Genomic DNA, 66933 nt, shown 5'->3' with positions numbered 1-66933 from the left:
ATAGAAATCGTACGTTTGTTTTTCCAGGAGAACACACCATTTGACACAAAATTTGCATGAAAGGGGTCGCCAGTAAGCACGTGGTCAAATCTGGCATAAGAAACAATATGAAATGTTGGGTAAAGCCAGTCCAAAATAAACTGATTTGAACTTTTGTGTTTTGTAATTTATACCACTGCAGTAACATTACCTTTTTTTGACAACATCACACAATGTAATACGTTTTGAAACTGAATACTCCGACGTATTCTGTGTCTCCTTTGCTAAAAAATACGGTATGCCGATTACCATGTAAGGAGATGATGACGTCAAGACAGATTTGTAGTGTGTTTGGTCCTGGATGGTGCACGAAGTTTTGTCAAGGTAGCTTGTGTATTTATTTCCTAAATGGGAGAGATTAGGGTCGATCTAAACGAAGGCCGAAGAATGTTATGATCCTCTAAGCGAGCTGAACTCTAACGCGAATGGTTGGATAATTTGGAGGATGTCTAGAATGATCTCGTCTCATTAAGATTATTTGGCGGTCAGTATTGAATTTCAACTGCGTCACAAGTTTGCGAAATGAGTATTCCGTCGAACGGTCAACGAACGATATTTTAGAAATCTGGAGACATGGCACATCGCATTTTTATTTTAATATTTTATATTTTACAAAAGATGTAAGAAGCAATGATTTTGTCGAAAATTCTGAAAAAAATATAGGAAGATTTGATCGCGAACACATTTTCACTTGGGGTCAACTAACTCTGCGTACGATGCTGTGTGTTCCGCTACAGCTAATCGCCCCGCTCACCACAGCCCTGCAAAGACCCGTACGCGTACGTAGGGTCGGTGACTTCAAATCCATTTTGGGACTTGACGTACAACGCCAAATTACTGCCGAAATTCAGCGTTCTTGGGCCCATGTCGTATCCCAGCCTACCTCAGCTACTCGATCGCTTCCAAAAATGACAGTCTTTTATTCACTTCTCGTAAATAACCGTCGATGTCGGCAACTCTCTCGCTAGCCCTGCGTACGATGCTGTGTGTTAGCTGTAGCACATAGCATCGTACGCAGGGCTAGGGGTCAACATGGGGTCGCAGCCATGTTGCCTCAAAACTTATTTCTGTCTGCACTCAAAACTCAAAAATGTCGGATATGAACCTGAAAAAGCGATGCAATTTTGTCAAACTTTGGCGAAATTTCAGCATATAGACAAAATTTCATCTAGGTAAGGTAAATTTACTGAAATTTGATCGACAAATAATCCTGAGCTTGAACGTGACAGCTCGCCTTCTCCGGTTAAGTCAAGCATCCAGCTACTCATACACAGTTGCCCATATGGCCAGGTTTACGAGATTGTTTTCAAGCGACGGCGGCAGACCGTACGGGGCTCTGGATATGAACCTACCGCCGGTGTAGCTGTAATAACTGTTGCGTTGTTTTTAGTGCCCACGGACGAAGTCCTGGGGGAGTTATAGGTTTGGTCATGTCAGTCCGTCCATTCGTCCGTTCACGCAGATATCTCAGACATACCCTGGTCAATTTCTTTCAAACTTTGCACAAGAATAGTACCCCACCCCATACAGATGCACGTCGATTTGTTTCACAATGCGATCGAATTTGGCCGTGTTAGAGGACTTTTTAGTTTACACCTCCATAGACTCCCATGTATAAGGCAGTTCTCCATAGACTTTTATGTATAAGGCCAAGAAAAATAAAAATTTAGTTTCTCATCGTATTCATATTGCCTAAAGGATGCAGTGACACAGTTTTTTGTCCCCACGGATAAAGTCCAGGGGGCTTATAGATTGGGTCATATCCGTCCGTGAGTCTATCAGTGAGTCCATCGGTTCACGCAGATATCTCAGACATTTTGACAAAATATCATGTGACCTTGGTGACCTTTGACCTCAAATATACATTATTGTCCATAACTCAGTAACCACAAGTGCTAAACCTTTCATATTTGGTATGATGGGACACCTTATGACGCCACATATTGTACCTCATTAATTATGCGCATATCTAATTTTGAGCGAGCCAATAGAGCTAGTGGTCTGATTTTTGGTATATAGGAATAACTTAGCAATACAATTATTATGACAAAATATGACGTGACCTCAATGACCTTTGACCTCAAATATATATATTTGTCCACAACTCAGTAACCACAAGTGCTACATCCTTCATATTTGGTATGATAAGACACCTAACGACACCACATATTGTACCTCATTAATTATGCGCATATCTAATTTTGAGCGAGCCAATAGAGCTAGAGGTCTGATTTTTGGTATATAGGAATAACTTAGCAATACAATTATTTTGACAAATGTCACGTGACCTCAATGACCTTTGACCTCAAATATATATATTTGTCCACAACTCAGTAACCACAAGTGCTACACCCTTCATATTTGGTATGATGGGACACCTTATGACACCACATATTGTACCTCATTAATTATTTGCATATCTAATTCTGAGCAAGCCAATAGAGCTGGATGTCCGATTTTTGGTATATAGGGATAACTATAGGGTAGAAATCTAAATATGCCCATCTAAATATTAGACATCTACCATCGAGAACAAAGGAAATTTGCTGTAATTTGAATATTTAAGGAGTTTAAGCAATTTCACTATAAATAAAGAACCCCTGCCTCAAACTCCACAAAAGTTGCTAGACATATTTTGCCGTTGTCATGCCATTGCTTCGTTTAATAACCAGTTAATCAAATGCCTAATTGACAGGAGGAAATTCAAGACCATATTTGAATAGTAGTATATATTGTCCTCAAAATTACTCTATCTCGGCCCAAGTACTCATTGCCTTCAGCAATACTGCCTTGTTATTATTATTATTATTATTATTATTACATACTCTATCGAACGCTTTTGTAGCATCTAGCAAGCACAAGAAAACTGGAATAATATGGCGTTTGTGAAAATCGATAGTTTCTTTGAAAAAAACAACATAAGTAGATTGATAGGTCTTAAAAACCTAATTAATGAACTTGTATAAAGATCTTTATCATGTCTGTGAAGCAACAAAATTCATAAAGGTTAGAAATGGCAGTAGCAATATAAACCGAGTGAGAATTACATCTGCAGTTCTATCGATAACTATTGAAATTAAGCTCCTGTATAATATGCGAGGTTGCAAATTATCATGAATATGAACACCTGTAAATTAAATTGACAACATCAAATGAAGGCCTCAATGAACAATCGTCGAATGCTGAAAAGGAATGCCATTAGGCCCTACTGCTTTTCCAATAACTAGACTACCAACACACATAACAATCTTGTTTGCTCGGACAATCATGTCACTTTTATTACTGTTAACTCTAGAAATGCCATCCATAATCTGCGATTTATCACTATCGTCAGTAACAGATGTGAGATTAGACCCGTAAAATTGCCACACCGCATTTAAGCGATATTTTGGTGGCTATTACATACATAACATTTGTCTTGAAAGCAAAAACGTCGTTAATGAAGTGACTCCAAACAGATAAAAGCTGTAATTTTTTTTATAGGAGAATTGCAATCTCGTATATCTCTATTTCTGGCCACGTAGAAATCGATTAGAACTACTCGCAATACTGGCGAATTAGATTTCACACAGCCTAGCCATGTTATTGAGGACAGACGAATTTTAATCGGGACTAGAAAGAAATCAGTCGTCACATTTGGCATTACACACTCAAGTTATAACTAACAAATGTAACGCCAGACATTCCGACATAATTTTGGCGCTAGTTTAATAAACCCTCTCTTTCAGACAGCATGAATAAAACCGAAATATAAACGAAAAAGAACAACAGTTGACCTATCATGATTATCTAAAAGTTGGATATTTGCGTATTTTGTTACCCACTGTATTTTATATGTTTAACAATGGCATTATTCGAAGTACATAATTCCTATTCCCACTTTTCGCCACAGAGAAACTGGCCTAGTTTAGATGATTATTTAGTTGGTGACCACTACCTATTTGACTTACAGATTGATATATGGCGGATGCCACATGTGGGGCAGGATGCAGTTACTGTTTTCGAAACACCTGACATTACTTCTTGGCCTTTTGGCCAGAGGGCCATATGGCACAAGCCCACTAATTCACTTCCGGGTTCGTTACCCATAGTTCGGAAGAAAAATAGTGCAGACCTTGAAGTTTTGATATCTGCATGGATGCTTGTTTAGTTTGAACTTTAACGTCAAGAATTTTTGTAAAGATATTTTTCTGCCTGAATCAAAATGCAGACTGTTGTGAATAATGGCTGAAGCATTCGGTGGTATAAATATGAGTAGTTCTAGGGCCAATAGAAATCATAACAATAAGCCTGAATTTTGTCAAAAACACCACTGAGGGCGCTATTTTCATCGCTATCTCAAAATTTCCGTGGACTTGCCCACACGAAAAATTAATCAGTAGTCAAGCTGACATTGACCTAACACCTGTTAAGAGGATTCGTGCCGCTGAATGTTTTAAAATAGGAAAATCGAGCTCAACGCTACTGTGGAGGGCTATGGAACTTAATTAGTGGTCTTGTGCCATATATCTTTCTTTCATGAATTTGACTTTGTTGTGTGTACCGGTGCTTTTACTGTCTGTTCTGTGCTGTTTTGTGTCTATGTTTATAACTAGTGTATTACGAATTTTGACCTAGTGTTATGGATTACGGATGGGTATGATTGCAATTATTTTACAAATCTACTAATTCTGCTGTTATGTTAGATCAGCCCAATGTTTTGACACCTTTCTCGAAACGTATACCTGGTTTGTCAAAGTGGCTGTTCTAACCATTTGACCTCTTGGCCTACATGTATGTTCTGGTCAGTTAAAATGATTTCAAGTTTGCTTATAAAATGTTGTCAGCTAAATAGTAGGGGGATTACAAATCGAACGCAAGAGCCAACCTTTGACTTTTCGAATGTCATGAGAGCGATTGTTTGACTGTAGATTTATTAGCATTGATTAGCATGGGGTCACTTGGTGGAGTAGCATCGTTATAACCTTTTACGTGAGAGGTCTTATATCATCGACAGCTTTTAATAGTGCCAATGTTCCTTTTTATAGACCATCGCTGCGATGTTGCGTTACTACACTATGTTGTTAGTTTCAGTCGTTTTCCGTAATGTTTCGATTCCGTCGCGTATGGTATATTTCTCACGATGCTACTCCACCAGTTCAAGAGACAATACCAAATTCAAGTACACTCCTCGGGTTGATATTCCACCCCAGACTAAAGCGCGGTTAGCGGGGCGGAGATGGCTACCGGGTGCTCTCCGACCTGGAAGCAAATTTCCGGATTACATAGCGAGTCCAAGAGACAACTTTCCAGCTTTGTACAGCGTGCAGCCTTCGCAAGAAGCTCAACATCGATCAGTGATTTTGCGAAGGGTGCGCGTGACATCATTGAACGCGAGTTGCACATTCATGGTGCTCTCCTCTTCCGAGGACTTCCCTTGCAAAGTGGTGATGACTTTTCGAAGTTCATGCAAGGAATGGAGTACAGATTGACAGGGTATGAAGGAGGATTTGCCCCTAGGCATAAAGTCTCTCAAGATGTACTGACTGCCAGTGATGACCCGCCTGAGTATAGCATCGAACCCCACAATGAAATGTCGTATTTGGAAAGTTACCCCTTAAAGGTAAGACTAGATGTAAAATTATTTCCATTCTCCTGCTAGTACTTATAGGAATGAAGAGTGTGATGATGTGCAGGAGTAATGAATACCTGGTGGTTGGTTTTATTTTTACTTTATAGTAGGGGAAGGGGCTGCATGGACTATTAAAAGAAGAATTCAATCCGTGACAAAACGCGGCCAATCTGTTTACCGGAACGAAATTTCAATAAAGGAATTCGAAAATAGATTTTTGTTGATTTTCATTCTAGGCTAAAATCTGTCGTATATTGAAACATACCCTATTTTCTTTTTTCTATTTTCAATATCAATTTATCATTTCGAAATAAGCATTATGGTGCTACTGCGTGGCAGAAAAATCCGTGGCACTTTGCGGCCACTCCATTTTCTAATTTAGGTATTCAATTAAAAATAGAATGAAGGGTAATTATCAAATTTCAAATATTTTAGGCGAGCAGATGAAGCGCATTTGGCCCTTTTCTAAATATATTAGATTTTGCCTAAAGTTAAAGTGTGAGAAATAAGTAAAAAGCCTTGTGAGGATGGTACATTGCGGCCAATCAGAATTTTGCTTGGAAAGCTTCATTCGATATTTGAAAATCCTACCTTTTTTCAAAATTCTGTTTAACTAATACCTATTTATTTCCCTTTTAACTTTCCGAAAGTCGTTTGTCAAATCGCATTTCACTTTATCAATGTCCGAATGGCCATATGCCATGTTGAAGAGCAAACTGCAAATTCGATCCAAAATCCTAATTTCTATTTGAGTTTAGGCGTGGTCTATTGAAATTCCCCCTGACGTTAATGATGGACATCTCGAAACAGCCAATCAGATTGAACCAAACAGTGACAAGGTGACGATTGACATATCACTTAAATATTTCAACAAAGTTATACTTTTCTTTGTCAATGTTTTTAAATTGAATTGAATTTTCGGTCGCTGCCAAATGTGCTTTCTCCCTCCAACCAAATAGCAGGTAGCAACATGATGAATGGTAATCAGGGGGTCATCAGCAGTGCAGCGAATTTCACGGCGTTTGTACGGAGGGATACCCAACAAATCACAAAAGTTTGTGACATACTCTGCGTGTTGAATGTTTTATTAAACCATGGAGCTAGTCCGTTTCTAGTTCCACGGTTAAACGTTTTGCTACTTTCCTTTCCTTGGCTAGACCTGTCCCACACCAAAATTACATACCTCAGTGGCTGTACGCGCCGCGAGCATTACAGGCGCTGACGTAGTTGAAAAGTGCTGTCAACCACGGCAGTGCCTGTGGCGAGCATGGTCAATAGTGAAAGTTTTAAGCGAATTAGCTCTGCATTGCAGGGCTGTGTGTTACCAGCGTTATACGGCCTCCCACTACAGGCCATATAACGCCGGGTAACACACAGCCCTGCCATGCAGAGCTATAAGCTAATCAGCCACAGGCTCTAATGCAGGCCAACCTCCAGCCGTCACCGATTCTATTGTATCAGTGACGGCTGGCGGTTCGCCTGCATTGAGTCAAGAGCCTGTGGAATCAACCACCCTGAGACACTGTACATATTATTGAAATTAAATTCCAATGCGACGTCTTCGTCGGAGAATTATATTTCATTTAACGAGGTAATTTAATGAGAATGCATGCATATCAGCAAGCGTTGAGTGTTTGGATCTGGTGGCCGTGTCATTGTTGACTCTAACTCTGACCTCGCACCAGACAATGTTCCAACTTCATGAACTTCGTAGAGTAAGTTAAGATTTTTGATGGTCGGCTGATGTTACCGCTCAGCAATTAGGAAAACTTCCTGTGGCTGAATACAATCTAATTTTGCCACCGGAGTAGTTGTATGGGGATGCCATGCTATAACGGTGGAGAAAATGAATAATTAAATCATGTCAATCCTTTCATTTCTGTCAGAAATACTTCCAAAAAACGTACAAGAACAGGCTGATTCGTAATTAGGCCGTGAACTGAATTATGATTAGCCTAATCATAATATTCACGGGAATGCTTAGACATGTATCTAGCTGTGGAAACACAGCTATCTCTTGGCGGGGTAGCGTGCATCGCTATGCGGGTCATAAAAAGGTCAACCCCGCCGTGGCGGGTATGACCCGCATAGTGACGCACGCTACCCTGCCAACAGATAGCTGCGTTTCCACAGCTAACATGTATCAATTTAGATGCCATGATAACTCATCTCATGCTCCGCCTCTCCTTAGCATAGACCACACCCAAACTCAAATAGGAAATCGGAAAATGGCAAATTGGAAATTAGGTTGCAGTCGCCAATTCCCACTTGCAGTTTTGAAAGGTGAACACCGCACTGCACAGAGTTACCTAACATAAATGAAAATAGGCACGTTTCTAAGATAACTAGCATTTACGATGACGTTTGTAAATGAAATACTGATTGGCCGCAAAGTACCATCCTCACAAGGGTTTTTACCAATTTCTCATAATTTCACCACCGTTGAAAACTTGTTCATTTCGAAAAGGACCAAAATGCGCTTCATCAACGTGAAGAAACGTTTAAAAATTGATTATTAGCCTAATTTCTATTTTCTAATGGAATACCTAAATTAGAAAATGGAGTGGCCGCAAAGTGCCACGGATTCAGAAAGTGGCCAATCGCCCTGTCCAGTTTATTATCAGGCTGGAGTAAATTGAAAATAGGAAATGCAGGCTATTTCCTATTTTCAATTTGGTGCAGACATGCGCAATGACATTTAGTGGCGCCAACCCAGACAGCAGAGGGAATCCGACGTAATTAAATAATGAGTACATTGTAACAAAAATGTATCCCGCGAACTGAACAGATTTTGACTTCAAGATACACTGACCCTTGTGGTATGTGATGGCGTAATTAGATCGAAACGAGAGAAGGCAGATCCCCTATTCTAACTTGAATGACCGTCTAGGCACGTGATCTTTTCCCCTCAATGGACCGCCAAACTAAATTTCGTACAGGCATTGCATGCACGAAAAGTAATAATTACGCTACACAATAATAAATGGATCCCAAAATCGGATATTCTTGAAACGAAACAACGTTAAGACTGAGGCCGTCGATAGTCGTTTGCGCCATTTCGTACCCCTTTTTTTCTCTATTTCACGCACAAGTGATTGGGAATAAAAAACAGTGACTCCCCTCCCCGTGATTTTAGACCATGCATGGATAAGCTTACCCATTTCCCCCGACAGTGACACCACCGGGTGCATTCCTGCCTCGCGCCTTCGGCGCTACGCTTGCGGCCCCAGTCCCGGGCCCCACCCAGACCCCGTATGTGCGAGAGACAACAATGATAGAAAAGGAAAGGCACAATGGGCTGTCGATAGTCTAAGTTTTGTTTGCCCCGTCCCAACCAGGCCCTGACAACAGGTGGGCGCTTTGACAAACTGTACCAAGAACCCGACCAAGAAGAAAACATTTGTTTGGTTTGAAAGATTTATTGACTCGTGCATAGCAGACCATTTTGGCATACGCGTTGGATGTCTTGGCGCTCACAGGAAAAGCTGGGTAGCTATGCTTCTTACGCAAAATTTCAAAACACTCCTTACTTGGATCTGGGGTTGTGAAGAAAAAAGACGCCCTTATAATAGTGCGAAATATAGGAGAATATGAACCAGAAAAAGTACCTCATTAATTAAGAGTCAGTGAAATAATTGCAGATACGGTTACAACCATGTCAATGACCAATAACATTGTCTTGACCACAGTCCCTCCACAAAATTTGTGGAGGGACTGTGTCTTGACACATCAGTGTAATCTTTGTTGTTGTCTGACAGCTGACCACCACTATTACAGTCTAGGGCAACAAGACACCTTACGGAAAAAAGTGTTCATGATGATGCCCTTATTAAAATAGTAACATTTTCACCTTAGGGCTGAAATGGTTGAACGTGTAAGAACATTCTAATTTGTTAACCAGATTTCAAAGTGTTATTCTAATCCTTTCATCGATAAACCTTTGCAAAAAGTACGTGTTTTCACGGGCCTAGATGATGAACAAAAAACTCCCGCTTTTCCACTGATGATTTTGAGAATACGCGTGGGTATCCAAATGTCCGCTAGTGAACCACAATCAGGTGAAGAGCAAATCTGGCACCAAACACGAATCCACTTCCGGGCTGATGATTCGATGAATGTAATTTACAGTCACAGTCCCTCCGAGGGGCTGTGTTACAGTGTAACAATTACCGTGCGACGCCGCACCGTCTCTGACGTCTGCGTGAGCGATGCAGCATGCCACTGCGCATGTCTGCACCAAATTGGAAATAGGAAATAGCCTGCATTTCCTATTTCAATTTACGTCAGGCTGGTGAGTGACAAGGCTTCGCATTGGCCGCAATCTGCTAGCTGGAATTACCATTATGCTTATTTTGAAATCATACGCTTGTAGTAGAAATAGGAAATAGAAATATGAGTATATTTCAATATTCAATAGATTTTAGCGTACAAGAAAAATCAACAAAAATCTATTTTCAAATTTCTTTATTAAAATTTCGTTGCGGTAAACAGATTGGCCGCGTTTGTCACGGATTGACTACCTGCTATGGCTCCGGTTGTTATGTGAAGTGGAGAACTTGAGGCCATTGTATACATTGTTAAGTCCATTGTATACATCTTTTAGTATAGCATAGTTTATTTTGCAAAGCAATGCTGGGCTTAGCGGATCGCACAAGGGGGTCTTTCACGCAACATAACAATATTTATTTTCACACACCCCTTGTTACATGTAAAATTTAAAATACTTGTCTTGCACTCGAAACCACAGACAACAAGTCCTAGTCTGTGTCTAAACGGCTTTTTTTGCTCTCCTCTACTCCGTTTAGGGGTCCACATCATAGTATGCCAAACCGTTTATCTAAATGTGAATAGGCGCAAGCAGGGACCATGACGGGATTGACACTGTTCAACGATCATTTCTTGACGGCAATGTGATGCGCAGTGTAGCATCTCGACGTCGCCTTTTGGCGGTCGGTATGGACAAAGGCCAAAGGATGATGTCGAGATGCTAGACGACCTGATGCTCTGCTTTGTTCATGTTTACGAACCGGATCAAGCCTGAATCAAGCGAATAAGTAATGTTAGGGGATCAGAGGGGTTTGGTTGACTTGAAAACATTTTGGGTATCAGCGGAGACACGTAAAAGATCATCAGTGGTCGCTAGCGTTTGCATCGGATAATATTAAATTGGTTATTTCACAAACGGACACGGCATATTTCCAGGTGCTTTATTTGGAGGTTGATCTTAAAGGCTCTAGCGTCTGTCCAAGAATCTGCCATGTATTTTTACTGAAGTTCAAGGCAAATGTAAAACAATGTCATAGTCGTAAGGGGCTTGAGAGACATTACAGGGGACGGTTGTTTACGGAAGGTAGTTGCCATTTTTCGAGGATACCGCGACATTGGCACTATAGGCATTATCGGATAATATTATCTAAGTTATCTAAGTTAGAGTCTAATATTGGACGAGTGGGGAAGAGGCAGATGCCCGACATGCTGTTTTATCGGATAATATCCGATAAAAATCGATAATATCGTCTAAAATCTAAGTTAGAGTCTAATATTAGACGAGTGGGGAAGACGCAGATGCCTGACATGCTCTTTTACTGGATAATATATTGGCCACTTCACTACTCGTCTAATATTAGACTTTAACTTAGATTTTAGACGATATTATCGATTTTATCCGATAAAATAGCATGTCGGACATCAACCATACCTCACTCGTCTAATATTAGACACTAACATCTAAGTTAGAGTCTAATATTAGACGAGACGGGAAGTGGCTGTTGCCCGACATGCTGTTTTATCGGACAATATCCGATAAAATCGATGATATCGTCTAAAATCTAAGTTAGAGTCTAATATTGGACGAGTGGGGAAGGGGCAGATGCCCGACATGCTGTTTCATCGGATAATATCCGATAAAATTGGATAATATCCGATAAAATCGATATTATCATCTAACTTCTAAGTTAGAGACTAATATTAGAAGCAGATGGGTGGAAAATTCTAAAAACGCTGTTTTATCGGATAAAATTGATAATATTATCCCTATTAGACCACTTTGGTCTCATAACTCTCTAACTTAGACATTTTAGACGATATTATCCGACAATAAAGAAAACGCCTATGTCGCGCCTTCATGCATTTTTCGCGCAATCATTTTTGAAGGGTCATGAAATTTCACGCATGCCTTTGAGGGAGGGTTACTATTTTTTGCTCCACAAGTCTACTATGGCAAGATGTGGCGAATAAGGTCCAAATGTCGGCTTTAGGGTCAAAAATGTAAAAACATTCCCACTGTAAATAAAAATATAGAGCTGGTAGCAACAGCGGGACCCCTATGAAGCTCAGACCAACGACTGCCAATCATGTAGTTGGTGTGCAGCGAATTATGTCAGATCAACAAATTAATTAACGGAAAATAGACCCAAGTTCGATTAGCCAGCAAAGTTCTTACATTTATCTTCCTCATTTTCAGCAAAATATTGTCGCATGGACCTTCGAGGTTCCAGGCAGGGTCCCTGTCATAATTTGGCGGTATGTTGTAGTTAATTGTAATGGTGACTGCCGTTTGACCAAACATGAAAACTGTACGCTAAGCAAAAGTGATAATGTGCACGATAACAGAATCTTTTTAACCGTTATTCAAAAATCTCGCTAAGGACAATGATTCAAATGTAACAGGGAAAATAGCATTATACTTACTGAAGTTGTAATATTCTTAGATAACTCTCGGTTGAAAAAGATCAATATCATGTGTAGTCTTTCTCTCTTCCAATGACAGATTTTCTTCTTTTGTGACGTACCTCCTCTCCCAGACCATGGAGGCGAGAGTGTCATCACAGACGGTAGAAAGATATTACCAAAACTGGATCCAGGGCTCGTGGACAAAGTGAGAAGAGTGGGGGTAAGGTACTGTAGACATCATCCCACAGCGAAGCCCGGTGCATATCTTCCCTGGCAACAGGTAAGTCCTATAATATTTTCAACCAACTTCGTAAGGCTAGATCAGATCCGTGAATTTCCTTACAACCACGTCGCTTCTACAATCTCAAATAGCATCTCGTTCCGGTATCATCGGTGCGGCGAAATTCTACCAAGTCTCTAGATTCTCCCAAGTTTCTAGACTGGCCCTTTGTCGCTTGGCTCTTTCTCGGCAGCAGTTACTTGCTAGCCAAATTGGCCAAGCTGTTCACCCAACGACGCAAGGCAACAGCCTACCACTTAGTGTCACAGTCTACTGAAGTTTTTTTCCTTCAATTTATTCTATTTTGATGTTTATATACCGACAAACTTGTAGCAAGTCTACCAAGTCTCGAACAGTGGAGAATAAACAAGCCGTAAAATAAGACCGACGTCACATTCGACCACTTTCGGATCCTCCCGGTTTTGGATTCGATAACTTTCGTACCCGTATCTAGTAACATTCAATATCGAATGTTTGACAATCTCGCCCTTTTAGTCCATATAACAACACGGCGAAGTTCTCCCACGATGCTAGCTAGTGAACATCAGCCGACAATGAGAACTCGATGATCAAATAAAATAATCACATCATACCCGTCCATAATCCAATAACACCGGGTCAAAATTCGTAATACACAGTCAATTGTTGTAAACATAGACACAAAACAGCACAGAACAGACAGCACGATGCCACGATGCTAGCTAGTGAACATCAGCCGACAATGAGAACTCGATGATCAAATAAAATAATCACATCATACCCGTCCATAATCCAATAACACCGGGTCAAAATTCGTAATACACAGTCAATTGTTGTAAACATAGACACAAAACAGCAAAGAACAGACAGCAAAGCGCCGGTACACATAACAAAAACAAAATCGTGAAAGACAGTTATATGGACCTCTTGCAAAAATCAAGAAGTGACGTCAGGTATTTCGAAAATAGTAAGCGCATCCTGCCCCACAGAGCGACCAAATTCATGATATGGCTGGTCGATATAAGCGGATTCATGACCACACGTGTACCTCCTTCACACTGCTGACCCACGGCTCAGGGTCTGGACAGTTAGAGGTCACCAAATGACTGGCTATTTCTATCAAACACCTAGGCTTTAATCGGTCTCTCTCCCTTGAAGGCGCCAACGTGCTCTGCTCATTCGACAATATTATTGAAGGAGAGGAGAGGTGAACAACACCAAACCCTGTTCCTCTAAATTTAAACAATATGACATAGCCGATTACGATGCGTAAGCTATTGTGTACAGTCATTGTAAATGGAAGAAAGAGGGTCCTTTATTACATTAGCAATTACATTAGCAATTAAAATAATTGAAAAATCTAATTCATTATTTAATAACTGGGGGCATAGACATTATAGATCGACTGTTTGTGCTTGAAGAAAGTATTTGTCAGCTTGCTGAACCCAGCAATTTTGTGCAAGTGTAAACGTGGATCTTACAGGCGGTATATATATATATATATATATATATATATATATATAATATATATATATATATATATATATATATATTATATATATATATATATATATATATGGATGCAGACTATTACAGGGTCTAAAATTGTTTCCTTGGACACTGGTACATACCAATACACACATACCAATACATGTATCACAAAAATGACACAACCTTCTAAAAATATTTACCCATGACATCTTGCGAAATTACAGCCACTGTGCCTGTCCATAGACCAGTGTTTCAGACGAGCGTTCAAAGCATTAATTGTAAACGGACAGCAATCCATCCACAGTACACACATCCCTGTACTATGGCCCCTGTTTCTAGCTTGGTAGATATCTCTTAATTCTGACTTTTAACACTGCATCCGGCATTGTTTCCCAGGCCCTGCTGAACAGGTGATGTACTTTTTTACTCCCTGTAACAGGCGTAGCCATGAATTGTTTCTCGAGCAGTGTGACATGTTCAAATCCAAATTCATGTTTTAACTGTAACGTCGTACTTCTCAACAAGAACACGACAGCTCGAACACATTATTAAGAATGTTTAGGGACAGCCAATTAAGATGTTCGTGTAAAAACGTGCGAATGGTTTTGTGGTGGGATAGCATTTCTTTTATTCTCAAAGTGGTGAGGAAGAAGGCAGTCGGTGTGGTAACGTTTTGTGCTAAAATTCTTTTAGTGGGGAGAGTGGTGCAAGGATTTTGATTATGGGGAGGGAGAAACCTTGGAAATTGGAGGGAACACTGCTTTTAAATGCGTCTCTAAAAAGCATTTCAAACACTTTATTCACAATTAAAAATATGTATGGACGGGAGTAAATAAGTACATTACCTGTTCAGCAGGGCCTGGGAAACAATGCCGGATGCAGTGTTAAAAGTCAGAATTAAGAGATATCTGATAGAACAGGGCCCATAGTACAGGGATGTGTGTACTGTGGATGGATTGCTGTCCGTTGTATGCGGACGATACACAGATTTATGTTGTGTGTAGCAGACCTGATGAAGTTCGAGTTTCTGTCGAGGTATGCGCCAACGAAATCCGCTGCTGGATGAAATCCAATATGCTTATACTTAATGATGAGAAGACAGAGGTTGTTCAGTTTTCGTCTCGTCTCAGATCCGATGCAGTGAAACTCTCAAGTCTAAGGATTGGGGAGTCAGATATTGCCCCTTCTGCTACAGTTCGCAATCTCGGTGTGAAACTTACCCATGACGGCTCGATGTCAGACCATATCAGCCACATCTGTAAGAATGGATTTTATGCATTGCGTAGAATTGGAAAGATCCGTCAATTCTTGGACAGACCCACCAAAGAAAAGATGGTCCATGCATTTGTCACTTCTCAGCTGGATTACTGCAACAGTCTTTTGTATGGTGTTGGGAAATTTCAGCTCGGACGCCTTCAATCACTTCAGAATGCTGCAGCTCGCCTTGTCTCGCGTACTTGTAAATTTGATAATATCACACCTGTTTTCATTGATCTACACTGGCTGCCCGTAGAAGCTAGAATTAAATTCAAAATCTTGTTGACGACCTTTAAAATAGTTCATCATGTTGCTCCACTTTATCTCATGGATCTGATCGAGATATACACCCTGCCAGAGATCTCAGATCGAGTGATTCGTTACGCGTAGTGCCACCGCGTGGAACGTTCAACAAGGCATATGGGCAGAGAGCTTTCTCTGTCTGCGCACCTTCTCTATGGAACTCATTGCCTCCTGAAATTCGTAATGCCAGCTCCGTTGACTGTTTTAAGCGCGTTTTAAAGACTCACCTTTTTGTAAAGCACTATACTAATGTTTTGGAAGGGTCACCATTTTACCGCAACCGCTGATGCTTGATTTATTTTAACGTTTTCTGCTGATTACTCTGTAGAATTTTAATAATGTTTTTTGTATTTCGACTGTTTTTACTCTGCAGAAATTTTCACCATTTTTAACCATGTACGTTTTTAGCCTAATTTGATTGTTTTTACATTTTAGTTTGTCATGCTTTGCTGGTATTTTATCAATTTTAAATGTGTAAAGCGCACTGAGACGTATGTGTAGTGCGCTTTAAATAAATAAATATTATTATTATTAAAAATACTGAAATCTCCTTGGATTAAGATTTCTCGAAATAGGTTGGTTAGCTGCTCATGAATGTTGGAAGCTTTAATGTAAAAACCTGCCAGAACGGGCCCAAAGAGAAATCATCGAACTTATTACGATAGAATTGCTTTCCCGCACCCACCCCTTGTTTTGAGTAATCATGCCTCGAAGAACCATATCGCGCCATGTGATAGTATCATTGCCTGATCTTGTGTCTCATCCAGGTATTTTTTACTGAAGACAAGGCAGATGTTGACAAGTACATGAACGAGCATGGAAGGGCTTATCGTTGGGAGCCAGATGGCGCCCTCACCTACTGGTACAATCTTCCAGCTTTTATTACTCATCCGAAAACAGGTAACATGAAGTTATTCTAATACCAGCCAAGAGACTCAGACAATACTTTTTATTATGAAAACCTCTGAAATGGCTGCTATCCAGTCGTTTTATTGACTTTTTGATCATGGTTGTCAAATTTGACAGAAATGTGCCCCACTGTTATAATGTACTCCACAGCTTGTTCCAGTTGGCCACGGGAAGACGTGTCTCATCAGAGAGGTGTTTTGTATTGGAAAGACAATTTCTAATTTTTACACAGATAGCCAACATCGGAAGACATGTCGAAAAAATCACACACCTAAATTTGGGACTACATCGCATTTATTATGATCACGTCGTTTTCTCGAAGGGAGAATATGCTGTTTTGGAACGACTCTGGCAGGTTCCATTAATGTGTACACACAAATTCTCTACAATGATCTGTATCACAGTCACACCTTGATATACGCACATATCATGAACTTTCCTAAGACTTTCGTGTTTTCAAAGACGTCGATTGAATCTTCTCTTGCTGTCCGAAATTTACTCGTTTTTTTTTTAACATCATTATTTATTGCAGGGCAAGAGGTGTGGTTTAATCATCTGAATGGTCATCATGCGAGTTATTTCAAGGATCATCCGCTTTGGGTTGATGTGAACATACCTGACGAAAAGTATCCTATCCATGTGTATTATGGCGATGGAAGTGACGTCGAGGAAGAGGTGGTGCAGCACGTACGCGAAGTATTGTGGGAAGTGTCGGTGGGGTTTCAGATGCAAAGGGGCGACGTCATAGCACTTGATAACGTACTTGCACTTCATGCGCGGTTGGGATTTAAAGGAAATAGAAGGTTATTGGTCAGCCTTTCCCTGGACTAGAAAGTAGACAAATTTATAAAAGTTGTAAAGTGAAAGCAATTGCCAGTTCTGATTTTCTCAGACAATGCTGTAATATCAAATTTGAAAAACCTTTCTTAGGAAGGGAAATAGCTACACCTTTGGGGTGCATCAATGAAAACGGAAAGATTTTGTAATTTTGTAAAATATGGCATTTTATCAATGTATTGTATACAGTGCAATATTAGTGCTTGATTTCTCACAGAGAAAACAGTAAACGACCAGGCCTTTGTTATGCCCTGTATGAGTTTTTATAATTGTGATTATGCGTTGCAAAACAAACGTCCAATTTGCAAACATCCAGATGTCTCAGACATGCACCTCTGATATACTAAGTAATGTCCCTGAATTGCGCAACCAAAACAGCGACTGGATGTTGACCTAATTATGACCCCATGATTTATTTCAAAAACACAATGACCACCCCCACCTCTACTGAGCATTTCAAAAGCATGTTGACACCATGTATGCACCATGCCACGGATCCACCCGGCTGAAGAAACTAGCCAGTCCCTGAGATTGAATGATGCATGCCAAGAAAAAACATGTAGTGCGCAGTTCTGCACTCCTGCGTTCGATTCTACCTTTTCCGATGCGCGTACATTCTTTAGTGTTTATAGTTTAATTGTTAGTTACCATAATTGTAATTTATTCTTTATTTCGGGAAAAGGCTGATAAATCAAAGAACACAAAAGAGACACAAAACAAACTCAATAAACCCACCAGAAACTTGAATACTTTACATACAGAGCAGAAATAAGAAAATAGGTCTTAAAAAGTCTTGCGCCAAAATGTTGCTGTGTTGAATTACATTACAGGATGAAGCTGCTTCAAACAGGTTATTTTTACTTCCCATCGAATGAACGTAACAATTAGAACGGGCCATCTGTTGTTTACTTTGAAATGATATGATGCAATGGTCGATAAAGGTTTCCAATGTATTCAATTGATGCCTCATGCCTTACAATATTTAAAAGCGTAAGAGTGTGAAACACGTCATTAATACATTTCTCAGTATATGTACAAGATGAGAACAATACTAGATATATTTTAACTGAACGATAAGGTAAGACTTACAAAAGTTACGAATCATAGAGGGAGCACTTGAATGACAACTTCTCATTTGTCGCTTCATATTGACGTCGTTTCTAAAATAATTTTATATAACTCCAAGACACGAGTGTTTCTTTAGAAATGTAAGTGTAGGGCCATTTGAATACACATGAGCTATGCGAGTGACTGCACATTGTGTTGGCAAAAATTGAATTCTGGCAAAAAAAAAATACCCTTTGACTTCGATCCTTGCATGAAAGGGAATATCATTAGATGATGCATAATTACTACAAGTTCTTAAAAGTCTATCAAACCTTTAACATAAGGGTAAATAAAGACTATATCATTTGCATACATCAAATGTTTGGACAATTTCCCGCAATGTGAAACCTATTTTTGTCGTCGAGAGACTTATGAAACAGAGTTGTATGATGTAATCTGCCGAATGCTTTTATAGCATCTAAGAAACAAGAAAACTGGACTATTATGGTGTTTGTAAAAATCGATAGTTTCTGTGAAAAAAAAAATCTTCGGAATGACAGGTTTTAAAACCAAATTGATGATCACTATAATAAAGATCTATATTATATCAGTGAAGCAACAAAATTCATAAAGCTTGGAAATGGCAGTAGCTATAGCAACTGGGCGATAAGTCCCTATAAAGTATTACATCACCAGTTTTATCCTTAACTATGGAAATTAAAATCCTGTATTATATGCGAATGAACACCTACAAATAAAATTGACAACATCAAGTGAATACCTCAATCAGCAATCTTCAAATGCGCAGCAGAAAAACCATTAGGCCAACTGCTTTCCCAATAGCTAGACAAAAACACACAACAATCTTGCTTGCCCGGACAATAATGTCACTCTTAAAGGTACACTGTCACCTGTTCCAATTTTGCTACAGTTACCATGGAAAGAGAAAATCTAACCAATCACAGATTTTAAGCGGGTGGCCGCTTTTTTAAAACAGCGCCCTCACATGTGCATTTTGAATACCAAGGAACGCCCCTTTGACCGTATATGGGCATATTTAGATTACAGGTGTCTGTATACCTTTAAACTAGCGCCAAAATTATGTCGGAATGTCTGGCGTTACACTTGTTACTTATAACTTGAGTGTGTAATGTCAAATGTGACGACTGATTTCTTTCTAGTCCCGATTAAAATTCGTCTGCCCTCAAAAAAATCGCTAGGTTGTGTGAAATCTAATTCGCCAGTATTGCTAGTATTTCTAATCGATGGGCATTCTAATCACATGGGCATTTTGAATAGGATGGAACACCCCTTGGACCATATATGGGCATATTTAGATTACAGGTGACTGTATACCTTTAATATCAACTCTATAAATATCATCCATAATCTGCGATTCATCACTATCGTCATTAACAGATGAGATTAGACCCACAAAATTGTAACGCCCCATTTTCGCGATATTTTGGTGGCTATTACACACATAATATTGGTCTTTAAAGCAAAAACGTCGTTAATGAAGTGACTCCAACAGATATAAGCTGTAATTTTGTTTTTATAGGAGAATTGCATTTTCGTATATCTCTATTTTGGTCAAGTAAAATACGACTTGAAATACTAGCAATACTGGCAAATGCGATTTTGCACAGCATAGCATAGCGATGTTATTGAGGACACATGGATTTTAGTCCGGATTACCGGTCGTCAACTTTGACACAACACACTCAACTTACAATTAACAAGTGTAACGCCGGACATTCCGACATAATTTTTGGCACAAGTTTAATAAACCCTCTCTTTCAGACAGCGCGAATAAAACCGAAATATAAACGAAAAAGAACAGCAATTGACCTCTCATGATTATCTAAAAGTTGGATATTTGCCTATTTTGTTACCTACTGAATTTTATATGTCTAACAATGGCATTATTCGAAGTACATAACTTCTCATTCCCACTTTTCCCCACAGAGAAACTGACCTGGTTTAGATTTTGACACATCCACTAATTCTGCTGTATGTTTAGATCAGCCCAATGTTTTTGGCACCTTTCTCGAAACGTATACCTGGTTTGTCAAAGTGGCTGTTCTAACTATTTGACCTTTTGGCCTACATGTATGTACTGGTCAGTTAAAATGATTTCAAGTTTACTTAGAAACTGTTTTTAGCTAAAAGGTATGGGGGGATTACAAATGTAACGTCAGAGCCAACCTTTAACTTTTCGAATGTCGTATGAGCGTTTGTTTGCCAGTGTAGATTTATTACCATTGATTACAATTCCTGCATATATTTAGATGTCTGGGATGGGTATACGATTGTATTTTTATGTTCGCTTTGCTAGTCCATGTGAACTTATTTGTTTTATTTGTGGGGTCACTTGATGGAGAAGCATTCTGATAGCTCTTTATATCAGAGGTCAAATGCCACAGTGCCAGTTTGTTCCTTTTAGACCATCACTGTGACATTGTGTTACAGCGAGCAACGCCATGTTGTTAGTTTCAGTCGTTATCCGTAATATTTCGATTCCGTCGCGTATGGTATATTTCTCACGATGCTACTCCATCAGTTCAAGAGTAAGTACCAAATTCAAGTACACTCCTCGGGTTGACATTCCACCCCAAACTACAGCATTGTTAGCTGGACGGAGATGGCTACCAGGAGCTCTTCGACCGGGGAGCAAGTTTCCGGATTACATAGCGAGTCCAAGAGACAACTTTCCAGCGTTGTATAGCGTGCAGCCTTCGGCAAGCAGCTCGACATCGATCAGTGATTTTGCGAAGGATGCCCGTGAAATCATTGAACGCAAGTTACACATCCATGTAGTCTAGTCGGAAGGTAGGGTTCCCATGCACCCCATGGATGTATTTTTTTAACCTACATTTTTGTAATCCTTAGGGTCTATATTTAATGAATTTTGATGTTCCCAAAATCAAATCGTGTCCCATGGGGTTCATTTGGCGCCATCTTTGCCGCCATCTTGGCCGCCATCTTGGATTTCAACGATTGGGTAGGGATCACGTATCTACCGCTCGACGGAAACAGAAACAATAAAATACTATAAACGTTACATTTTTAGAAAGCCAAGATCATGGCCTTTCATTGATATATAACTTAATAGGGATAAATTAATATTCGAACGTCGATTAGACTTTATATCGGCCATTGGCCGTAAATCGTTTAATTTGCTAAATTTCACACCAAATAATTAAGTTCCCGTTCCTCCAAACAATTTTTCATAAGGTATTTATATATTTTTTGGAAGAACTCAGTGCAATAAACAAGAAAAACAACATTAAAAGTATGTGTCTTGAGATTTAGTGGGTGCATGAGCTTGTTTTCTTATTACGCGGTATGCCACATATCCGTATGTAACATAAGGGGTAGGGGTAATGTTTCCCTTTCTGTTTCGAATCATGAATGATGAAACCATAAAAATGTTACATTTTTTGAAAGTGCTGCATCAGACCTTTCTAAAAATATATAGATTTATGGGGAAAAATTGCATATTTAAAAGTTAAAAAGCTTAAACCTTTCGGTTTGTGTCGATTTCAAGTGATTTTTTAAGAACGAAATTACAACATATGGGGTAGGGGTAATGTTTCCCTTTCTGCCTCGAATCATGAATTACGAAACCATATAAATGTTACACTGTTTGAAAGCTCGAAATGGGCCTTTCCAAACATGTATAGCTTTATTGGGAAAAGTCCATATTTTAAAGTTACAAAGCTTATGCCTTTCAGTTTGTGTCAATTTTAAGTGATTTTTTAAGAACGAAATTACAACATATGGGGTAGGGGTAATGTTTCTCTTTCTGCCTCGAACCATGAATTATGAAACCATATAAATGTTATACTGTTTGAAAGCTCTGAAATAGGCCTTTCCAAACATGTATAGTTTTATTGGGAAAAGTCCATATTTTAAAGTTACAAAGCTTATGCCTTTCAGTTTGTGTCAATTTTAAGTGATTTTTTAAGAACGAAATTACAACATATGGGGTAGGGGTAATGTTTCTCTTTCTGCCTCGAACCATGAATTATGAAACCATATAAATGTTATACTGTTTGAAAGCTCTGAAATTGGCCTTTCCAAACATGTATAGTTTTATTGGGAAAATTCCATATTTTAAAGTTACAAAGCTTAAACCTTTCAGTTTGTGTCAATTTTAAGTCATTTTTAAGAACGAAATTACAACATATGGGGTAGGGGTAATGTTTCCCGTTCTGCCTCGAACCATGAATTATGAAACCATATAAATTTATACCGTTTAAAAGCTCTGAAATTGGCCTTTCCAAACATGTATAGTTTCATTGGAAAAAGTTGCATATTTTAAAGTTACAAAGCTTAAGCCGTCCAGTTTGTGTCAATTTTAAGTGATTTTTTGAACAATATGCACAAAACAGTTAGTCCGTTGGCCAGGTATCGAAATCATCCCCTCTAAGGCATTTTACCCACCATGATTTTCTGTTAGCTAGTATTCTCAGCTGTCATAATCTGCTTACTTTCCATTTAACTGATGGTGTGTGAGAGTGTAACGACTTGTTTGTGAAGGGCTGTCACGCCCTCAGTAGTAAAATAGGAATGGGTTAGGGGTAACATATTTACCGCTAGTCGGAAACAAAAACAAAAAAGTACCATAAACAATACATTCTTAGAAAGCCCAGATAATCCCCTTACCATTGGTATACAACTAAATGGGGATAAATCGATATTCAAAAATCGATTAGATTTTATATCGGACATGAAATGTAATCTTAAAATTTGCTTAATTTCAAACCCAATAATTAAGTTCATGTTCCACCAAACAATTTTTACAAGGTATTTATATATCATTTGAAAGAACTTAATGCATAGAGAAGTAAAAAACATTAAAAGAGTGTATCTTCTTTAGACTTATGGGTACGTGCGTCGATTGTTTATCTTATATATGGTATGCCGTACATCCCTCTATAATATACATTTAAGGGATAGGAGTATGGGTAATGTTTCCTCTCCTACCAAACGCAGCGAATAAGGAAGCCACATAAATATCATATCTCTGAAACACTAACGCAGTTATTTTCCAACAAGATATGGCTTGATGGGGTAAACTCAAAAATTATGCAGTGACAATGCCTAAACTCAAAAGTTTGTGTTACTTAACTGACATTTACTTGTTAAAAGGAACATAGAAAAATACTCTATAGGCATTAAATAGCACTAAAAAGCTAAAATGGTGGTTAATAAAAGACGTTTTACTCATTTCAATAACTCAAATTAGGGAAAGAAAGTTAACAGCTATAATATGTCAAAAATTATATATTCCAAACCCACAAACACTAAATTGGATGTCATAGTCGTCATGCCAAGATGATATGACAGCAGCAACAATCAATCCCTTTTCTTTAATTGTATCGCGAGAGATATGCAATAAAGCACCACTTTGAAAGGATACCACACGGTTTCAAGAGGTAATCAACATATACGCACGAACTGTATATAACTGTGTATAAGAGGTGAAATGGTCAAAACCGAGCTCGAGTGGTGTACCCAACTTATAGGGGTTGTTTATCGCTATATTATATCAGTATATTGAAACTTGTGATGAAAATACAAACAATGTGAAAGAAACCCACTTTGGAAATAGAATGGCCAACTTTACAGTATATCGTAAATACATGCACAGTCACGTGACCGTCTTGGCAAATCAGAGCTCACTATTAATAGTGTTACTTTTAATACCACACGGGAACACGACAGAATCTTTTATCGCTGAAAACCAATCACCATTAATCCACAATATAGCTTCTCCATAATAAGATAAGATGGATCGACAGCAACTTACCTTCCTTACCAGGAAACAAGAGATCATAACCGATTTTTCGAAATTATTTTACAACGCAGAACACTATATACTCCAAATGAGGATTACATTTTCGACTAGGTAATAAATTCAATAGCAAAATAATTCTGGAACTAAAACCCGAAAAGCCAAATGTCACAAACGCATTCAAATTACGCACTAAATAATAAACAGAAGGCGAACAAACACTCTCTACACCAAGCAATAAGAAGACGAGACAAACCTCAGAAAATGACTAAAAAGGCTTATATTCCCATTGACACCTCAATGTTTAAAATGCCTTGTGAGTGAATCAATCATTAGTTTCATATCATGGATGACATTTAACCAATGTTAGACCCTGACGTCTTTGAAGCAAAGACCCTACAAACGGACGTTTTAGGGTCAATGCTTGAAGATACCATTCCACCAGCATGATCGAATCAGAGAGACTAGATTGATCTAACTTTCGAGTTAGATCAGCCACCAGCAGCTGAGAAAAAAAAAGTCAACATAATCATCAGAGTCAAGAGAGCTAGACAACGGCTTCACACATTATACTCCACAGAGAGGACATTCTTACACAATTCACAAAAATGTTGAAAAGCTTCGTTAAAGGCATTGTTCGCGATCCCAGGGACGGGCATGGCTGGTTGCGTGGCAGATGCAAAAGTTAGTCATGCTGAATCAAGGTGTAATCAAGTAATAGCTTATTTATAGATTGGGAAAATCCTAATCCTGATAGCAATGATGGAATATAAACTTTGTGAAAAGTTGAGAAAATTTGTCACTTCTTTGATTTGTATGTTTTACATTCCATGTTGTACTAGCCTGTACTATAGTCAATTCATCCAGCAAGTATTCTGTGCTGTTCTTTTATAGTTAGGTCCCGCAATCCGAGATAAGTCTTTCTATAGTGTCAACCATTCTCTTCGATTACTGTAATCTACTCCAATAAAATCCCATTTAACTCATTTGTATGATTACAGGGAAGCCTAAGCCTATCTCTTACAATAAGATTTGAGATATTTGACAACAATATATATGCAATTTTCATATTTTTCATAGGCCTAAATAACACACAGAAGAACGTCATACTCAATGTTTTGTCCAATTGAAAGTCAAATTTTCACCGAAACAAGTAGAGGTGGCCATCTGTAAGCCAAACGAGAATTAATATTAGCAAAGATGGATATTAATTAAGCCTTTCCCTTTCCGATCCCAGTTACTCATACAACGGGGTATAAGCGAAAGCCAAGAGTATCGAATGTGTTGAAACCTAAGTGGCCCTTATTCAGTACCACGTAGCCTTCAGGTACACCTTACAGAATATTTACCAGGCCAAAATACCGAGTGTTGAATTCCTTCAAAAGTGGCAACACCTGGAAGACACTGCGGCAACCAATTTATCACCCTGATCTCTAACTATTTACCTCTACACCCAATAAAGCACCGGGACTCAAGACAGTTGTACATCACAAACTTAAGAGAGCGATCGAAGACACTCGCTACACAGAACGCAGGATGGAAGGCTGCAAAGACGATTCTTCAAATAGGCAAAAAAGAGGCTAAAAACAACACAAACATTCACAGCAACGACGACAGGTCGGGTTTTCTTCCTATACTACGGTACAAAACCAAACCAAAGGGTCTTTCAAAGGCCACTGCACTTCCCTTAAAGCCCGGCTCGAAATGGACTGGGATTATGATTTGTGCCAAGTATGGTTGGGCGTTTTGGGACATGGCTCTGCATAATGAGTCTGTTGGTAACGGTTGCGATCGTTCGCATTATCTGCGGATCTGTTTGCTCTCAGATCACGCTCAGGCTCGGACTAATATAGATACGTACAGCCTTCGTTTCAAAGTTCGTTTCAGTCATGCCATGGCAAATACTCGAAATAAAAAAGAAAGGAAAACTATCAACTTAATCAAACAAGAGTTTGCTTGAATGAATTTACCAAAGTTTCAGGCCATATCAACATTCGTTATGTGAATGATTCAGCTGCTGACCGCCATGTACATACGGAATATTGGCGCCATCTAAAGTCGAATAATTATCAAAAAGTAAAAAGCTTATATCTGGGCTTTCTAAGAATGTATTGTTTATAGAACTTTTTTGTTTTTGTTTCCGACTAGCGGTAAATATGTCACCCCTAACCCATTCCTATTTTACTACGGAGGGCGTGACAGCCCTTCACAAACAAGTCGTTACACTCTCACACACCATCAGTTAAATGGAAAATAAGCAGATTATGACAACTGAGAATACTAGCTAACAGAAAATCATAGTGGGTAAATGCCTTAGAGGGGATGATTTCGATACCTGGCCAACGGACTAACTGTTTTGTGCATATTGTTCAAAAATCACTTAACATTGACACAAACTAAAAGGCTTAAGCTTTGTAACTTTAAAATATGCAACTTTTTCCAATGAAACTATACATGTTTGGAAAGGCCAATTTCAGAGCTTTCAAACAGTATAACAGTTATATGGTTTCATAATTCATGGTTCAAGGCAGAACGGGAAACATTACCCTACCCCTTATTTTGTAATTTCGTTCTTAAAAATGAATTAAAATTGACGCAATCTGAAAGGCATAAGCTTTGTAACTTTAAAATATGGACTTTTCTCAATAAAACTATACATGTTTGGAAAGGCCAATTTCGGAGCTTTCAAACAGTATAACATTTATATGGTTTCATAATTCATGGTTCAAGGCAGAACGGGAAACATTACCCCTACCCCATATGTTGTAATTTCGTTCTTAAAAATGAATTAAAATTGACACAAACTGAAAGGTTTAAGCTTTGTAACTTTAAAATATGGACTTTTCCCAATAAAACTATACATGTTTGGAAAGGCCCATTTCAGAGCTTTCAAACAGTATAACATTTATATGGTTTCATAATTCATGGTTCGAGGCAGAAAGGGAAACATTACCCCTACCCCATATGTTGTAATTTCGTCCTTAAAAATCACTTAAAATTTACACAAACTGAAAGGCATAAGCTTTGTAACTTTAAAATATGGACTTTTCCCAATAAAACTATACATGTTTGGAAAGGCCCATTTCAGAGCTTTTAAAAATATAACACTTATATGGTTTCGTAATTCATGGTTCGAGGCAGAAAGGGAAACATTACCCCTACCCCATATGTTGTAATTTCGTTCTTAAAAATCACTTGAAATCGACACAAACCGAAAGGTTAAGCTTTTTAACTTTTAAATATGCAATTTTTCCCCATAAATCTATATATTTTTAGAAAGGTCTGATGCAGCACTTTCAAAATATGTAACATTTTTATGGTTTCATCATTCATGATTCGAAACAGAAAGGGAAACATTACCCCTACCCCTTATGTTACACACGGATATGTGGCATACCGTTTAATAAAAAACAAGCTCATACACCCACTAAATCTCAAGACACATACTTTTAATGTTGTTTTTCTTGTTTATTGCACTGAGTTCTTCCAAAAAATATACAAATATCTTATGAAAAATTGTTTGGAGGAACGGGAATCTTAATTATTGGGTGTGAAATTTCGCAAATTTTACGATTTACGGCCAATGACCGATATAAAGTCTAATCGACGTTCGAATATTAATTAATCCCTATTGAGTTATATATCAATGAAAAGGCCATGATCTTGGCTTTCTAAAAATGTAACGTTTATAGTATTTTATTGTTTCTGTTTCCGTCGAGCGGTAGATACGTGATCCCTACCCCATCGTTGAAATCCAAGTGGCGGCCAAGATGGCGGCCAAGATGGCGCCAAATGAACCCCATGGGACACGATTGATTTTGGGAACATCAAAATTCATTAAATATAGACCCTAAGGATTACAAAAATGTAAAATGTAGGTTAAAAAAATACATCCATGGGGTGCATGGGAACCCTACCTTCCGACCCGACTAATGGTGCTCTCCTCTTCCGCTTACTGCCCTTGCAAAGTGGTGATGACTTTTCAAAGTTCATGCAAGGAATGGAGTACAGCTTGACAGGGTATGAAGGAGGATTTGCCCCTAGGCATAAAGTCTCTCAAGATGTACTGACTGCCAGTGATGACCCGCCTGAGTATAGCATCGAACTCCACCACGAAATGTCGTATTTGGAGAGTTATCCCTTGAAGGTAAGACAAGGTGTAAAATTATTTCCATTCTCCTACCAGTACTAATAGGAATGAAGAGTGTGATGATGTGCAGGAGTAATGAATACCAGGTGGTTGGTTTTACTTTATGCTGGGGAGGGGTTGCATGGACTACTAAAGAAGACTACCTGCTATGGCTAAGGTTATTATGTGAAGTGGCGAACTTGAGGCCATTGTATACATTGTTAAGTCCATTGTATACATTTTTTAGTATAGTATATTCATTTCAAGCAGCTGCAGACACTTTGTGCAAGCAGAGGGTGTGTTGCCATAAAGCTTATCTTGGTTTGAATAATTTAGTAAAGGGATGGCTGCTTGTTGCTTCATGGGATTCCAAATGAATATAGAAAATAATAATATCCGGAATAATATCGTACAGTGGAGCCAAAGTAAACCACTCAATAAAGATATTTCATCAAGCTACATTTGGTCTCATTTCAACAAAATCTCCATCATGTTCATGAACTGCAAGTGTTGTGTTATGAATGAGTGGTTCCTTCCAAATAGAACGGCCAATGATTGGATATGACTTTTTGGCAGCAAAACTTCAGAGGCCGATGATCAGTCAAAACAATGTGTCCCGCGCAGACAGTGTGTCTGGGGAAATTGAAAACAACTGAACTGATCTTCATATAGCTAACAAGACACTATGATAAGGTCAAAATATATACCCAAAAAAATTGTTTGGTCTGCAGACGATAAATTACAATGACACCAGATTTTTCTTTTGATTATGGTATAGATAGGACAAATAAGTTGTCTGAATAAGACTTGTGCATGGATCAGTGCACGGTAATGTTATCTCAATCTTCACCACAGCTTGCCAATCATAAATTCTCATTTATAGAGCCACAGTCACCTGTGGTGTATTCGGCTCTGCGTCTATGCACCCTATAGACGTGTGTACATATGCCTGAGAAGAAGAAAGTCAGGAAACCAAATGGCTATTTCGTATAGGGATTGTGCCACCGTGCCATCTTCGACGTTCAATTTTACTGTGAAAATTAGTCAGTTCATCTATCATGTAACCGTCTATCGTTCCCTATCATTCTCAAAATTCATACCTGATACTTAATTTGCTTCAAAAACGCTCGTTTCGTGAGATTTTCGGCCGAATTCGACGGACACATCGCCAAAACATAAGCGTGAGCAACATTCCGGTCACCCCGTGGGCACCTCCACTTTACTGACGTTCACGCTGCGTACCCATGCGGGGTAACTGGAATGTTCCTCATGCTTATGTTTTGGCGAGGTGTCTCTCGAACTCGGCCGAAAACACACGAAATGAGCATTTTGTAAGCAGATGAAGTATCAGGTATGAATTTTCGTGTGATTTTCGGCCGAGTTCCAGTCACCCCTCATGTGTACACGGCGCTAACGTCAGTAAAGTGGAGGTGCCCAACGTTTACTGTGAGGTGACCAGAATGTTGCTCACGCCACCATCCCTCCACCCACGGACGGTGCTCACGCTTATGTTTTGGCGATGTGTCTGTCGAATTCGGCCGAAAATCGCACGAAACGAGCGTTTTTTCAAGCAAATTAAATATTAGGTGCGAATTTTGAGAATGGTAGGTGTCCCATTTCCAGTCACTTTCGCAGTAAGATTGACAAAATACATGTACTTGTCTTGTACTCGAAACCACAGACAACAAGTCCTCGTCTATGTCTAAACGGCTTTTTGGCCCTCCTATTCTCCGTCTAGCCTTGGGTCTACTTTCGAAGTTGTAGTATGCCAAACCGTTTATTAAAATGTGGCACCAGCAGAGACCATGTACGGGATTGACACTGTTTAACGACCATTTCTTGACGGCTATACAATGTGATGCGCGTCTAGCATCTCGACGTCGCCTTTGGGCAGTCGGTATGGACGAAGGCCAAAAGATGATGTCGAGATGCAAGACAACCTGATGCTCTGCTTTGTTTATGTTTGCGTACCAGATCAAGTCTGAATTAGTGCAGCCGATTGCCCTAACAAAGATCGAATACCATTCATACAAATGACGCAGAACATGGCATCTTTCTCCTCGTCATATTTAAGCCACCGCTTTCGACCTGTCATCATGATCGTTGAAATTTTCGCACTCTCGATGATTTAGCTCTTGGTTACCGTTTGCCTTGAACCTGTTTTGCTCCGTCGAATCCTTCAGAAGTTGGGACGTGATCATTTAGTTCGGATAGCGATGGGTTTGCTGTTGAAGTAATTCAACAGGGTCATGATCACGCCCACTGCTGCTTTACCGATAAACATATCCATACTTTCACACTGCGACAGCAAAACTTGATGTAATGAGTCTGCAGATTTTAATCGAGCGCCATGTCGGAGCTGGAATTAAAAAGAGCATATTGCTAAATATCGTTTGTAGACCATCAGAGACGGCATACCATAATTGCACCGCAAAGGTGCCAGCGTGCACCCCCATTTTTTTTTATCAACATCCTACTTGGATAACTACAGTGATTTAGCTTTACGGAAGTGAGAGTGTGTGTAAAAGTGTTGTAAAAATGTCAAATTTTATTCCAAGTAGGGTTACACATACCCCCGATGAAATCAGCCATCAGCGATACTAATGAAACGTTGTGTAAAGCGTAAAGAGGGTGAAAAATCCATGGAAGCCCTAGTGAGCTACCAAAGTCAGAAAACGGTAGCCCCGCTAATTTCGAGCCCAGCAATGTTACATAATTCCCTGTATGTAGGTCTGTCCCCATATATTGGAAACTATTGGGATTAGGTTTTACCGTTTTCAACCCACAAAAACACCGTGTTCCTTTCTATTTACTCATGTGTGAGTCATTGCAGTTTAAATGCCAAGGATTACCTGAGGTTATTTTACATCTGACACATTCGAGATAGAGGGGACTGTGTTATGGCAATCAGACACTTTGCCAGGGTGACCGTACCTTTGTGTAGTTTATGGCCAATAAGGTGAGTTTATACCATGGCTCCGTGAATAAGTAATGGCAGGGGATCAGAGGGGTTTGGGGGACATGCGACGACACTTAAAAATTATCAGTGGTCGCTAGAGTTTGCATCGGATAATATTTTGGTTAATTCACAAACGGATACGGTATATTTCCAGGTGCTTTATTTGAAGGTTGATCTTAAAGGCTCTGGCTACCATCCAAGAATCTGACATGTATTCTTACTGAAGTTCAAGGCAAATATAAAACAATGTCATATAGGTGTAAGGGGCTTGACAGGGGACGGTTGTTTTTGGAGGGTAGGTTGTCATTTTTCGCGCAATCATTTTTGAAGGGTCATGATATTTCACGCATGCCTTTGAGGGAGGGTTACTAGTTTTTTGCCCCACAAGTCTACTATGGCAAGATGTGGCGAATACGGTCCAAATGTCTGCTTTAGGGTCAAAAATATTAAAAAATTCCAACAGTAAATAAAAATATAGAGCTCGTAGCAACAGCGGGACCCCTATGAAGCTCAGACCAACGACTGCTACTCATGTAGTTAGTGTGCAGCGAATTATGTCAGATCAACAACTTTAACGGAAAATCGACCCAAGTTCGATTAGCCAGCAATGTTGTTATGGTTATCTTCCTCATTTTCGGCAAAATGTTGTCGCACGGACCTTCGAGGTTCCAGGTAGTGTACCTGTTATAATTGGGCGGTATGTTGTAGTTAATTATAATGGTGACTGCCATTTGACCAAACATGAAAACTGTACGCTAAGCAAAAGTGACAATGTGGCACCCATGCACGATTACAGAATGTTTTTAACCGTTATTCAAAAAACTCGCTAAGGACAATGATTCAAATGTAACAGGGAAAATGGCATTATACTTACTGAAGTTGTAATATTCTTAGATAACTCTCGGTTGAAAAAGATCAATATCATGTGTAGTCTTTCTCTCTTCCAATGACAGATTTTCTTCTTTTGTGACGTACCTCCTCTTCCCGACCATGGAGGCGAGAGTGTCATCACAGACGGTAGAAAGATATTACCAAAACTGGATCCAGGGCTCGTAGACAAATTGAGAAGAGTGGGGGTAAGGTACTGTAGACATCATCCCACAGCGAAGCCCGGTGCATATCTTCCCTGGCAACAGGTTAGTCCAGCAATATTTTCAACCAACTTCGTAAGGCAAAATCAGAGCCATGAATTTCCTCGCAACCACGTCCATAGACTTCTTCTACAATCTCACACAGCTTCTCGTTCCGGTATCATCGGTGCGGCGTAATTCTACCAAGTCTCTAGATTCTCCCAAGTTTCTAGACTGGCCCTTTGTCGCTTGGCTCTTTCTCGGCAGCAGTTACTTGCTAGCCAAATGGGCCAAGCTGTTCACCCAACGATGCAAGGCAACAGCCTACCACTTAGTGTCACAGTCTACTGAAGTTTTTTTCCTTCAATTTATTCTATTTTGATGTTTATATACCGACAAACTTGTAGCAAGTCTACCAAGTCTCGAACAGTTGAGAATAAACATACCATAAATTAAGACCGACGTCACATTCGATGATTTTCGGACCCCTCGGTTTTGGATTCGATAACTTTCGTACCCGCATTTGATAACATTCGATATCGAATGTTTGACAATCTCGCCCCTTTTAGTCCATATTGCAACACGGCGAAGTTCTCCTACGATGCTAGCTAGTGAATATCAGCCGACAATGAGAATTCGGTGATCAAATAAAATAATCACTCCGTACCCATCCATAATCCAATAACACCGGGTCAACATTCGTAATACATAGTCAATTGTTGTAAACATAGACACAAAACAGCACAAAAGAGACAGCGAAGCACCGGTACACACAACAAAGTCAAAATCGCGAGAGAAAGATATATGGACCACTTGCAAAAACCAAGAAGTGATCATGTCAGGTATTTCGAAAATAGTAAGCGCATCCTTCCCCCGCAGAGCGACCAAATTCATTATATGGCTGGTCGAATTAGCGGAGTCATGACCACACGTGTACCTCCTTCACACTGCTGACCCTTGCTTGGCTCAGGGTCTGGACAGTCAGAGTCACCAAATGTGTTTGGCTATTTCTATCAAACACGTCTAGCTTGAAAGCGCCAACGAGCTCTGCTCATTCGACAATATTATTGAAGGATTCATGTCAGTAAAAATAGTTCCGAAGCTCTTTCAGAATTAGAAGTAGTCGATTTAGAGGAGAGGTGAACAACGCCAGACTCTGTTCCTCTCAATTTAATCATTATGACATAGCCGATTACTATGCGCAAGTCATTGTGCACAGTCAGTGTTTATGGAAGAAATGAGGGGTCCTTTATTACATTAGTGGTTTCTAGGCAAAAATGAAGAATATATGATAAGCAAGTAACTTTAAAATAATTGAAAAATCCAATATCAATATCAATATATATATATATATATATATATATATATATATATATATATATATATATATATATATATATATATATATTATATATATATATATCTTGTTTCTCATCCAGGTATTTTTAACTGAAGACAAGGCAGATGTTGACAAGTACATGAATGAGAATGGAAGGACTTATCGGTGGGAGCCAGACGGCGCCCTCACCTACTGGTACAATCGTTCGGCTTTTATTACTCATCCGAAAACAGGTGACATGAAGTTATTCTAATGCCAGCCAAGAGACTCAGACAATACTTTTTATTATGAAAACCTCTGAAATGGCTACTATCCGGTCGTTTTATTGAATTTTTGATCATGGTTGTCGAAATTTGACAGAAATATGCCCCACTGTCATAATGTACTCCACAGCTTGTTCCATTTGGCCACGGGAAGACGTGTCTCCACATAGAAGTGTTTTGCATTGGAAAGACAATTTCTATTTTTTTCACAGATAGCCAACATCTGAAGACGTGTCGAAAAAATCACACAGCTAAATTTCGGACTACATCGTATTTATGATGATAACGTCGTTTTCTGAAAGGGAGAATATGCTGCTTTGGAACGACTCTGGCAGGTTCCATTAATGTGTACACACAAATTCTCTACAATGATCTGTATCACAGTCACACCTTGATATACGCACATATCATGGACTTTCCTAAGACTTTCGTGTTTTCAAAGACGTCGATTGAATCTTTTCTTGCTGTCCGAAATTTACCTAGTTTTTTTGAACATCATTATTTATTGCAGGGCAAGAGGTGTGGTTTAATCATCTGAATGGTCATCATGCAAGTTATTTTAAGGATCATCCGCTTTGGGTTGATGTGAACATACCTGACAAAAAGTATCCTATCCACACGTATTATGGCGATGGAAGTGACGTCGAGGAAGAGGTGTTGCAGCACATACGCGAAGTATTGTGGGAAGAGTCGGTGAGGTTTCAGATGCACAGGGGCGACGTCATAGCACTTGATAACGTGCTTGCACTTCATGCTCGTTGGGATTTAAAGGAAATAGGTTATATGTCAACCTTTCCCTTGACTAGACAAATTTATAAAGTTGCAAACTTTGAAGTGAAAGCACTTGCCAGTTCTGATTATCTCGGACAGCGCTGCTATTACGCTCTGTAATTTTTAAGGCAAAAATCTTGTAGAGTGTATGTATAAATTCTGTTTATCAATACATAGACCCATCTATCCCGATAGTATGACGTCACACTATAGGTATATGACTTAGACTAAGATCCATATTCCACATGCGGTGGATATGGGACCCGAACTACTTTTAAAAGTAAACATTGCAAAACAAATCAGCTGTTCTGTGTGTCCCTGAAACGCAACAGTGGAGGGTAATAAACCACAAGGAAATATAGAGTATTAAAATATATGTGTAAAATACAGAATACCGTCGATACTAAAAGTTGTGTGAATTTGTGTTTTTTCATCGTTGATTTGCGATGAGTCGTTTGCTTTTTTCACAACTGATGTTTTAATACACTATGTTGCCTACATTTACATAATAATATACTTATCACATGCATAAGCCAAGAATTCGTTATGTTTTGCAAAGTACAAGAAGTTTTCCACATCGGTTCTGCACTTAAACTTTTGAACTACTTTAGGAATAATATCAATACGCCGTGGATAAGTTGTTAATCATTCTAGTCGTCTGTCACTTGAGCGAGTAACACTGCTTTCATGCGCGTTCATGAATGGAGAAAATGCCAGACGACCTCACGGTCTACACGTACCTCCCGAATAGTTATACTCTATTCCAAAGATGGCATAGGCCTATTGAAATTTACCTCAGAAAAGTTACGTTATTTTTGGGAACTAAATCGACTGAATCTCAAAGGCCCGAACTCTATCTTGACCCTGGTTATATAATGTTTACGGAACCAAGCATTCGGACAAGCTTCGAGTTCGTTGTTTCCGCAAATTATTCACGTAGCTCCTCAGGAATTAGCTATGGAAACGCAGCTATCTGTTGGCGGGGTAGCGTGCGTAGCTATGCGGGTCAAAGGTCAACCCCATGGCGGGGTTGACCTCTGACCCGCATAGCTACGCACGCTACCCCGCCAACAGATAGCTGCGTTTCCACAGCTACTTAGGAATATACTTGTCAAGCGGTACACTCTTGTGTTTTCATTGTTCCAGTTTGTTATGTAGGCCATTTTCCCCCACACTCATCCTGACCTGAGTTCAATTAGTGTAGAACATTCTCAAGGTCACTGCCCTTAATGACCTCACAACCTTGAATTCAATTAGTCATGTTTGGAATGTTCTAGAAATTTAGTTAGCTGTGTAAGAGAGATAATTTCAGAACAGTAATTAACATGTCAATAAAGGTTCTAGATTGTTCATAAATACTCTTATGTAAGCACATGTGTATAAAAGGGACGTGCACAGCTTCCCAGTCAGACTTTTGGGATTGTGTCTCTTGTGTGTTACTACAAGTGTTCGAAACTCCAGCAGTAGTCATTCTCAAGACTTTTCAAGACCTTCACTGCCAACGCTGGATTTATACTGTGGACTTTGTGCAACTTCAAGCCTGCAAGCCAAAGGACTGTTCATTCATCCGACAGACTGTTACAACTCTGAGACTGGAGCTTTGCCGTCCCAGCTGAGATAAGTAGTCTGTACACTTTTAAAGCTTGTACTCTATCCCTGACTTAGCAATTAGATTTATTTTCGTAATAAATTTTGTTTAAACGGAAACTGCTGAGTTCACCCTTTTGTTCGTTTTCTCTGCATGTAACAATTTATTATTGTCGTAGTCTATGAAAATATAGATTTATTGCATGACTTTAGGAGACCTGGACACCGCACTTGACCCGCTTACAAGTTGCAGTGGAAACAGTATGTCTGCGGCATGAAAGTACACTGTGTCTCGTAAGTTCAGACGTCGGCGGGGTCTATACCAACACGAATTCCCATATTGGCAACAAAAATAAAACACAAGGACTAAGCCGATATATTTTGTTACACTCTAATAATCATGAATAATTTTTACGAAATTTTTACGTCGGACACATTTTGATCGTGGGAGAAATACCGGCCACCGTGTGGTTTGTTTAAATTGATGAGCTCACCGAAGATCGACGCACCAAAATTTATGACATAGACGCGGGTTGTCTTGACGAAGAAAGACCAGAGAATAAATCCCGTATTTTTTGTTCGGAGACGGCAAACTTGGCTTGTGATAATTTGTGTTGTCCACCTCGTCAAAATGGCCTCTGTCGATGTCCATCAAAAACATGATAAGCATAGACGATAACCCAAGACAGGTAGAGTACCAATCATCCCTGCAGTAGTAAGAATGTTTTCTGAAGCAACATTGGCGGGTTTAAAGTTTAACATCACGATCAAATCTGCCGCGGCAGTCAACGAGTCGAGCCGAGGAAACGAAAAGCGTTCATCATTTCTGACAGCAATGACGATACTCCGGACTTGAGACATATCAGACGAAATGTCATTTTATTAGCTCACGTGTTCACACACGTGAACTTATGTCGCAGCGATGTGTGTGTGTGTCTGTTGGCCCGATATCTCAAAATCGGCTCATCAGATCAGAATCAAATGTGGTACATAGATTCACAGTCCCTTGGTGGGCTATTCAGCTCTGGGACTATTCGCCCCATAGACGAGTGTACATAAGCGAGAAACAACCATTTAAGTGTTTCTCGCTTCTGTACACTCGTCTATGGGGCGAATAGTCCCAGAGCTGAATAGCCCACCAAACGACTGTGATAGATTCAGTTACCAAGTGGCGAGAACTGATTAGATTTTGGTGGGTGTGGCTGGCATACTTTTTGCTCATTGGCATAATTAATGATTATAGAAAAAACGGATACACATTGAGAATGACTGCACACAATTTGATCAGACTTGCTACAAATGTTGATCACACTAGGATATATCAGCCATGAAAGGTATTAAAGCTCCATAAGCTGTATCTTTTGGCTATTTTTTCAGAAGTTTTGTTTTGTAGTTGCCCTCACTTTCTGCCTTGAATCCCTAAACTGTAATTTAGCAAGTATTTAGCACATCAACACAACCTATTTGAGTATAATATCCATTGTTATTGTTGTAAATTGTATTCAATTCCGGACTAGAATTCATTTGTTAACAATAAACAATGATCACTACACACATACAAGCTGTGTTGACAAAAAAAAAATACTCGAAATTTCAGCATGACAAACGGATTAGGGTCAGACACGGTAGTTAATATACAAGAGCAGAAAACTTGAAAACTTGCCACAAGTTACATTTTATGTGCCTTTAAGGGTGACATGAAAGATAATGGCTAATTTGCATATTTAATGAACTTTCCAAATTAAGGATATATCTGAATTGACGCAACCAAAATTGACTAAACTTGCTATCTACATTGAAGATAATTAGGGGTTATTACACGAAGTTTGGGCGATACCGCGTCGTATTCGAGTGATGTGTCCGTATTTTGACGAGTTGCCGAGCAACAAGTCAAAATGCGGACACATCATGAGAATACGACACGGTATCGCCCTAACTTCGTGTTATAACCCCTTTATCATACATGCATGCTTTGGTTATGACAGTTTTCCTACGGACGCTTCGAAATTAGCGACGAAATCAACTGAAATAGACCTTGCTTGCTCTTAGCTGTACTTATAAAAAGTTGGTTGCTAAGGAGTGATGACAACCGTATCACTTCTTGATATTATTCCGCTACAGTCCATTCCACTTCAAAGGAGGGTTTATGGAGCACTTTTAAAGCGAACAATTTAAATATAACGATGTCGACACAGGTTTTCTACAATTTGAAGAAGATTTTTAGTTGAAAAAGATGGTGGATGTAAAACATAGACTGGAGTGTGTAAAACTGGTATGTTTTCGTGTTTTGATACATAACCTCATCCCTGCGTGAAAGTTATGAGGCCGCCAATATCGGGTCAAAATACTCGCGCCACGCCAGCGTCCGATTTCAAACTCGATCGAGTATGAACTGCTGAGAGCATAGAGCAAGTAGTTCCGCGACATTTATGAATGCACAGTGGATATAATACCCGTACCAGTCAGTTTATGTCGAAGAATTACACATGTCCCCAGACGTCAAATATGCCGAATATAGCATCTTAGTAAGGAATTTATTGAGCGGATTAGGGGAAACATGAAGTGGGTACACTGTAAGCTGTAGTGTCGTTCGTGATTTTGTTGCTGTACGAATAAAAGATTTCAAAGGTTTTTCCGTCGTCTGCTCGTATATTTTCGTTCCTGACTTGTATATAACTAAACGAAAGTTAGACTTTCCCTAGATCATACATTATATCTGAACCCCACATCGCACAGGTGCCATCAGACACGATCATGACCTGTGAATGTCACTACAGGTAGAAATCGGAAATATTATACGTTCACCTTCAACCTTGTCTGTCGCGAGTATTTTCAGTGCGGTGGGATTTTTGTGGCTTATTTATGGCTGTAAGCTATGTAATTCACCACCTATATACTTACGCTCATCAACAGGAAACTTGTCGTAAAGAGGTTCTATCATAATAATAATTAATAAAGTATTATATAGAAACAATAACACGAATAATAATAGGTTCAATTTCCGTGAAAATTTCGCCATATACGGGTATTTTGGGTCGAAAAGACCAAATATGATATCGATTTCACTGCCCCATGTTTCCATGGTAACCATTTTAGGTGTTGAAAATTTCAGTTTTTCTAATATCCCATGAAAGTTACTTTGATTGATATGAAAATATCTAGTGGGGAAGTTCGGGTCAGAGAACACAAATGTCAGACTTATTTAATGTTTCGAGTTGCCATAGTAACTATTTTGGGATTGAAAATGTTACTTTTTCCCTAATTCCTATTAAAGAACTATTAATTGATGTAAACAATTGATAATGAGGGGTTTTCTGGTGAGCACACCAAAAAAATCACACTCATTTTAATGTGAGATGTTTCCATGGCAACCATTCGGGAGTAACAACACCTTTTTTTCCAGAAGTCCCACAGCTTCAATGAACTGTTTTTAGATTTCTATATAATACTTATAGCCCCTAAACTTGTAATAATAATAATAATAATAATAATAATAATAATAATAATAATAATAATAATAATTTATTTTTCTAAAGCGATTTCCATCAATAAAATATCAAACCCCTTTACAATAAAATACAAGATGGAAATACAATAATGATAAAAGTACCATAAAAATGCTCTGGTTAAAGTACAACAAGTACATTAAAATACTCCGTTAAAATACAAACTCTACAATGCGCATGATACAAACATCAAAACGATGACTTAATCATAGTACTTTCTGAAGAGATATGTTTTCAGAGATATTTTAAAAGAGGCAACAGATGGTGACAATCTAATTTCTTTTGGTAAGGCATTCCATAAAGTGGGAGCAGCATTAGAAAAAGAACGATAACCAAAGTGTTTCTGTTCCCATTTCACCGGCTCCAAAATTGGTGTGAACGCTGAGCGTGTAAACCGTTTAGGAACGTGAACTATGATAAGATCAGAAAGATAAGCAGGTGCTTGATCGTGCAAAATTTTATACACAAAAGAAGAATTTTGAAATTAATTCTAGCATGGATAGGCAACCAATGAAGCTCACGCCTCACTGGTGTGATGTGTTCATGCATTTTTGTGCGTGTAACTAGACGAGCAGCAGAATTTTGAAGTAACTGAAGTTTACAGAGGTATTTGTCTTCGATACCGAACAGCAAGCTGTTGCAGTAATCGAGACGTGATTTTACAAAAGCGTGCACAAGTCTTTCAGTTTTGTACGATCTAAAACATTTCTAATACGACCAATTCTATGTAGAGCGAACGATGCACACTGACATAATTTCAAAATTTGAGTACTCATATCTGCACAGCAATTTAAATAAACACCAAGATCACGGACAGATTTAGACGTGGTCCCTACTCGAAGAGATGACAGATCAACTGATTTCTTAAACTTTGAACAGAAGTGGATCACTTCTGTCTTAGCATCATTCAAAACCAAACGATTTTCAATCAGCCATTGACGAATATCATCAATACAATGTTCAACTATGAATGATGAGTCGACAGCACGCTCACATGTCAGGTACAACTGAGTATCATCTGCAAATAACATCAAATCCAGTGCATGTTTGATAATTATGTCTTCTAATGGTGCCGCGTACAGCATGAAAAGTATTGGGCCCAGCCCAGCCCACTTCCCTGAGGGACACCACAATCAAGATCACTTGGTGTTGACAGTATCAGCAGTATACCATCAATACACACAGTCTGAATTCTATCACATAGGTAGGACTGAAACCAAGCAAGTGCCTTGCCCTTAATGCCAAACCTGTGCTCCAAGCGATACAACAATACCTTGTGGTTGATAGTGTCGAACGCAGCGGTCAAATCAAGTAGTGAAAGAATAACTTCTTTATGACTGTCAAGTGCACGTAAAATGTCATTTTGAATCATGATGCACTGTCACCCGGTATCTTAATCTTCAGCAGCGTAGACGACATAAAAACACTGCACCGGCCGTGAACGATGACAGGTGTCGGCAAATGATACAAATTTTCGATGCGTTTGTTTGTATGTTTTGGTACAACTGTACCAAACTGTTAAAGTACAATGCCCATGAACTGACTGCGAACAACAAACTTTTGACAAATAATCATAATGACGTTTCGAATTGTCATTTGTCTTATTCGCTCAGCTGTTTTATATGTACATATACCAAGGAAAGTCATGCATACCAGCAAAGGTCACACGTACGCGTAGCTGTAAGTAGTTCGGTTACAGTGAAAATATAATTCATATTCGGTGAGAGAACGCCACATTACCCGTCAAGCCATTTAGCAAAATGCCTGTAAAACAGAGAGTCATTTGGCAAGATAACAAGTAAATTGGCGGTCAACTTCAGTGGTCTTGTACAGCGATTGTAATAAAAAAGTCAACAGGAAGCCCAACTCTGGCCATACAATTGATACTGATACTACAGGCTGCGTAAACATCGCACAGTGGTACAAACCATTTCTCTCATGGTGTATCTTAGAAAATAAACTGAATCGAATGAAGAATAATTCACAATTGACAACGATTGAGATTACCCGCTGATTTTAGTGTTTGCAATTGCTGTACCCAACGAGTGAAGTTGATCGCCAATTTATTTGTTATATGGTCAAATGACTCCCTGTCTAACCAGGCATTTTGCTAAATGGCTTGACGGGTTAATGTGGTGTTCTCTGTAAAATACGGGTTCATATCAGTACCGTCTAAACGATAGGATAATCGAAATACAGGCATAGCATGTATGATAACATGATATAACATTATTGAAAGTCGTTAAACATTTTACTTAAAGAAATTCCTAATTTGTATATTTAATGGACCTTTCTAATTGGGGATATATATCTCGATTGACTCAACCAAAGTTGACGAAACGTGCTATGTACATTGAAGTTACTATGATACAACATTATTGAAAGTTATTAAGCATTTTTACTTAAGGCTATACCTAATTTGTATATTTAATGGACCTTTCTAATTAGGGATATATATCTCAATTGACTGGTCCAAAGTTGATGAAACTTGCTATGTAAATGTTTTTCTCGAGGGTGTATGATTGAAGATACTATGATATAATATTATTGAAAGTTTCAGACAATTCTTTAATGAATTTTCCTGATTAGGGATATATACCAAGATTTACTTGATCAAAGTTGGTGAAACTTGCTACCTACTTTAAAGATACTGTGATACAACATTATTGAAAGTCGTTAAACATTTTTTACGTTAGCCAATTCCTAATTTACATATTAATGAACTTTCCTAGTTAGGGATATATACCAAGAATTACTTGATCAAAGTTGGTTAAACATGTTATGCACATTGATAACACCAGGTTAAAACAATATTGAAAGTAATTGCGCATTTTCATGTCGGGTAATTGCTAATTTGCATATCTAATGAGCTTTCAAGGTTTTGCATACAGAGCTTATAAACGACTTGACCAAACGCAATTACACTTGTTATATAAAGTAGTGATACAATGAAGCAGTCAAAGAAAGTATTTTTATTTCAGCTTATTAAATATTTGTATACTTATTGACCTTTAGAATAAATCTGTGGTGAATATTGTTCATGATGTTGATCATGAACACTTTCAATGAAGTTGCAAACATGTGGCAAAAGTTAAAATTTACACACAACTGCAATATAAGCTTATAAGAAACACGTGAGCATTTTCAGTTCATATCTAGTTTTTCAAGAGCGACGAGTTCTCAAGGTTATCAGCACATTTAATGGTGTAAGCTATTGTATGATCCATGCATGTTGTGCATCACGTTTCCTGAATTGTATAACTTTGTTGTTGAACTTCCGTCGTCTGAGCTCAGAGACACCCGTTGCTCGTCGTCTTACCGGTTTTCGAGTCAGAACCGAACACCGTTCTTCATTATATTCAAACAAGGGCTCATTTTATTCGCAAAATATTAAACATACAATTTAAGAGAAAATGTTATACTATTTCTAAGTGAATTTTGAAGTTTTTTCTTTCTTCCTTTCTGACTTGTTCAACTTGAAGATGAATATCTTTATTGTATGTGCTAATATGCCAGAGTGGCATACGGTTCAATTTTGAAAATTTCATATAAAGTTTGCAAAGCAGAATTCTTCGAATGATGTTCGAATATTGACAAAAAATAACCCTTTCTTTGTAGCCACGGCTTTGTCGCGACGTCCCGCTTGGCGGCTTGCACGTCCAATCATTGTATGAATGAATATTTACTCAAATTGATGTTTTGTAAGTACCAAATAAATACCCTGCATTAAAAATCGATAGTCTTTCCTATTTCTGTTTGATTCACCCAGAATAGGCCCTACGATAGACGCTATTACCCACGAGTGGGTTCGGCATGCTCGAAGATAACCCCCGGAGTTAACCCCTCGACATGTTCATCTGAGCGCAGTCAAGCTATGACCCAATCTGAATAAAAACAGATGTAGAGTACGGCGACGTCTTTACTTACGCGGTATTCTCTTGCTGTTGTGAGAGGCGACAGCAATAGAATTCCCTGTAAGTACAGACGTCACCGTACTCTGCATCTGATTTTAATCAGATTGGCTATGACCCAGCCACGACCGCATAACACAAGCACATGAATTCTTGTAAAATAGTTCCTATCGTTCTTTCCCAGTAAATATCGTTCCTGAATGGTTTATTCACGGACAACTGGGTCTATTCATGTGATAAATATATAACCCCCGGCCCCCCCCCCGCCGTATTCCTCACTCGTGTGTCAGCGTCGCTGACGAGTGAGTCCCCATGCAGGGGCCGTATCCCCCTCGCCTACCGCTCGGAGGGATACGGCCGCTACACGGGGAATCACTCGTCCGCGACGCAGTCACACTCGTTCAGAGTAAGGGGGGATTATATATAATAATTCCATTCCATTCCAAGTAATCTGTCTCAATGTCATCAAAAGACACTTTACTTTCAATATGATCGTATGTATGTTTTATCACACGCCACAATTTCCCCTTGCTTCCATTATTCCACAATGTGTATCATAATCCATCTCTCCAAACGCTTTCATAAGTTTTCCTAAAGGCTAAAAAAGCAAGATAAGCTTATGTGTGTTTATTTTCATGTTTTCGAATCGTTGTTCATTCTTTTACAATGAAAATTAGGTCAATTGTTCGCCTTTTTTTCCGAAATCCTCCTTGAATTTCACCTAAATATCCATCGATTCAACTAAATTTTGTTACCCCTTTTTCTATGATTCTATTGTACATTTTTCCAATAACTGAGCGCTGAGCTCAACGAAATACCTCTATAATTATTTGAATTTCTGGTGTCACTTTTTTATGTAGAGGTATCCCCCAGTCCTTTGGAACAATTTCTAATTGGCACAAAGATTAAAAAGCGCAGTAAATGAGTCAATTATTACCTGCCCAACACCTGCAATGATTTCATGCGTAATTTTGATCTGGTCCACATGCCTTATTATTTTTAAGATTTCGAATAATGCAACGGATGGCTCCTTTTGTAATGTGTATTGTATCTGTGTTATTAGCTGAGACTATCTGATAGCTACAGATGAGGTTACTTTTTCCTCAAAATTCTTTGATTCTTGGTACAGATTATGTTCTTGTACTTTGTCTTTTTCAAGTACAAGGTTTGATTCTTGATCAAGGGTTACAGTTGTGAAGGATCTTTCTTTTGTTCCTTTCAATAATGACCAGTATTTCTGATTACACTTACCTCCAGTTTTTGCAACATCAACATATTGCTGAACTTAAAATTCTAACTGATTCTGTGCCTTCTTTTTATCTTGTAAGTATTGTTGCCATAGAGCTTGACCTTCAATGACCCTGTTATTGTTTTCCTTCACCCACTGTCTATGTTTCCTGCTTGATTTCTTTCTTTCATTTATTGCCATTTTAATTTCTGTACAAAACCACGGTTTGGATGAACTTTTTATTTTTTTCTTAAAAATAGCATTGTGGCATGTATTAATAACACTGTCCAACCAATATCTCCAAACTTTATTAGGCAAATTGTTTATTTTTTTCATTGGCTGCCAAGCTGATTTTATCATTGAAGGATTTTAGATTTGATGCTAGAACATTTTGGAAATTACTCCAATTGGTATCCATATTGATGTCCCATCTCTGTTTCATTTAGGTTTTGACTTCATATTTCCTATTAGGAACTGCTATGCTTTTTAAAAATTATATTATATATACTACCTATATCAAAAATTGTATCTTTATCAACAAAAAATCTTCTATCTTATATTTAAAATTATCACTTGTCATTATGTAGTCAATAACAGGCTGCTGTGTATGTCTTGACCACACCCATTTCCCAATGCTAATACCACTGTTATTAAGACGGGTCAGATCAAATTCATCAATCATTGAAATTAATTTTGCATCATTAATATTTAAAACGTTATCACCAGATTGTTCTCGGATTAGCCAAATGAAATCTCCCATTATGAAAAACTGTTCATTAGAATCCATTAAGTTAATGATATAACTGTGTAGTTCATGGTACAATTCATCTACTGCATCTTTGTTTGTATTTTCTGGCGGAACATAAACCAATCCAAAATTGAACGACTGAGTTTTATCAATTCGTACTTTAATCCAAATTCGTTCCAAATAATCATTTTTGGATTTATAGTACATTCGGATCAATGACTTGAATATTATTTTTGATAAAGAAACCTATTCCTCCCTCTCCCTTTTTTATATGCAATTTTTTCAAAACCACCTAAAGGAATGTACATTTGGTTTTTCATTATTATATAGGAATGTTTCTGTTCCTCGAAAAATTTGTAAGTTTTAATAGTTCTTTAAAAAGTTGACCAAGCTCGGATTGTTTTGATTTTAAACCTCTAAAGTTTACATAACCAACTCTAAGACTATCAAAACAAGGCACATTGGTTTTTTTTCGCACCGCTGCGAGGCGAATAAGAAGTTTAGATTCCTTATCTGCACCGCTGCGGTGCGAAACATCTTCCATAGAAATAACGTAAATAATTTTCATACTTTTGTTATGATCATTAGCGCCTTCTTGCCCGGTGGAGAAACGTATTCACGAGCAGAAATAGATCATTCGACACCAAACGGGTACTCGCAGCCTCGAAGTGTGAGGCTGATGGTCGAACATTGGCGGTAGCCTGAAGGATTCAAAAGGTCGAACCTACCCCTGACGTATTTACATAACAAACAGGTCATTTGCGGGTCGCCATATGTGAGGTGTGACCCTGTATGTGCATATCTGTTCTGTTCCCTTTGCTTTGGTCACCAAGCTTCGGTCCCAGATCTTGTCCTACCTTTGAATACACAGCGGTGCCGAAAGTATTTGCGGACGACGTCGGAAGGGCTTGGACGAAAACTAGCGAAGAGAAAAAACATGGCAGGTCTACTGAGACAACTTTATGCGCATATCGGTGCCCTGGTCATCACGATCTGGGCTTGCATCAAATTTTTCCTTCCTAGCGCCAAAAAGTCCGTAGCGAACGATATAGTTCTTGTGACGGGCGCAGGTAACGGCATTGGCCGCTTGATAGCCATCAACTTTGCGAAGCTTGGTGCTGAGTTAGTTCTCTGGGACATCGATAAGGCGGGCATGGAGGAGACGGCTGAAATGATCGCTGCAGTTGGTGGGACTGCACACTGTTACGAGTGCGATGTCAGGAAAAGGGACATCGTATATGGCGTCTCAGAGAATGTGAAAGAAGAAGTTGGTGACGTTTCTATTCTTGTCAACAATGCTGGCGTCGTAGCTGGGAAAAGACTGTTGGATTGTCCAGATGAGTTGATCGAAAGAACTGTGGACGTTAACACAATGGCTATATTTTGGGTAGGCAACACGATTGCTGTTTTTGTCGCTGTAACACAGGGGCACAAGGTAATATCAGTCATAGCAAGAGTGTAAAAATTTAATAACTTTAATCAGCGTGTTTATTTTTAGCCGGATGCCGGCCAAATTGACCGGCTACTTTCGTATTTTGGCCGGCTACTTTTCACACCGTTTCGATTGTCGTGATGGGGTTTTATGATCAAGGTTCTTGTCTGACTTTTACACAGAACTGCGAACGACACCAGTTCATGCTGAGAACACAAGCTTTATTACTGAACACGCCATGAGATAAAAAAAGGCGCCAACCGGAACACAACTGTAGCAATTACATGTAAAGGCACCAAAGCGCATGCACCGAATGTAATAGAACACCAAAGGATAAACATTTTTTTGGCGGGAGATTATAGTCCACAGTCATTGGACGAAAGTTACCGAAGAGTCTGATTGGTAGACGGATAACACATAGGCTCTGCTTAGTCCTATTAATAATGTTCAAATGATGTGTCATTTGTTCTCCGACATTCTCCCGGCGACGAAAGATAATCTTGAACACTTTCAATATGAATTATCAATAAATGATTCGTTTGAACAAAAAACTTAGAAATTTCAAAGAGTTAATTGACTCAACAGTTACAGCAATTTATGAAAGTTCGGATATTCTCATCCTGGCTGCAATGGCTGCATCTCTGGATGGTCTCCCCGACTCTGGCGGGTCATTGGTTTTCTCAGTAGAAATTTCTTGCCGATGGATGTCTTCCCGCTCGTTCACATCTTTGTCTTCAGATGATGATAATTCTTGAGAGGCTACCTCAGGGGGTATAACTTGTGTATAGGGCGGTTGGTGTGTCCCCTGGCGGTGGAGATTTCAGCTGATCGCACCAACTTGTCACGTCCATAAACAAGTCTCTTCACAGTCCCGAGCTGCCATTTCATCCTACGATCGATATCACTATGGATCAGTACCACATCACCCACTTTAATTACATTGTGCTTGTTTCCGGAACCGGAGTGACGTTCTCTCAAAGCTGTCAAATACTCGGTTGACCACCGCTTCCAGAACTGTTGTTGGAGATTTGACAAATGTGCGTAACGTCTGTTAACATCATTGTGGTTTCCAAAAGTCGGGTCTTCGATTTCTTCATCGGAGACTGTGATGTATGGTAGTGAGGTCAAGCTTCTACCATGTAACAGGTGATTTGGGGTCAGGCTAACGTCATCATCCGCACTGGATGAAACGAAGGTGAGTGGGCGATCATTTAATACAGTCTCAATTTCGGTGACGACGGTAGCAAGCTCATCATACGTGATGAATGATCGACCGAGAACCTTTTAATCGCATTCTTCGTGAGACTTATGAGCCGCTCCCAAAAGCCGCCAAACCACGGCGCACGTTTGGGTATGAAAGTCCATTTCACTCGCTGAGATGAGAGATAATCTCGAACATCAGGCGTGTCGAGCAAGGAGCGTATCTCCTCGGCTCCAGAGATTACGTCGAGGCGTTGTCGGATAACATTCGGCTAGGCAGGGATCGTCTTGCAGCAAAACGGCGAAACGCGAGTAGAAATGTTTTAGTCGTCAAATCCGGTACCAATTCCAAGTGTATGGCCCGTGTAACCGCACAGGTAAACAGGCACACGTATGCCTTGTTTTGTTTACCATCAATAGCTTTGGTGAGGAGAGCCCCCGTGAAGTCGACCCCCGTCACACTGAATGGAGGGGTGATGTTCACGCGATATGTAGGCAGCGGAGCTTGGACTGGGTTAGTGTACGGCTTTCCTTCAACTTTCAGACAGGTAACACAGTTGTGAAGAATCTTGCTAACGATACGTCGTATTTTCGGTATCCAGTACTGTTGACGAATTTGTGTTACAGTCGACTGGACTCCTCCATGGAATACGCGTTCGTGTGCTTTCAGAACGACCAGTTTAGTGAATTCATGGTGAGGAGGCAGCAACGCTGGAAATTTCGTGACATAGTCCAATGCTGCATTGTGTACACGGCTGCCACATCGAAGTGTGCCCTCGTTATCGAGAAATAGGTTGAGTTGTTGAACCAACGGTCCGAACCTCTTCACATTCATCCTCATGGAATGAATAGTGTCTGTATATATCTCAGATTGTACGTCTTTAATCCAGATTTGTTCAGCATGTCGTATCTCGTCCGGTGAGACTACTCCTGACGGCGTGTCTCTCTTTCGCTGCAGTCGAGATTTGAAACGAAATACATACGAAGTAACGCGGAATAGTTTGTCTAACGAGCTGAAACGAGTAATGTCCACCGCGTATTGTATGCCAACGTCAATTGCGGGGTCGATTTCCGTGTTTGATGAGCAGATGCTCTCAGTGGATCGGCGAGAAAGATCCTCAACGTGTTGCATTTTGTCGGCAACCTCAGCATCGATTTGTGTGTGAGGCTCGATCATGAAGTCGTCCGTTGTAGCGATATGGTGTACTGCGCTATCAAACAGTTCACAGATTGGCCAGTCTCCATTTTCTTTCAACCAAGTAGGGCCGTTCCACCATAGAGTAGAATTGGCTAGTTGATCAGAAGTAATGCCTCGAGTTAACAAATCAGCTGGGTTGTCAGCGGAGGGGCAATATTTGTAGATGTGACGAAAACCATTGATCTCCTTGACGCGATTCCTTACGAAGATCGGCAGCTTCTTGACACTGTTGATCCAATACAACGCAATTTGACTGTCCGACCAGAGATACCGCTGTGTAATGTTTATCTTGCCGGAGAGAGCATTTATTACGAATTTGCTGAGTCGAGTGCCAATCAGGGCGGCCATCAGTTCTAACCGAGGCAGTGACAAATCGGACGTTGGAGCGACGCGTGCCTTGGCCATAACGATAGAAGTTTCACTTGAACTGCGGAGATAAACTACAGCTCCGTAGGCGGTAGTGCTGGCGTCAGCGAAAACATGAACTTCGCAGTCGTCGTTATCTTTATTCCCTGAGAAGTATTGGCGGTTTATTGTCGTCTTGCGTGTAGCATTCAAGTCCGCTGCGATCTGTATCCATTGAGAGTTCAATTCAGCATCGAGCGGTTCGTCCCAAGGGAGCCCGCGTTTCCATAGTGACTGTACAAAGAGTTTAGCTCTGATGTGAACTGGAGCTACGAAGCCCAGTGGGTCGTACAGTGTAGCGGAGGAACTGAGAACATCTCGTTTCGTTATCAATTCATTTGGAATAGGCTCGCTATTATTTTCTGAGTAGGTCATCGTGTCGCTTTCTGGTTCCCAACGCAGGCCGAGTACTGGTACATCATGGGAGGGTTCGTAGATATCATCCTGTTTTGCGAGTTCACATAGTCGTTCACTGTTGGACGTCCATGAGCGCAGCTTGAACCCACACGACTGCATGAGGTGGTTTGCGTCGTTGTAATATGACACGGCCTTCTCATCAGACTCTTCACCGTCTATCACATTGTCAACATAAATATTATGTTTGAGGTCATCAGCTGTCGGTATGGAGGCGTTACTTTCCAAGTGGGTCTTGATTACAGCGTTGAGCATGAATGGGGAACAAGCCGCCCCAAACAGAACAGACTTGAATTGATAAACATCAAATGGACTTTCGGGATCACGAATGTCCGATAACCAAAGAAATTTGGTGTATTGACGCTCGTCTTCCTCTAGACGTATGTTTAAGAATGCCTTTTCAATGTCACTGACGAAAGCGATTCGGTTAGCGCGCGAAATCGTAGCAAAATGGCAGGTAAATCATTGATTAATGACGGCCCAGTTTGAAGACAGTCGTTTAGACTTGCCGAGTCAGCATTTTGTTTGCTACTGCAGTCGTATACAATACGTATTGGAGTGGTAACTGAGTCCTTCTTGACAGCTCGATGCGGCAAATAATGTCCTTCAGTTTGTTGTCATCTTGAATCTTCTCGACGAAGTCTCGGCGCAGTTGATCGGTGATGATATCGTCATATCTCTTCGTTAAGTCAGGGCCAAACGGCGAACCATAGCGCGCGTGCGATTTTCAGTTGCCGCATAGTTTGAAGGCAGTGGCGGATGATCAGTTTTCCATGGTAAACGGGCAATGTATTTACCATTTTCAACACGTAGATGAGTGTCCCGATATGTTTCGAAGTCGGTATTTTCATCATTTTGCGAGTCTGCCTTCACTCCGATGAGCTCTAAATTCCACCAGTTTCGTATGTCATCGTCGGTGTGTGTTTCTACGTTCACGTGATGAATATTAATGTCAGAGTCCAATTTCCCACGCTTTCCAGTAGGACCGGACAACAAGTAGCCGAACTTAGATGATATTGCAGTTGGACCTGCCCCGCGCACGATATGGTTTCCAACAAAGTTCCAATATTGATCGGCTCCGATGAGCACATCAATTTCCATAGTTTTAACATTGGAAACAGGGTGGGCAAGCTTTAATCCCGTAGATGGTCTGAGTTGAGTATTTCTGCTGACACGTGGTTGAATAGGTTGGACGAAATCTCGGGAATTATCAGGGCGTTAACAGTACTGGTATGCCCATTCTGTTCGTGCAAAGTTACCATTGCACTTTTCATGGAATGAATTTGTTTCGAATTGTCCCGAATGTTGACAGGCTCACGTTCTCATGAGTGTCCGATTTCAAGTTGAGTTTGTCAGCAAATCGCTGCGTGATAAAAGTTCTGTTGGACCCATCGTCGAACAGCACGGTAGCGTTGATAGGTTTCCTATCGCCGACCGACATAGGAATGACTGCCGTCTTGAGGAGAACCGATCCGTTGGGTGTAGATTTCCCCTTTGTGTCGTCTGTTTTCGCCAATGCCACATGAACTTCAGAAGTTCCCTTTTTCTCAGACGGTGTAGCTGATTTGGTGTCATGAAGGGTAGAGTGATGTTTACGCTTGCAGATCTTGCAAGTGTAACGAGACTTGCAATCGCTCACGCGATGCTTTCCAAGGCAATTGTAACAGAGACGATCGCGTTTGACAATGTCTAAGCGACGTTTCGGGTCGGTGACAACTTGGCAATCACTTGTGTAGTGATTTCCCTTACAAAACACGCATGTTTTGATTCTCAAAGGCTTTGTTGTGCGCGTAGATGCGGCCTTAGTATGAAATGAAGCGGTCATATTAGGCTGTGTTGCTATGTCCGCAACCGATAACTCATCGAGTGGAACTCCGGCTTGAATGGCGTCGATTTCCCGTAGGATGGCTTTGCGCAACTCTGGTAAAGTCCAAGCCTTGTTTCCGTGATCTCTTGCGATCTGTTTCCGAATATTGTTAGGTAGTTTATCTCGAATCATGGGAATGAGAAGTTCTCCATAAGCGTTCTCTTCTTTGCCAAGTGATTGTAAACCGCGAATATGACTTTCTAATGTGTCATAAAACAATCTCAGACTGTTAATGTCACTCGTAGGTTGAGGAATCTGCCACAGTGCAGTCATGTGCGCATCGATGATCAAATGATTCTGTCCGTAGCGTTCGATGAGTAGCTCTAAAGCATGGTCGTAGTTGGAGTTTGTCAAGGCGAGACCGCTAATCGTACGGGCAGCTTCATCAGTTAAAACGCTGCGTAAGTATGTGAACTTTTGAATGTTCTCGAGGTTCTTATCATTATGGATGGACGATTTGAAAGTGTCGTAGAAACTCACCCACTCGAGTACGTTTCCTGAGAAAGTTTTCAGCTGTAGTTTCGGTAATGCGACCGTTTTCTTCGATGTGTCTTGAGTAGCGGTGTCGGAGTTCGCCGATGGGCCAGTCGCATTGTTCGGTTTGTTGTTTTTGATGAAATCAGTGATCTTGTCGTTTCTCTCGAATATCTCGGACATGTAGTCGCCGGATTCTTGGCTCGCAGCATCGTAGCTTGCTTCATCCGTATTATCTAAGATATCTTCTTCGATCTTAGTTAAAGATTCGTATTTCTGAGTCAGTTGAGTGTTCAATGCTCTGAGTATCCTGTGAGCTTCAGTCTTGTTCTCAGCTGCAGCGAACGTTGATGTGAGTTGTTCTGCACGGTTGAACAGCCTCGTCATTTGGGCACGTTGTCCCCTGCGCTTGAGTTTCAACTTGGCCAATTTCGTTGCCAGTTGCTCGGCTTGAGTTGGTTGCTGCTCCTCGTCAGACATCCTATCCTGGTCTCGGCACCAAAAAATGTCGTGATGGGGTTTTATGATCAAGGTTCTTGTCTGACTTTTACACAGAACTGCGAACGACACCAGTTCATGCTGAGAACACACAAGCTTTATTACTGAACACGCCATGAGATAAAAAAAGGGGCGCCAACCGGAACACAACTGTAGCAATTACATGTAAAGGCACCAAAGCGCATGCACCGAATGTAATAGAACACCAAAGGATAAACATTTTTTTGGCGGGAGATTATAGTCCACAGTCATTGGACGAAAGTTACCGAAGAGTCTGATTGGTAGACGGATAACACATAGGCTCTGCTTAGTCCTATTAATAATGTTCAAATGATGTGTCATTTGTTCTCCGACATCGCTCTCTGGCCCGGAAATTCTGGTTTTGATAACAATAATTAGATTTTTTGGTGGTCTTGCAAGCCGCAGATAATATTTCAGAAGTGCCGATGTGGCTATATGTAGTCTAGCAATTTACGCGGTGAACTTGTTGCTATCACTGTAGTACCGCAATCAGCGAACGTGTTGTACTGTACACCGTGACTAGGAATCGCTCTCGAGGTCAACCTCGCTCGCCCGATCACAGCCCGAATTATTCCGACGTTCACATCGGTTATAGCCGAAAATTGGACTAACATACAATTACGTTATGCCCGCGAATAGCCGACCATTTCCAAATGAAGCCGACTTTTGTTTCGCTCAAACGCGGAATAGAAAGTCGACGCTCGAGAGCTTTGGTTTTCTGCGTAAGAGTAGGGCCTAGTCTGATGGGTTTGGTAGGTTTTTGATCAAATCTAAAGCGACCACAAGTTACTGAGTCTCATTTTTCATACTTTCGAAACGCCACGTCAATCTATCCATGGTCGATCACGATGTCAACTCAAGTCGATCGACATCGCGTTTTGTGGAGGGGCCGTGGTTGTGTGCATCGCGGAAGAGAAAGTCGACGCTCGAAAACTTTGATTTTCTGACTTTGTCTGTTGGTTTTGGGAGGTTTAGATCAAATCTAAATAAACAAAAAATTACTTGGTCTCACTTTTCGTACTTTTGAAACGCTACGTCGATCACAGTGTCAAATTTCAGGTCGACCGATATCGCGTTGTGTGTACTGACTACCGGTGCTTTGTACACACACGGTGTAGTACAGGCTGGCGTTCAGTGTCGTTAGTTTGAGGTTTTATCAAACATGAACACTGAAATTTAGCTTTCATTTTCAATTATATTCAACATCAGCAAAAAATCAATAATCAGCTCGCGGATTCCTTTTATTGTGAAATTAGTACAGTGAATTAAAATCACTGAAAATTGTGTTCCTATAATTCATTGAAATTGAATAAACTCTTTGATTTTACTGTATCTTCAATCAAGTTTATTTAAATCAGTAAAACACTTTGTGCAGCCAGGCTGGTCAGGATTCTAGCGGATCGTTTTCTGGGTTGTGAAACCCCTATTCTATGATGTATTTCAAAATGTTTGTTCAAGTCATGAGCTTTACATAATTCTACACAACAGTCTGGTGAAATTTTGCTATTATCCATGTCAACTGAATGCAGTTGACAGGCCCGAGTGATATCAACTTAATTTTTCTGACTTTTTTAAACTTTATCCCTTGAAAACATGTTGTAATTGGCAATGATAATGATTATTCTGTATGCTGAAATGGTCTTAAATACTGTACAAGAATGCATAAAATTACTCCAAAATGTCTTCAAAATTTAAAAATTTCTTGCCCACACACAGGGACGGGGACCCCGTCCCTGAAACCCTCTCCCCCTTTGTGTATGTTGAAATAGCCTTTTATACACTTGTATAAGAATGCATGAAATTGCTCAGAAATGTCTTCAAATTTAAAAATAATCCTTAACACTCTCATGCTGAAATGGTCTTTCCGTACAGTACAATAATGCATGAAATTACTCCAAAATGCCTTCAAATTTTAAAAATTTCTTGCACACAGGAAACCCTCCCCCTGTGTGTATGTTGGAATAGCCTTTTATACACTGTAGCCTATAAGAATGCATGAAATTGCTCAGAACTGTCCCCCCCCCCCCCCCGCCCAGGGAACTGGTTGCACACATAAGCTAACCGCCTACTTTTCTGAATTTTCCGCCTACTTCAAAAATTTTGAGAACCCTGACTTTATGATTGCGCTGTAACTTGATGCGCAGTGAGAGTACTGCCACAGTCCATGTAGCCGACAATGAGATGCAAATGATACGCGGTAAAGGTCTCCTCGACTAACTTTCAGCTGGCTGCTCACTTTCTACTATTTTTATAGTATTTTATACAGAGGCACAGACTTATTCTACCTTCAACTTAAAACTGATAGTGATTTTGTAGCTCATTCTTTACTATTTTTCTTAGTTTTTGGTAGCCGGTAACAGACACTTCGTGTTCGTGTCGGCTACATGGACGATCTGCCCTTTAAAGAGTCTGCCGAGACAGTACTGTGACCGCGCATAAAGTAACTGCGCAATGTTGTCGTTGCTGCTGTAACTGTTTCTCAGAGTCTGTGCTACAACTGTTTGAATTTGACATAAATACTGATCTTGATTTAGGATTGATGTGCTTTAGGGTACTTTAATAAGTAAACAATAATGACAGTAATATTATTTTTATCAAGAATATTCATAATTTATTAATAACAGAGTCTCTATTTCAACTACACTAATTTGGCATGAAAGCTGGTCATCATTCAGGATTCGAGTACAGTAGGATACTTTTGTAAGTATACAATAAAGACAGAAATATTTAATTTTTATCAAGTTTTCATAATTATAAATTTATTAAGTTTTTTTTTTTACTTTTGCCATGACTGATAATGCCTTGTGCCCCTGTGGCCATAGTGTGCCAAAGTGTCCCATAATTGTTTCGCTAGACTTTGACATTTGCTGAAATTCCGGTAGGCACATGTCCCTCCCGGTAATTGTCCTGCACAATACTATTTGGAAAATGCAAGAGGAGCAATATCCGACAGTGTGAATATATATATATATATATATATATATATATATATATATATATATATATATATATATATATATATATATATATATATATATATATATATATATAGTGTGTGTGTGTGTGTGTGTGTAAATATATATATATATATATATATTGTGTGTTGTTTTCTTCATGCAAACCAATACACTTACAATCCCTTGGTCATGCGATTTATTACTCCACTGGAGCCTATGCATTAGGAAGTTGTAAACAGACAATGACCAGGTACAAAATTAAGAATCTGCCCAGTGGTGCCTCCATGAGCTTCACTAATTATCAGCTGTGATTTAAAGATACCCAATTTGAGTGAGTTTTACGGAAATGGCATACTGAAGAGGGCTAGGTTCATCAACTTCACATAATTAACATTATAAAGCACAGCAATGGGTTCACGCCAGTGATTTCATTCAGATGACTGACAGTAATTCTTCTTCTGATTATATTCCTTTTCCAGACTGTGAAAGCGTTCTTGCCATCCATGATAGCCAACAATCACGGTCATTTGGTGACCATTGCAAGTATGGCAGGGTCCCTTGCTGCAGTCGGCTTGGTGGAGTACTGCGCCAGCAAATTTGCCGCCGTTGGTCTCCATGAATCGCTGATGCTGGAGCTCATAGCTCAGAACGTCGATGGCGTGCACACTACGCTGGTTCAACCAACCAAAATTAACACTGGAATGTTTGATGGCATGAAAGATCTGTACGTATCAGAACATCTTTTCCGCAATATAAAAATATTGGGCGTTGTCAATAATCACATACTGTCTCCCTAAAGAGATGAAAGCGCAGGTTATCCTATCTACTTCCTTCTGAAGTTTTTGTGGTGTGTGAAAGAGTAAATTTGCCAACATATTCACGTACCTCCAAGAGTTCAAAACCCAAAACGTGATATTGCAAGGACTTTCATGGTTGGTTATAGACATGTTCTTAGTGGCATTTAGATGCATTTTTGTTCAAATCAAAATTGATGAAATGACTGATACACAAATGAGCGAAATGTGACAATTTTAAAAAACTTAAAACTCACAAGCTACAGTTTGGCCCTTGGAATTTTAAAGTTTGCAGAAACATTCGTGCTTCATGCAAATTTAAGATTCAGTTGGTCAAATGGCTCAGATGAGTGACATATGCAAGTGAGTAAAATAAATCTTGAAAACTTTTGAAAGTATTCCAAATATTTCACATTAATAGTAGTCACTCTTTGACCTAACAATTTGCTAACGATATTTCTAATGGACAAATTGGAACTTAAACAAATTGCTGGAATAACTGAGATGCAAATGAATAAAAGATGGTCAAACAGTACAACCTCATTAACTGATTACAGTATGGCTAGGGGAAAATGACGATGAGGTACAGGTGTATCTTGGGTAATTACAGATAAGGCTTGGCACTATTCTATCCAAAAATTCTAAAATCTAAAGTTGCAATCTAAATATTACAAAAATTGCCATTTTGATACAAAATTGCTACACTGTTTGTCCATGTTGTGCAAAGTAGACAGTACAGTGCCAGTATTGGTGTTATATTTCTAAAAAGATGTTTTCTCAAAAGTGGTAGCAGACAGCAAACCTCAAAGGGACCGTAGATAAATTTAACCACACCATGGCAAACAGAACTTATTGTGTTTCCTGAAACCTCCACCCAAACAAAAGTTTAGACATGAAAAAACATGAACACAAAAATGGATGAAATGGTTTGTTTCAAGTTAAACCGCTGTCGAACACTTCAAAACAAAATCCTAACAGTGATAGTATGTCATGTATACATGGTTCCCGTTGTGTAACCATGGCAAATAGCTGGTGTAAATTTGCTCATGGCAATTAATTTAGAAGTGAAAGCACCCTGCCCAATTGCAGTGAGTTTTGATTTCATGCGTATGTTGTAATTATCCACTGCCTCCAAGTTGTATCATACGAGCGGTTTACAATTACCAGATATATATCCATTTTCACTTGTATTTTTCCTGATTGAGGAAGCATGCGCCTCGAAATTCAAAGACTTACTCTTTTGCTCAAACTTTTCTCAATGAAACTTTCGATATTCTCTTACCAAATCAAGAAAAAAATCAGTGGTCGGCACTGTCCAATTTGGTACGAGAAAGACAAATTACCTAATGTTTCCCGATATTTGAAATTTAAAATGGCCGCCATCATTGGGTAACTCTCAGAGAAGAAAAACAATTTCGAATTTGGAAATTTTTTCTCATTCCAAGACCATTAAAATGAGCCCCCACAAGTAGAAAATTAAAAAAGAATTGTAGATATTGGAGAGCCCTGATACCTGTCCCCAAGGGGCATTCTATTGAATTCATCAGCAACTGCATACTTTCTTTCAGTGACGGAATACCTACATTGGAACCACAATATGTTGCTGATAAAGTGGTGGAAGCTGTGTTGACCAATCAGAAACAGCTGTGCCTTCCAAGGATAGTATACCTTTTCCCCTTCATTAAATCGTAAGTTCCTACAAGAAGATTAAAAAACTAAAGTTTTTCTCAAAATCACTATTAATGCAAGCCTAGGGACTATATACTAGAATTTGCAACCGGCTTACAAAACTATATTTGAACTTAAATGTATGATGATGAAGTGAAAATGATTTGTGTAGGTATCTAATTATCATTCACTAAATGGAAAAGAGCAAGAGACTGCCTTGGGTATTTTGATATTCGATGCAGACTTAGCCTTAATTTGCTAATACAGTGAGAAAGCCTTAATTTGCATATCTTGAATTTGTATAATTTATTGTAGTCCCCGTCAATCAGAACAAAATTCTACTAAAAATTTTCAGGCAAAGCGGGACATGCCCTGCATGTTAGAGAAACCGAGAGAAAACACAACATAGATCCTTACTTCATGATGGAGTATAGTATGAGGCTTCTTTCTTGTGATCTCAAAGTCAATCATTAGCTGTTTCTGATTATCGCTTCGATAAAGTGTGTATGTGCGATGTATGATAGTGAGCATGCGTGCGTGAGTGCTTCACGAACTCTACAACGTGTTGAGCGGTCTCAGTCAGAAAAATGTAACAACTTAGCCGGCTATTGAACCCTCTTTTTGGGAGTGGAGATTTAGCCGAGCGGTTCTGTCTGTGGCCTCTCAGCTAGGCGACTGATGCCGTATGTTTTGGGTTCGAATCCGATTGAAAACTAGCCGTATTAATATTGAAAAAATGAATATCTATCCAGATAATGTTTCAAGGCTTTTTGAAAATTCTGTTACATGAATGGGGACTTTAGAACTTTGTTACCACTGGTGTTCTTATTGAAACTATGAGAATCACATATCATAGGAACTGACCACTAAATACAGCTGCAATAAATGCACTTAGTGCACAAAGACAATATAGGACTGAATATTGCATGTGCATTAACATTTAGTAACAATGCTGAAATATTGATCAACACTACACAGGGTGGTTTTATGGATGTTTCTAGCTTGTCCATTATTCCAAATATTCTTGCATATATAGCAAGGTATCACACAATAAAAGCAATACTCATAGATAGATCTGCTGTAACCGTCAGCAGGGTCACATTGCATTGAATAGGTTGCTGAGATTTCAGCCAGACAGTGACTACCTAAAATACAGCATTAGTCGTACTGGTAGAAACTGATTTTTCTAATTTGTGAAAATTTTGTATTATTCTTGATTCAGATGGATGCCAGTTGATGCAATGATACATATAGCAAAATACAGCGACGGCTTATATCTGATGGACAGCTTTGTTGGTAGGCAACAGAAGGACTCCTAGGACAAGCATTGACAGTGCGGACAACAATTTGACCAATCACAGGCTGAACTTGGTTAAGAATTAAAGTAAAAGGGTCGTTTTTACATTTCTCGCAATGTTCCGTGGTACTTTTGTCAAAAATTTCTTGTAGCTTATTCAACCAACCTTGGACTGACTGTCACAAAACTGAAACTCTACCCCAAGTCAATAAGATGCTGTGATTTTTCCTTCTTTTTATCAAAGTTCTAAATATCCACAAAACCACGTTGAATATGATACACATTGGTCATTTTCAACAATTGTCAAGCAGAAATGAATTTTTCTTACAAAATCAACTCCATTTTTTGTGACTTTTTACTCGTGAAGATATTCCCATATATATCATCCTGTCATGTAGACATCCAGTAGCAGGCCTATGGGATAGTTTTCATGCCAATTTTCAATCCTGTAGAATTTATTTGCTATGGTATTTTCATTGAGATTTTATTGCTGCCTCGGGGAAAATTTGCACAACTCTTACCATGTTCAAATAATTGTATTGCATTGCACCGCCTGATAGAGAAGTAAAGAAGTAAATGGTAAATAAGGCAAATAAATTACTCAACCTGCCAAAAGTTCCAAGGATACAGAAATTTTATCCCCGCAGCCAGAGTCCAACAGCCATCGCATATTAAACCAGATATGAACTTAAAATGCTACTGTGTTTCTGTATGTTGCAGTTGTCTGTAAACTGACACCTTTCTCTAGCATTATTGCCAAGGGTTTTGTAACTTCATTAAAATGTTTTAATCAACATCACTATCAATATTCGTGCTTGGCCTCAATTGAAAAAAAAAATCAGTATGTATATACAAATTAGTAATTAGCTGAAATGAAAATGTTAAATTTCCTTGATTGCTATTTTATCAATGCGGCATCACTTTCCGTTAAAGTTACCAATTTAACAACGAATTGTCGTATAGCATCACTATGTTTGACAAACTGCATTTCTATGGATAATATCGAATGAGTTTGTAAAACATTCTATAAATCAATGGCTGCTGGTAAAGTCCGTAAACTGTCCACAGCAAATACCATGTTATTTTCCTGCCATACCTCCTCAGTTATACTAGTATTTACCGAACGAAATATTAATTTCATTAAGAATTCCAATTATGCACTTTTGCAACTTGCCCCCTGTAGGTCACAGGTCATTCTCTTCTCAGGTCCAGTAGTCAATATTCCAATAATGTTGGGTTGCCAAATGATTCCTTTCAACTGGTCCAAATTGAAGCAAAACTTGTCATATTACTTTTACCGAAAACATCAGACAAAACTCATTTCTTTGTACGACTTTTAAATTTTATGTTTCCATCGATACATGTCTTTTTATGTTAGGAAACTAATAACTATACATAAACTTTGACTTGGCACTTAAAATAAATAAAAATGTCCCTCCTACTACAGTCAAGGGTGTGTTAAAAATACTGACCAACATGAGCCCCACTTTGTTCATTATACTTACATGTCATAAATATATCCAGAGATATAACAAATGGGAGCTCAGTGTCATTGACACTATCTTTATAAAATCTGAAATCTTGAATTTGTTAATATCCATGCTTTCTATCCATTTCCTGTGGAAATTATACTTGTTTTTTACTTTCTACTTTCACAATATTTTGATGAGTCTTTGTTTGTTATGTGGAAATTTAATTCTTTTCTAAATCCAGAAATAACATCATTTTTAAAACATCCCAATATTTGGAGTGTGAATTTCTGGCATTTGTCAGTGATTTTGGGAAATATGACACAACAGGAGAGGACATCAACAAAGCTAACAACATCCATATACAACGAAAATTCAATAAATAAAAAATAGTGACAACATCACTGTTCGCTCCCATATAGTTATCAAAACAAGTCAACAATTGTATGAAACATGGACATACATATACAGACAGACTGACATACACAGACTGGCACAGAGTGATGACATTGACCCCAAGTGTGCCTTGGCCCATGGAGAGTGATAAAGATATAACAAACAGCTGAATGTAATGATAAAATAGTTAAGTATAGGCCTATACAGGCACTGAGAGTGAATATGTTACAGCAATTTGATTAGTTTCTTTTCCTTTTCTACTTCTGTGATAATCTTTAAGACAATCAATCTGCAAGGCAGTTTATGTATTGACAAATATGTTATCTTTTACAAGCACACAGTAAACTGTTCTTGATTTTTCATTTACAATATTTGACATAGACTGAAATACATAACACGCAACCAATGTTTACACTTTGCCCATACACCAGATACATGGAGAAATTTCAACATACAATCATCAACTCAGAAACCCTACAGGGAAGAGTAAACATTGTTTTCTTCAAGAACAGCTGGTGCATCCACATCTGGAACAACTTACACCAATTACACAAGGATGATGACACAAGAGATAAAGTTAAACTGTGGTGAACTTGACTATTCCTTTCAAATCCTTACCTAACTTGACATCTTAAACTAAAATACACTGCATGGTTAATTGTGCACAAAAATACATCGGGTGGACCATTTGATAAGGGATGGTGTCTGGAAGATCGATGAGGTACATTATCTTTTTTATCCAATCCATTGTACATTCTTTTTTCCCCACTCTCCCACCTTTTCTTTTTGTCAAACCTTCTCTGGCTGAATTTTTTATTGGCATTTGTTTGGAATTTTTTCAAAATCTGCTAGGATTTTTTTACCGCATTTCAACACCAAATACAGTTTACCATATCAAATGCTTACTAAACCACCACATTATATACTCTTAGTTCCAGTAGGTATAAAATTACCAAAAAAAATCTTAAAAATACAAAATGAAAGATATCCTAGTAAAACTGAAAGTTTCGCAAAGCTGCCCCAAAAATTCAAAATTCCGGATTTCAACTTAATTTCAATATATCTTATTAACAAAAACCCTAAGAACCGGTTTACTAAATATCAAAGCAATCAGACTGGTAAATTTTGAGAAACAAATTTTTTGACCAAAAATGAGAAAAATTGCCCCCAAAATACAAAATTGCAGATTTCATCCTAATTTTAAATATATCTAATTAACATAAACCCTAGGAACCTGTACACTAGATATCAAAGCTACCAGATCAGTAGTTTTAGGAGAAAAAAATTTTGACCAAAAAAGGCAAAAATTGCCCCAAAATAAAAAAAATTGCCAGTTTCAACATACCTTCAATACATTATATTGAGATTAATCTTAGATACCTGTATACCAAATATCAAAGCTATCAAATCAGTAGTTTTTGGATTAAAATTTTTTTATCAAAAATTGGGAAAATTGCCCCAAAATTACAAATATGACAATATCAATACAATTTGTACCAGAATGACTGAGGTCATTCTGAGGAACATGAATATCAAGTTTCATAGCAATCAGACGAGCGATTTCAGAGAACAAGATTTTTTGACTAAAAACGGAAAAAATACCCTAAAAATACTAACATGCAAATTTCATCCCAATTTTTGCACACATAATTTAGAATACCTAAAGAAATCTGCATACCAAGTTTCAACCAAATCTGACCAATGTTTACTGAGTTTTAGCCATTTGCAGGATTTTTCCCTTTTTTCCCCCTCATTTGCATATTTTTGGCACTGACATGTTCATTTGAACAAATTCACATCTCCACCCCTAGGTGCACCTGTACACCAAATACTAAGACAGTAGGTGCTACGGTTTAGGAGTTTTTGATGTGGACGGACTAACAGACATACATACATACTTACATACATACACACAGACGCCATTTTGCCACCTTATACGAATACCTCCCATTTGCATATATACATATGCATATATGGGAGCGTAAAAATTGGATATTTTCACACCTACATATAAGTATGCTGTTACTATGAAAAGCAAAATTCATGGTTTCTGCACAGAGTATGATAATTATGGGCTGGAAAGGCAACATGTGCGATTGTCACGATTTTGCCGCTTTGTACGACATTAGGCGAGGAAAAAAAAAATATCTGTTCAACGGGCCCGACCGACCCATATTTGGACCACTCCACATTTTTCTTTTTTTTTCCCGAAATCTTTACGAATCTGAAGAAACGCGGAGATGTTATTCAGTGAACATCTGTCTGTAAGATGAATGACCTTCACATTTTCAATGACATTGACTTGAGTGAGATTGATACAGGCTATATGATTTGAAGAGTAAAGGTGGAAGCGCATCACAAACTTTGGTCAAGGTGAAGGGCATGGTTAATATGCCGTGGAAAATAAACTATTACGCCACGTGTTCCGTATAGCTTAGACACTCTGTACTGTATTGTTTCACCGGCGTTTATTTCACGTCCGAGTGGTTGTACAGTCTATATTTCTAGTGTTCCTATTGTCAGTGTTCCTTTAAAACTCTTTATTGTTCTTTGAGTCATCACTCGTTCCGATTTTCATCATGGCTTTCTCCTATCGAATGTGTGATTGTAAGCAGCAGTTCTCACTGCAGGACGGACATGATTTGTGTTTCCGTTGTCGAGAATGCACAAGGAGTCAACCTTGTGACATTTGTTTGACTTGGACACAGGACGAATGGTCTAATTTCACTCCCTCGCTCGACGATGTCACCCTGTACATCCCCGGGGCTGACCCGTCAGTTTCTGAGTCGCGAGTTTTGGTTGGAATGCACCGTGCTCATATGGCTGGTGACACCAACACAGAAATTAGCTCCGTTAGGTGGCGCCAACGAAGCTGTTCGTGCAAACAGGTGATCTTGCGAAGTTTTTCAGCGGGCGGGCAGATTTCAAAACTAATCAGCGGGCGGGGAGAAAATATCGATATTTACTGTGGGCGGGGAAGAAATTTCATTACTTTCAGCGGGCGGGGAGAAAATTTTTGACAGTGGGCAACGGAAAATACGTAGAGGGAGGGGAAAGCGGCGTGCTTAATAGAACCTAACTTAGAGGGAGCAATGTTCCAAGGTATACTGCTAACTGCTTGCATGGTTTTGTGTTGATCTGGGTTGCATAGTGGGCATCTAGTTGGCAATGGGGAATTTCAGTAGTAGGGAGAGGGCAGCGGGGAGCGTGAATTGTTGTGGGCAGTGGGGAGCGGGCAGACTGTAGATACCGGAGGGCAGTGGGCATCAAAATTCAGTGGGAGGGCACATTTTCAGTGTATCCCAGTGGGAGGGCAGTTACGAACAGCTCTCACTTCCCCTCCAAGTTTTAGGTCAGGGTCAAAAATAAGAAAATCGGTATATCAGTCTTCAAAACAGGTTTTGTGATGATTTTGAGAAATTCATGAACGTACTAAACAACATATCCAGTATATGTTATGTGACTAAGAAAAAGTATGAAACACCCAAAAAGTGTTTATATTATATGTTCTGTTTAAGAAAAACCAAAAAAAAAAAAAAAAAAAAAAAAAAAAAAATCCGACCTACCTACCCAACTTTGAAGTCATCCCGCCCGTTGAACAGCTTTTTTTTTTTTTTTGGCCTTACAGTGTTCTACTTACAGTTCGACAGACAATAGCAATCAAGAACAAGTTCTTCGTTTTGTCAGCTTTACAGATTCATTGAATTGTGACAAATCTGAGTGCATGCATTGTCATCTGTCAGGTGGCCACCTCCTGACGAATGAAGTATTTGTCAGTTTACAAGTCTCATCAAGGTATTTGCAATTATAAGGCTTCAGGGAACTGCTATATTTTACTTTGAATCTTGTCAGATTGTCTCAAACCTTTGCAAAATGCAGTCAACCAATGCGTGAAATAACTATAAATATGGTATCAGTTTTATAATGAGCTGAGTACTAATTTGTTACACTCGTGACTTCTGACCCGACCCGTTGAAAACAACCTTAGCGAATGGGAAGATTACCTCATTTTCATGGTGCGTTGTTTCATTTTACCGCAGAATAGGTTATTTTCGATGTACTCAGGGACTGGACATAAATTACAGGGGGGGGGGGTGGGCCGGTGTTTTTCGAAAAACGCTGCGTAAAAATAGTGACCCTTCAAAAGTTCATGCACAAAATTAGTGACCCTCCCCCTTATCCGTGCATGAAAATAAGTGACCCTCCCCTGTTACTCAATACCCCCCCAAAAAACCCGCAATGTGTTAAAGACCCCCTTCTGACTTGCTATACTTTTTAAGTCGCCCTCCCGAAAGGAAGGCATAATGTGGCCGATATAACGTGTTGTCCAAAAAATATCAAATCATATGTGTGTTACTCATGTAAATGAACTTTGCTTGAAGTGGCAGGTAAAAGTGCATGCCTGTACAAAAAATGTAATTTTTAGATTTTATCGATAATGTTGATTCACTATACATGTAGTCGACTATAAGAAAACTACGAACGTGTATTTTCCAGTATAAAACTAGCTATATCTGTTCATATACAGATGTTTAATAACTGATATAGATATACTTGATTAGCATGGGTTGTTTACAAGTGCACACACAGGGGCTCATAAGTGGCTATATAAGTCAATATTACAGCGTTTTTCTTTCTTTTTCATGTTAAAAATAAACTAGCTGAAGAGCACAACACTTGTGTAGCTGTCTTTTGTGTAGCTTGTATTGGCATGTATAGTGCGCCCTCAATAAGGAGTGTGATCATATGTAAATGCGACCTTTAATTCCGTGACCTCTTAGCCATGCCTACTTTCCTCTCCATATGGCCGGCCATGCGTACAGACGTCACTGTGTTTACTGACGTCGGTGTGTTTACTGTAAGTACAGTAAGCATAGCGAGGACAGGAAGTAGGCATGGCTAGAGGTCACGGAACTAAAGGTCGCATTTACATATGATCACACTCCCTATTGAGGGCGCACTATACATGCCAATACAAGCTACACAAAAGACAGCTACACAAGTGTTGTGCTCGCTTCAGCTAGTTTATTTTTAACATTGAAAAGAAAGAAAAACGCTGTAATATTGACTTATATAGCCACTTATGAGCCCCTGTGGTGCACAT

General features: G+C 39.2%; 2 protein-coding genes and 1 long non-coding RNA gene across 3 annotated transcripts; all 3 read left to right on the top strand.

The window, feature by feature from the left end:
* The first annotated feature begins 4843 nt into the window (after positions 1 to 4843).
* LOC139142819 (dapdiamide synthesis protein DdaC-like) lies at positions 4844 to 17634 on the top strand. The gene is made up of 4 exons (XM_070712983.1): positions 4844 to 5641; positions 12420 to 12602; positions 16400 to 16532; positions 17074 to 17634. Exons 1-4 carry the CDS (start codon positions 5258 to 5260, stop codon positions 17370 to 17372), a joined length of 999 nt encoding a protein of 332 aa, XP_070569084.1. The 5' UTR covers positions 4844 to 5257; the 3' UTR covers positions 17373 to 17634.
* Positions 17635 to 31595: 13961 nt separating this feature from the next.
* LOC139141505 (uncharacterized) lies at positions 31596 to 34725 on the top strand. Its single transcript, XR_011554205.1, has 3 exons — positions 31596 to 32452; positions 33826 to 33958; positions 34500 to 34725. It is a non-coding gene; the product is annotated as an uncharacterized lncRNA (long non-coding RNA).
* Positions 34726 to 46499: 11774 nt separating this feature from the next.
* LOC139142818 (epidermal retinol dehydrogenase 2-like) lies at positions 46500 to 61701 on the top strand. The gene is made up of 4 exons (XM_070712981.1): positions 46500 to 47126; positions 56685 to 56929; positions 58568 to 58687; positions 59890 to 61701. Exons 1-4 carry the CDS (start codon positions 46677 to 46679, stop codon positions 59984 to 59986), a joined length of 912 nt encoding a protein of 303 aa, XP_070569082.1. The 5' UTR covers positions 46500 to 46676; the 3' UTR covers positions 59987 to 61701.
* The last annotated feature ends 5232 nt before the right edge of the window (positions 61702 to 66933 follow it).

The sequence above is a fragment of the Ptychodera flava genome, chromosome 10 (assembly GCF_041260155.1).
Source record: "Ptychodera flava strain L36383 chromosome 10, AS_Pfla_20210202, whole genome shotgun sequence".
NCBI lineage: Eukaryota > Metazoa > Hemichordata > Enteropneusta > Ptychoderidae > Ptychodera > Ptychodera flava.
This window is presented reverse-complemented; position numbering and strand designations above follow the sequence as displayed.

What these genes read in the sequence shown, in the direction of transcription:
- LOC139142819 (XM_070712983.1), top strand. Translation starts at nt 5,258, where the DNA reads ATGGCTACCGGGTGCTCTCCGACCTGGAAGCAAATTTCCGGATTACAT. An exon ending in TGGAAAGTTACCCCTTAAAG is followed by an intron (nt 5,642 to 12,419) that starts GTAAGACTAGAT and finishes TTCCAATGACAG; the next exon opens with ATTTTCTTCTTTTGTGACGT. An exon ending in TATTACTCATCCGAAAACAG is followed by an intron (nt 16,533 to 17,073) that starts GTAACATGAAGT and finishes TATTTATTGCAG; the next exon opens with GGCAAGAGGTGTGGTTTAAT.
- LOC139142818 (XM_070712981.1), top strand. Translation starts at nt 46,677, where the DNA reads ATGGCAGGTCTACTGAGACAACTTTATGCGCATATCGGTGCCCTGGTC. An exon ending in ACACAATGGCTATATTTTGG is followed by an intron (nt 47,127 to 56,684) that starts GTAGGCAACACG and finishes TTCCTTTTCCAG; the next exon opens with ACTGTGAAAGCGTTCTTGCC. An exon ending in TTTGATGGCATGAAAGATCT is followed by an intron (nt 56,930 to 58,567) that starts GTACGTATCAGA and finishes ACTTTCTTTCAG; the next exon opens with TGACGGAATACCTACATTGG.